Source organism: Podarcis cretensis (genome assembly GCF_951804945.1).
Source record: "Podarcis cretensis genome assembly, chromosome: Z".
Lineage (NCBI taxonomy): Eukaryota > Metazoa > Chordata > Lepidosauria > Squamata > Lacertidae > Podarcis > Podarcis cretensis.
The window spans coordinates 7,497,568-7,569,656 of record NC_137184.1 but is presented as its reverse complement, the minus strand read 5'-3'; the positions used below and the strand labels follow the sequence as shown (position 1 = coordinate 7,569,656).

Here is a 72,089-nt window from a genome sequence, read left to right as displayed (position 1 = left end):
TCACAGGGCTGTTTATAATATAAAAATACATAACGTAATAACAAACAACAACAACACACACACAGCCATTGACCATTGTAGGAAACCTGACAGGCTTTCGGTGTGGTCCAGCAGAACTAATCTTACATCCTGAAATTGTCAGTGAGTCAACCCTGCCATCTCCACCTCTACTACCAGGAACATGGAGTCAACTGCGCTGGTGCAAACTGACTTTGACATTCAGCCTACTAGGAGGGGCATTCGCTTGCCTGCTTCCCCAGTCCTGGACCTCAACATGCTGACCATGCAAATGATGCTGTCCATCCCACTCTTCAAAATGAGAGCTCACAAAGGTATTTTCATGGGACAGCATCTTGGCTTCTGCTTAGCTATGTACACTAGAGCAGTGCTGTGCTTCCTGACTTTGTAACTTGTAACCCAAGTTATGTCTGGGCCACTTGGTGGATTTTGGAGTAAAGCTTTCCATCGTAACAATGGATTTGAGAGTCTCAGTACCGCATCTGTGAGTGGGAGTCAGGACAGGCTGTCTCCTACCAATACGTCCATGGATGCCCTCCTCTTCTTTCCTGCATTCCTCTCCTCTTGCTCATCCGCCTCTCTAGTCCCCCATGTAAGTAAGCATTTAATACATTCCCGAGCAACACTACCCCCTCTCCAGATGCACAACACATCTTCATTAACTCCCCGTGACATTCCAAATTGCTGGCGATAAAGGCAAACTAAATCTGGAAAGACAACTAGAAATACTTTCCCACCCCCACACCTCCTCCTTCTCCATGCCCCTGCACAGTGCACTTCCCGCCCCCCTGGGGCTAACGTGCAATTACAAAAGATGAATGGAGTGAGCATTCCGCTCTCAAAATGCTTTCAGGAGATGTGGAGCTGGCATGTCTCCCACCAGATGGCGCTGGAGCTCACCAGATGAAACACCACTGCAGATTTTTCAGATCCAAGGGAACACACTTTTGATCAAAGTTCTGAAGTTGATCAAAGGTCTGAAAGAGATATGGACTCAGGAGATTCATGATTGGATCGTTCAAAACTTAAATTGTTTTATTTTGATTGTTGTAAGTGTGCTGGTGGATGGAGTGTTTTAACCTTTACGTCTGTGGTATTTCTCCCAACCTGATGTTTGCTCTTTCTGGAATTTGGTAACATACTGCTTATTCTTCTTATATATCAAAGTCAAGGGTTCTGGATAGCCAAGGGATGGGGAGCCTCAGAAAAGTGCCCCTCTAGGCAGGGACACTGACTGGAAAGGGCCAGGGGGTCAGCCCTCCCCCCCGAATTCTGATGAAAGGGCCACTGCCCTAAAGTTCCATGGCTGCCACACATGCATGCTGGGTGGTGTTCTCATGTCACATGCATAAGTTGTGGGGTGTCTGTATGACACACCACATGACCTGCAGCATGTGTGAGTGATGTTAGCACACCACAGGGAGTGTGTGCATGGTGTGCTGATGTTGCACAGCCCCAGGCCCCCTCAACTGCGGGTACAAGGCGGCGTGTGTGCCTCCAAGTCTTTCTATCTGGGCCTTGGGACACTTCCTCAGCTACACCTTCTGTCCACAGGCTACATACCCTGCTCTGCTGCCTTTGCTTTGCACTCTGTGTGTTTTTGTCTAGCTGGAATGTGTGCTTGATTCTGATAATGACTTGTGTTTGTCTGGAGCAACTGTTACTTGAAAGCAAGCATTGAATGGGGTTGGGCTAGATGACTCTCTGAGACCCAGCTCTACAATTCTATTATCTTTATTCTGGCTAATAGCAGCAGTAACTACAAGGCCCAGATTTCAAGTGTCCAAGATACATGAGCTTGGCAAGAGAATCATAATCGTGAATAGAAACTACAAAGATGTCTTGACAGTTGATGTGGCCCTCCCACCATACTTTTAAAGATGAGACCAGGCAAGCTCTCCCATGGAACTCTTTTGCCCTATGAGTCTGCTGCTCAAGCAAACGAGTGATTCTATCTACAAAGTTGGTGCCTAGTTCTGGATGGCAAGACTGTCTCCTGTCCCTCTTCCAGCATTGATGCCACCTCCTCCTGTTCAACTCCTCCCTCAGGCTGGTCCAAGTCCTCCGTGGTGAGACTCTGCACTCTGTACTCTGTGGTGTAGAGAGGGCCGGCACATCTGCCTTCTCCTTTCTGACATCCAGAGTCACAAGGAGAGGACCTCTCACATTCACACTTGGGTGTCAGCTTTCCAGACACCAATCTGCTCCTTCTCCTGCTGCCTTCTCATTTATCTGCACTACCAAACCATACTAGATCCTGATGACCTCTGAGCCTCTCATCTGCCACCCATCCACTACTCCCTTGGTCCACGGGTTGTTTACCATTTTCCTCTCTTGAAAAGTGCACAGAGCTGAAGGGGCAACCTGAAAGAGTGACACTCTTCCCTACTTCCTTTTTCAACTATGTTTTGAAAGCTCAGCTGAATTCTACTAGATCTGACTTCCAATTCCCTGGAATAAGCAAAGTGTGTAAATGAGTGGTTTCTCTCTAGGCCTGGATGCAGGGCCGTCTTTAGCAGATGCAGTGCTGGGGTGCAAATATCCACCCAGTGCCCCCCCAAATTACCACACATAGTGTTGGGGTGGCCATAGCTGTGCCCTGCCAGCCATTGGGGGGGGGGCGCAACTCTCCCCCATGCCGCTGCAGGAGAGCGATCCGTGCAAAGGCTTGGGAGTGAATTCGCGCCCCTCCCAAGCTTCCTCGGGAGGAGAGCAATTCCCACAGAGGCTTGGGAGGGAAGCAGTGTACCCGCCAACCATATGGTTGGCGGGGCGCAGCTTCCACCCTAAACCTCTGCAGGGATTGCCCTCCTCCCAAGGAGGCTTGGGAGGGAAGCTGCATGCCCGCCAGCCTTATGGTTGGTGGGGCACAGCTGGCTGGTGTGCAGGGAAAGGGGAGGCCACCGGCAAAGCCACGCAGCTCCCCCACTTGCTGGGGTGCCCCTAAGAAGCCGGCACCCTGGTGCGACGCACCACTAAGCCCTATGGGAAAGACGGCTCTGCTTGGGTGATACATCAATATATTGCCCAGGACTGGTATCAGAAGCAGACCATGATGTTGGCTTCACTCAGTGGTATATTGCTGGTGAAGGGATGCAGGTGGCGCTGTGGGTTAAAGCCTCAGCGCCTAGGGCTTGCCGATCGAAAGGTCGGCGGTTCGAATCCCTGCGGCGGGGTGCGCTCCCGCTGCTCGGTCCCAGCGCCTGCCAACCTAGCAGTTTGAAAGCACCCCCGGGTGCAAGTAGATAAATAGGGACCGTAAAGCGGGAAGGTAAACGGCGTTTCCGTGTGTGACTCTGGCTCGCCAGAGCAGCGATGTCACGCTGGCCACGTGACCCGGAAGTGTCTCCGGACAGCGCTGGCCCCTGGCCTCTTAAGTGAGATGGGCGCACAACCCCAGAGTCTGTCAAGACTGGCCCGTACGGGCAGGGGTACCTTTACCTTTACCTTTTATATTGCTGGTGAAACTGCCACCACTCCCGAGTCCCTCTGCTAGCAGTGTCCTTCCTCCAGTGATGCTACTAACAGAGGGGCTCAGGAGCGGTAGCATATATCGCAGAGAAACCACCATTGCACTCTGCCGACATATGATGCAGAGGGAGAAACAAGCTGTACTGGCAAGGCGCCAATACAGCTTGTTCCTCACTATGCATCTTTAAACTGCTCGACTGAGGAGTGTGCAGCTGCCCTTACCTCAGCCAAGCTGTTAAGAGAGCCTCCAGTGCAGAGCTGGCTCCTGTGGGCCGGCAGCAGGCTGAGGGCTCTGCTTGGTTGGTGCTCCCTGCACAGAGCAGTTGAAGGAGCCCCAATGCTCTGCCCGCTTGCCCATGAGTGGGAACCTTCCTCCTCCCTAGCTGAGCTGCGCAAAGCACGCTTGGTGATCCTGCCCCTTGCATGCAAGCAGCAGGAGCTCCAGGGCTGTCTCAGCTGGGGAGGGGGAATCTTCCTAATCACCAGCTGAGCTGCGCAAGCAAGCTGCATTGACCCAGCCTGTGACCGCCTGGGTGAAACTGCCTTGGTTCCCGAGGTGAGAGCAGGGGCAGTTTCACCAGGTGCCTCACAGGCAGAGGCCAATACAACTTATTTTTTCAACATTGCAGTATATCACCAAACCGCAATGTTTGTCTGGCGATACACCACCATGTTGAAAAGCTGATATCGCCCAGCCCTTTTTCTCTCTTTCTGTTTCTTGGAGGCATGGGAAGCAGATCTGGGCAAGACAACAGAAAAGTGATTAGATGAGACAGGCACCTACGACACTTGCTTATAAAATAAACTTGCATATTAAAATACATGTCATATTTACATGTCTGGGTAGGCTCGTTTAAACCAAATAAGGTTTTAGTAGACACTGAATACAGTACAGTACAGTGAAGGAACCTGCCTGATATCAATGTGGAGGGTTCCCAAAGGTGGTAGCACAGTGAAAGATCAACTCCTTGAAAGCTCAGTGCCGATGTTATATGACATTTGTTATATGCCAGTTCCACAAATCAGTGTGGTTGAGTGGGCATATATTGGGTAATATCCTTTTGTGATGTAGTGGCATGCCCATTTGGATCAGGGCTCAATCCAGCTGAATGATCCTTTATTTTCAGGTGAGGCTCCTGGTGTTTGGGGAGAGGTTTTACTGCCAACTTCCTGAACACCTGCATCTTGCCAAAGGGTGCCCAAGCCTTGGTGAAGCCTCTCCTTGTCCCCCCACTGCTGCCACCAAGGAGACCTGAGAGCTCCCCCTTGCAGTACCCTTAGGGTTTGTTCCTTGTTTTTGTTTTCATTCAAACCATCTCAAAAGACCTTTGAGGAAGCTGGAAACTGTGAGCAGGTTTCATGTATGGGAAGTTCCATGAATCATGGAAATCTGAATGAAGTCATTTTCAGCTTGAACCTGGTTTCTGTGAAGGCAGCCTCAAGTTTCTTCATTGCAAATGAAGGCAATTTTAGAAAAAGAAGAGTGGGCTGGGGGAGAGACCAGGTTTGTATGGAATCCCATTATAGATCATTGGAGTTTGTTCTTGTTTCCAAAGCTTGGAATTTCTTTCCCATTTCTTACAGAACTCAAGGCTTTGCCTCTCGGCTCCCATGTCCCCCCACTGCAAATAGGCTTTTCAAAACATTTTGCGTGCCACCGTCAGAAAGGATAGGGGAGGATTTCGTTGTGAAGCTCACCACACCAAAAACAGTGATGTGAATGGCTTAGAGGCTGAATGTGCCACAGAGCTGGCCTTGGAAATTTTAATCTTTGGTTACAGACTTTTTAGTTTGGAGAAAAGACAACATGACAGATGCATGACATGGAGAAGTGAATGGAGAAAGGTTTTTCTCCCTCTCTCATAATAATACTAGAACTTGTTTAAACCCAATAGGGCCAAATGTTGGATGATTCAGGGCAGAGTCAGGAACAGTTAGGAGCTAGGAAGACAAGTAAATATCTGAGAGGTGGTTTAGTGAGTGAGAGCAGGTAGCAGAAGTTATAGGTTTGGATAGGCACCCCATGATTGTAATTGACCGATACCGTTTATGAAACCACACGCTTGTTAAACTGCAATAAATAAACATAAGTTTATGTTCCAATTTAACCCTGACTGGTAGGACCTGGGTGGTGGCAGCGAGATATAAGGTGGTGGCACAGGGATCAATAGACAGTGAAACGTCTGGGGACCCTGTGTGATCACCACAGAGGCACACGAAGGAGGGCCTCAGAAGATGATCTCAGGGTTATCTCAGTTGGTTATCACCATTTCCTGTGGGAGCCATTTCCACGGTTTAACTATGCGACAGATGGAAATATGCACAGCATATGTATTTCCACATACATTACATGGCCGGAGACCTGCACAGCAAAATTTGGAAGTGTGTGAATTTCAGAGGGTGGCCGTGTTCCAGTTCTCAAGCTCTTTTTGGAGAGTATGAGTAAGGTAAAATCAACTTTTAAATGTCAATAGGAGCAAATTTCTCCTCCAAACCTACTTTAACATAGCCTACCATGCAAAAGAAAGAGTCACATTAGAGCTAGCATTCCATAGTGTGATGTGGTAGGTGATATGGTAGCAGAGGCATTGCCTGAGCTCATGACACCTGGAGCGGGAGGGCATAAACAAGCACCAGGGGAGCGGGGCACCGAGGGTGAAGGAATCTGGCGTGGCACCCAGCCCTGCGTTCCAAGGGAGAAATGAGGCACCATGGCCAAGGGAGCCCATTCCTCCCTTGGCTGCAGGGCCCCCAAAATGTGCCCCCTTCCCCAAAATGCACCTGGGCCCCCTGCCCCAGTTGCCCCCTCCATGCTACGCCACTGTATGGTAAAGGTAAAGGGACCCATGACCGTTAGGTCCAGTCGCGAATGACTCTGGGGTCGCTTTATTGGCCGAGGGAGCTGGCGTACAGCTTCCAGGTCATGTGGCCAGCATGACTGAGCCGCTTCTGGCGAACCAGAGCAGTGCTATTTATCTACTTGCACTTTGACATGCTTTCGAACTGCTAGGTGGGCAGGAGCAGGGACCGAGCAATGGGAGCTCACCCTGTCGTGGGGATTCAAACTGCCGACATTCCGATCGGCAAGCCCTAGGCTCAATAGTAGGCAACTTCAAATAATGGTAGGCATCTTCAAATATTTGAAGGGCAGGATCCAAACCAATGGATTCAAACTACAAGAAAGGAGATTATAACTAAACATTAGGGAATGGATAACCTTGGAAGGTGGTTGGTCCTCCTTGGTTGGAGGTTTTTAAGCAGAGGTTGGATGGCCATCTGCCAGGAATTCTTTAGCTGTGATTCTTCCATTGCAGGAGGTTGGGCTACATGACCTTTAGTGATGCCTTCCAACTGCATGATTAGTGGATGCCTTAAAAGGAACTAGGGTTTTCAAAAAGTGAAAATCCAACAGCCCCAAAGGAACCGAAGGTGGAACGGAAACATTCTTAATATTAACCAGTTGAGCCAAAGTATTGCTGGGATGTGGACACTAGGGGGCAGAATAGGTTAACAAGTAAACCCAGGTGGTACCTGCTTACTCTATAGGAGGATCAGCATAGAAGCATCATCCTTCATACTGACCTGTCTCTCATGTTCCACTTGCTGTGAATTTATGGAGCAGTGATTGTGTGAGTTTCCTTCATTATTCCCAATGGCATTTTCAATTCTTAAGTGTGTTTCCATAATTATGGTAATTATTTTTTTTTCAAAAAAAGAATAATAATCAAACTCTCCATGAGTAATGGGAATGCCAAAAGAAACCTGACAAACCATAATTTTATTTTGCTGGGCGATAAATCAAAATGCAGGCTTGATTTCACAGTTGACTGGGATATTTGTTTCACTTGATTGCACCTGCATCCCAGACGTTTCTTTTGCCAAGCATTCTCCCCAAAGGCCCAGCATGGTGCTGCAGAACCTAAATCTTCACCTTCGAAGGGGCCAAGCTCTAAGGTGATGCTAATATGCTCTTTGTCTCATAGAAGGTGGAGGGCGCAAGAGTCCTTCACTGACCCATGGTAGGATGTTCCTATTTTCATTAGAGAAATATTGAAGGGTTTATAGAGTTATGTAACCCCTGAGCCAAGGAGATAAGTAGCTTTACAACTTTTTGAAGACATTTAGAAGACATCTGAAGGTAGCCCTGTATAGAGAAGATTTTTTTTATTTTTATTGCTTTACTATGTTTTTATATATTTTGGAAGCTGTCCAGAGTGGTTGGGGCAACCCAATCAGATGGGAGGGATGTTGTGGTTGTGGTTGTTATTTAGGACATCCCTATTGGGAGGGTATGAAATTAGCAACAGCCACTACCCTCCCCTTACCCTTTCTTCAGGACAGGTAGAAAAACTGACCTGGTTGTGGAGATGTAGTTCATGTGTAAATGAAGATAAATTAAAGGGATGGGTTAAGGAATCATTATATTTTCATTGTTACAATACCCCAGTGCTGATTGCTGCCGCCATTCATTCACAACTGTATTCTTGCAATAAGCTTTTAATTGGCAATATGTAGACACATAAATTGAAGTCATTGAGGTTTCTGCTTTTTGCTTAAGAGAGTCATTAAGAGAAGCACTTCAGCATGTTTGGATTGCAAGAAATCTGGGGCCTTTCCAGTCATCAGAGCAGATGGTAAAGGCTCATCAGGGGCACATTTGTCAGAATGGAAATTCCTCTTTAGTCTTCCCAAAGGAATAAGCTTTAGACACACATTTCATAAACTATTTTGGTGCATCTGGCAAGGAAACATCACTTTTGATGTCACTTTTTCCTGAAGGGGACATATTACAGAGATGAGTTGCCCCTCACATCTGTTCCAATAAGCTACAATTGGCTGGATAAAGGCAACCACACACAACTCAAAATGCTGGTGTGACTGCTAAGCCAGGCTTGAAAACAAACTTCAGCAGATCTTAAAAGCCCAATTCTAATGAGATTTCAAAGCTCTGAAATTATTTCCTGGCTCAGATAGTAATTTGAGCTAGAGAAGAATTATTGGGGATGGGTTGTAGCTCAGTGGTATATACAAAAGATGTTGGGTGCATCTTCCACATCTCCAAGTAGAGCTGGGAGAGACCCCTGTTTGAAACACTGGAGAGCTCCTACCAGTCATTGGAGACAATACTGATCTAGATGAATTGATGGTCTGACTTGGTGTAAGGCAGCATCCAATGTTCCTACCACCACCACCCACTCTGTGTATCAGCTCCCCACTCCTCTAAATACCTCCCTGGTTGGCGTTTTACCTGGAATGGCAGCAACAATTAAACTAACACTCTGGAGAATTTCATGTCCCATCAATTGCTGAATCCATGCATATCAGCCAGCCAGGATGCCAGGTCGGGATGGCAGGATACTAGGTGAGGGTTAAGGAAAACCCTCCCTCCTCCCTCCCTCCACTACTGATCCTACTATTGCTACATAGCCAGGAAAAAATTCAACTGCACTTTTCTGAAAGATAGTTTACTGGTTGCTGGTTTCAGACAGTGGACATATTCAACCCTACCTGAAGATGCTGGGGATTGAACATCAAGACCTTCTGTGTGCAGATCTCTCTGTGGCTTTTGATATCACTGACCATGGTGTGCTCCTGGAACAGCTCTGTGGGATAGGCAGCAGGGGTATTGCATTACAGTGGCCCTGTTCCTATCTACAGGGTCAAGTTCAGAGTGTGGTTTTTGGCCCTCTGACAGCTATGGTATGGAGTGCCACAAAGCACTATTTCATCCCCATTGCTGTTTTTTCATCTACATGAAGTTGGTGGTCATTAGGATATTTGGGTGCCAAAAAGAGCATAGGAAAAGGCCCAATATTGATCATTGGTTCATCTAGCTCTGTACTGATTTGAATTCAGCTCTGTTTTTCCATAGCATCCCTGCACCAGTGCCTTGACGAATCAGTGAGCTGGAGAAAGGGAAGTAAACCAAGCTTGAATTCTGGCAAGAGAGAGTTGAGTGGACTTTGAAAAATCAACCAATTGCCTGGGGTTTGAAGCAGGAAGCACTCCCACTGAAGGAGTAGGTATGCCATCTGGGATGGCTGCTGGATCCAGCTTTGTCACTGAAGGCTCAGGTAGCCTTAGTAGCCAGGAGTGCCTTTTTACTGCTATGATTGTTGTGACTGTTCCTGGGCTGGAACCGCTTGATCACATTAGTTCAGGCATTGGTAACTTCAAGACTGGACTAGTATAATGCACTGCATGTGGAGCTTCCACTGAGGTTGACTTAGAAACTCTGGATACCTCAGAATGTTGCCACACAATTGCTGGCAGGAGTGAGATCCTGTTGGCATATTAAATCTGTGCTCAGGTATCTGTACCGGCTGCTCATTTGTTACTTGGCCAAGTTCAAGGCTTTATATAATGTCCTTCATGGCTTGGGACCAGTTTATTTGATGATTACTTTGTCTGATACATGCCTGTTTAACCACTTTGATCTGTAGAACTTGTACTTGTACAAGTGCAGCTCCTATCCTTTGGAAGCCACCCCACTCACTGAGCAGGCCTACCCAGGCATGTACCATATTTTTCCATGTATAAGATGCCCCCATGTATAAAACGCCCCCTACTTTTGGGGACCCCAAATTAAGAAAATGGGGGGGGGAGAGAGATGGCTCAGAGTTGTTGAGCTTTATGGGGAGAGGATTGCCAAGGGTGTTGAGAGTTTTTGGGAGGGGAATGCCCCGAAAATTGACGCTGCCAATCATGCACGTGGCATAAGAAAACACCTTCTTTTAGAGTAAAATAACCTCGTCTTATACACAGAAAAGTACTGTAATTTAGTTATCTATATTTCTGTTTCAAAGATTTACTGAATATTGGTGATTATTTTATGCATACAGTCATACCTCGGGTTAAATATGCTTCAGGTTGAGCATTTTCAGGTTATACTCTGTGGTGACCCGGAAGTAATGGAATGCATTACTCCCGGGTTTTGCCACTCATGCATGCGCAAACGCTCATAATGACATCACGCGCATGTGCAGAAGCAGCGAATCGCGAATCGCGACCCGCGCACACGCAGACACAGGTTGCATTCTACTCAGGATGTGAACGGGGCTCCAGAATGGATCCCATTTGCATCCCGAGGTACCACTGTATTTATTTGTGTGCTAACAGTTTTGTGGATTTTCGCTGCATTTTGTTGATAATTTTATTACATACACAACTTAGAGGAGGATTGGGGAAATGTTTTCAGCCCAGGAGCTGCATGCCTTTCTTGGCAAAATTCCAATGGTCACATGCCTTGTGGTGGGTGGGACAAAATAGGTGTGTGTGGGGGAATGTATTCAAATTGTACCACTGTACAGTAGGCTGGGACTGAGAGAAACCTCCATCTGAAATTCTGGCAAACAGTTGCCAGTCAGTGTTGGCAGTACTGAACTAGATGAAATAATTGCTCTGACCCAGTGCAGAGGAGCTTCCTAAGTTTCTAACCTTTAGTAAATAACATTGATTGCAATGTTTCTAGTTTGTGTTCCTCGATCTAACAAGGAAACCTAAAGAAAAGTTTCATGAACTCATTTGAACCTTGGAGTGGAGATGCTGGGGAGAAATGTCAGGGTGTTTCCAAGTCAGGTTGATGGTTCTAGCCTGTTCTTATTTTTGTCTAAATTTATGTACCCAGCCAAGAGTAATATTATTTGGAAAGAGAAACAGAGAGAAAGAGAAAGGGAGAATATGTACACAGATGCTTACATTGGGAGTGAAATGGAGGGAATGGTGTTCTTCTTCAAAAACAATTAATTTCATATATTTTGGACAATGACAAAGAGGGAAACAAAAAGCCTTCCAGGACAATATTTGCTATTGGAGCTCAGATGGAAATTCTACAAAATGCTGGCTTTGCCCCACGCAGGCTTCCCACTCCACTGTTCTTAAAAGGATGAGAAATTGCTTATCTTAGCATTTGTAAGTTTATTTTTGGATGTGATTACAAGGCCTGTCATGTCAACTTTCTGAGAAGGTTGCATCCATTGTCCTTAGAAAGCTAAAGTGTGATTACTGTGGGGATTGCTTTTTCCTGTTACTCAATTGTTTAAAATCGGAGAAGTCACTGAGGTTGTTCTTCGACCCAGCTGTGTTGATGGATTAAAGATGGAGTGAGTCAAATATTTACCACAATCCACACACACACACACACACACACACACACACACAAATAAAAAACCCAGAAAAACAGTCAGTGGCCATAGGCTGTGGCAAGTGGCTGCAAGAGGCTTCCCTCAAGATAACATCCAAATAAAACCTTGGCTCTATGTCAGGCCCTCAAGACTGTCCCCAAACCACACCACTCACTGGCCCCAACCTGCAGCTTCTTTGAGTCTCCCCCAGATGGATAAGATATAGAGGGCTGTATGAGTGTGTGTAGAAACTAGACTGCTATAGGTAAAGGTAAAGGGCCCCTGACCATTAAGTCCAGTCGTGGCTGACTCTAGGGTTGCGGCTCTCTTTTTTTTTCTTTTTTCTTTTTAATATATAATTTTTTAATAATTTCCACAAAAATAATACATAACACATCACATTTTCAACTTTAACAAATTTTCCAGTTTTGGACTTCCTTCAGCCTCTCTGACAATCATCCAAATTTAATTTTTAAATACACAGTTCTTAAATTCACTATCGCCTATCGAAAAACCATTTGAAACCTATTTTTCTTTTTTGCAATATTTCTTTAACTTTTACAGAGCTTCTTTAAATGCCACTAACGTTATTTCTCTGTCACTTATACCTTCCCAATAGTCCACCAACTTTCTCCAGTCCTCGATAAACTTTTGGTCTCGTAGATATCTGATCTTCCCTGTCAATTTATCCAGTTGCGGCTCTCATCTCGCTTTATTGGCTGAGGGAGCCGGCGTACAGCTTCCGGGTCATGTGGCCAGCATGACTAAGCCGCCTCTGGCGAACCAGAGCAGCGCACGGAAATGCCGTTTACCTTCCCGCTGGAGCGGTTCCTATTTATCTACTTGCACTGTGTGCTTTTGAACTGCTAGGCTGGCAGGAGCTGGGACTGAACAACGGGAGCTCACCCCATCGCGGGGAATCAAACCGCCGACCTTCTTAATTGCAAGCCCTAGGCTCTGTGGTTTAACCCACAACACCACCCTCGTCCCTCGATTACTACTATTTATTGTACAGCAATTATAAATATTCCACTTATCTGCTTTACTATGTCCCGCACTATACTGACTACTATACAGAGGTCAAATTTACATTAGTTTCTCCACCCCTCTTGACTTTGTGCCCACCACTGTTATATGCTCCCCTGCAAGCAGGAGTTGCCCATCCTATTTCAATGCCTGAGGTGAAACGGGAAGGCACATCCCCCAAGTGTCCTGATTTTCCAGGGACAGTCCTGGAATTATAAAAGCCATCCTGGCTTCTGATTTGATCCCAGAATGTTCCTATTTCCCCTGCCAGTGCTGCCGCCACTGAGCTCAGAGAGGAGGATGAGCCTGGGCTTGTCCTGAGCATTGGTGATGGTGGCTGCGAGGGAGCAACCCATGGCCTCTCCATGGCCACTGCTGGCAGTCTCCTTCCTTGGGAAGCTCATTGTGGCTGCTGGAGAGCAGGCAAGGAGGAGAGGCTGGCAATGCAGAAGCCAGCTCTGTGTCATATGCCAGCTCAGAGGGGCAGGCAGAAGGCTGGGAGGGAAGAAAGGAGGAGCAGAGCACAGCACAAACAATCTTGATTTTTTTAAAAAAATAAAAAATAAAAAAATGCTTTAGGTGTCCATGTCTAATTTTGCCCCTTTCTATTTATTCCTTGGGGTGTATTCCTTTTTATGTAAATCTACTAAAGAAGGGTGTGTGTCCTGTTAATGTACTGGAGGTGGCACTTGTCCTACTGGTAGGAAATGATTGGGGGGGCCAAAAATGGGGGGTTGGGGATGGTCAGTTGGAGGGTATAGGAAGGTTCTGCACTGCTGCTGCCCCCCACTGCCCCTGCCCCCCATTGTAGTCTTGCTTACTGAGACTGCATGACTAAGGCTTTTAGGTTCTCACAAGAGGTCTGTGAGATGTTGCCAGAACACAGAAGCCTCAGCTGCTCTTCTCCTTGCTTCTCCAGTGCCAGCGGCAGAGGGCAAGCAGGACACCCCACCACCCCACCACACCATGGGAGAAGTGAGGAAAAGCAGCAGCAGCAGTGAGATCTTGAGAAAGTTCCATGTGATCTTGTTTCTGTGGGATTCTGCTGCCCAACGCAGATGCTTCAGTCCACCTTCAGGTGGACTGAAAGGGAAGGCAGCCCTCACACTGAAAAAGACTCCCTGCTGTGGTGTAGCACCCTGCTTGTGGTTAACGCTTAGCTGGAATGAAATATTCAACGCAGCAATAGAGAAATTAAAATAATAATTTATTTGTCAGAAAAATAAATATGAGGCACAGTGGTATATGGTTACCAAGCTCTGGCCTGGCCTCCTGCCATTCTGGCCAGCACTTATATTTCCTTAATCCAGCCCCCTTGCTCCTCCTGTGGCTGCCTCTGTCCAATCAGCCTGGTTGAAATTCCTATTGGCTGTTTGCTAGAACCAATCACAAAAGATACACCCATTTCCTTCTGTCCTTTTATGGGAATCAAAAAGCTATATATTCTTCTATCTATAAATGACAAATAAGTAGTAATATATCTTACATGTGTCTCAACAAGGAATCTTAATTACCAGCTCACCTCTTGCCCTCCTTGCCCTATTGCCTTCCAAAACAGATGGTTAATCTTGAATTTTTATCTTAAACATATGTCAAGGATTTTGAGTTCACATCAACATTGAGAGATCTCCTTCATTTGAAGGTTTCTAAACAAAAGGCCTGACAACCATATATCAGGAGTGCTCGAAGGCGTCTCCTGTCTGACAGGAGGTTGGTGGCTGATGGCTGACTTAATTTCAGGATAGTTACAACTCTTACAACTATATGAAATAAGAATCTAGCATTTCTTAAATCCTTTGCATATTTAAGCTAATATATTTAATACATAAATAACCTTTTAAAAGGAAAAGAAATCTTAAAAGGATCTTAGTTTAAGAAAGAAACAGCTTTAGAAAAGACTTCCCAAAAATGCTCTTTCTGCCAGCCAGACCAGTTGCTTTTCACTGCTCTTGACCTTTCAACCTTAGGAAAATATGGCTCAAGTTTAATGGGAGGCACATGGTTTTATTTTACTATTTATCAACCCTTAATTTGTAGGGTCATTGTAACCTTGGCTCTCAGCCTGTAATTCCCTTTTTACGACTTTGAGAATTGTTTTCTGCTATAAATCAGGGGGCCCCCTTGTCTAGGAGAAAAACATTTTGCCAAGGTTCTTAGGCAGCTGGTCTTCTGCCTGGCATAAAACATTTGAAAATCTTTAAGCTCATTTTAAAATACAAGCCCTGATTAAACATATAAGCTTTAATAAAAATGCAGGCTTATGATTAGATGCCTCAGTGGCTGTATATGTTGATTTTATTTGAATCTGGGAGGAAGTTATGATAGAGGGAGTTTCTTTAACTGGACATTACTGGAATTTGAACTTGGGATGTCCTACATGCAAGGCCCAAAATGGGACTACTGAGATACCGTGCTTGTCAGTAGATCCAATGATTACTGGGAAGTTTGCCCAATATAATTGGGCCTATTCTGGCTAGAAAGGCCATGTTCCTTGTCACAAATGTCCTGGCCATTCATAGCAAAAGAATATGTATCAGGGCCCTGCCTGATAATCATACAGGGGGAGCCTCTATCTAAGATGTTACATGAAACTCTATGGGAAATAAATTGTGGGTAAGCCTGCACCTTAGGGGGAAAGACACTGTGTTCTTAAAATGTTCTTGGAGGGTTTGACACACAAAGTTGTCTCAGGTTAAGTGCCTCGTGTACTCTCTTTGGGGGGGGGGTAGTTTTCTCAAGAAAGAAAAGCTTTTACAGGGATATTTTTAGAGAGATACAGAATGGTGAGAGATTCTGGCATAGGAGCCAACTCCTAGAGGTCAAAGTCCCTTCACCCCCCCTAAAATATTTGAGCGGGACCCCCCCAAGTTAATGGGCATTGCCATGCAAATGGTGTGGGTGCACTGCATCATGTGATTGATTATGCAGGGTGGGGCTTACCTGCCCACCACCCAATATTTTACTCAAGTTGGTGTTGCAAAACAGCAGTGTCTGGGCTGAAGGAAAACTCCACACAGCAAATGAGGAATAACAGAAGGTTTATTGCCTGGCTAGCCAGCAAGCTGACTCAGAGGAATCGGTTTCCAAAGTCTGAGCCCCCTAATAAAGGGAGGGGCTCCCTCATGTATACATTTCTGTTATCTCTTAAGGCACTACATATGCATAAACTGCAGCAAAATCCTTCCAATCCTAGGTTACATCGCCCTACTAGCATACCATTTATGGTCTTTCCTTAATTGCATATACATTAAGCAATCACACAAAGAACTCTGTCTAAGCAGCACCTAGCTGCACGTGATCCCTTTGCATTCCTTTTCTTATATGGGTTTACCTAAGGGAGTTTAGGGACGCGGGTAGCGCTGTGGGTTAAACCACAGTGCCTAGGACTTGCCGATCAGAAGGTTGGCGGTTCGAATTCCCGCGACGGGGTGAGCTCCCATTGCTCGGTCCCTGCTCCTAACAACCTAGCAGTTCAAAAGCACATCAAAGTGCAAGTAGATAAATAGGTACCTCTCCGGCGGGAAGGTAAACGGTGTTTCCGTGTGCTGCTCTGGTTCGCCAGAAGTGGCTTAGTCATGCTGGCCACATGACCCAGAAGCTGTACGCCGGCTCCCTCAGCCAATAAAGCGAGATGAGCACTGCAACCCCAGAGTCAGTCACGACTGGACCTAATGGTCAGGGGTCCCTTTACCTTTTTAAGGGAGTTTAGGACATGGAACAAGGCACATCTCCCTTTCTTATGCAGACACTCTGAAATGTGTTTTTGTGAGACAAAGATAACAGCTCACAGTATGAGATTAGGATAGCCTGGCTTGAAGGTTTCTATATTCATCATTGGCACCCCTGGATTCTGGACAGACAAAAGGAAGTCTTGTCACATGGAAAATGGAGCAAGCTTTGTTTTCTGCTGCTCCAAGGGCCCCAGCCAACAGATTCAAGTGACAATAAAGGAGATTCCAACTAAACATTAGGAATAACTTATTGATGGTAAGAGCTGTTCAACAGTGGAACACACTCCCTCAGGTAGTGGTGGACTTTCCTTCATGGCCATCTGCCAGAGATTCTTTACCTGTGATTTCTGCATTACAGGGTTGGACTAGTTGATTCTTGGTGTCCTTTCCAACTCTACAGTTCTATGATTTTATAAGTGCTTCTTCACATAGCACACTTAAACTATGGAATTTGTTCTCTCAAGAGGTAGTGATGGATGGAATTAAACAAATCTATGTCAGTTAAGGCTATCAATGGACACTAGAAGTGATGACTATGCTCTACCTCCACTGTTGGAGGCAAGTTACTCTCTGAATACCAGTTTCCAGGAAGCATGAAAGGGGAGTGTGCTGTTGCGCTCTGTTCCTACTTGTTGGCTTCCCTTTGGGGCATCTGGTTAGCCACTATGAGAGGCGGATGTTGGACTAGGTGAGTCTTTTTCCTAATTCAGCATGGCTCTTCTTATGTTCTTAGTCTTAGTAAGGGCAAAATGGTATGAAAAGAAGCAGGGAAGAGAGAGCAAGGGAATGAGATCAGACCTGCTGTGGTCAGACCTCACCCGGAGTACTGTGTCCAGTTCTGGGCACCACAGTTCAAGAAGGACACTGACAAACTGGAACGTGTCCAGAGGAGGGCAACCAAAATGGTCAAAGGCCTGGAAACGATGCCTTATGAGGAATGGCTAAGGGAGCTGGGCATGTTTAGCCTGGAGAAGAGGAGGTTAAGGGGTGATATGATAGCCATGTTCAAATATATAAAAGGATGTCACACAGAGGAGGGAGAAAGGTTGTTTTCTGCTGCTCCAGAGAAGCGGACACGGAGCAATGGTTCCAAACTACAAGAAAAAAGATTCCACCTAAACATTAGGAAGAACTTCCTGACAGTAAGAGCTGTTTGACAGTGGAATTTGCTGCCAAGGAGTGTGGTGGAGTCTCCTTCTTTGGAGGTCTTTAAGCAGAGGCTTGACAACCATATGTCAGGAGTGCTCTGATGGTGTTTCCTGCTTGGCAGGGGGTTGGACTCGATGGCCCTTGTGGTCTCTTCCAACTCTATGATTCTATGATTCTAGGAGGCATAAGCTCTATTCAGTCATTCCATTAATGTCTTAAATGTCTTAGCTATCAGTCTCAGTATCCTCTTATCCACACTAAACATACACAATGCCCTCAACCATTCCTCATAAGACTTAAGTTTCCAAGCCCTTGGTCATCTTGCTTGCCCTTCTCTACACACGTTCTAGCCTGTCAACATCCTTCTCTAATCATGACACCCAGAACTGAACACAGTATTTCAGGTGTGTTCCAGATGTGTTCTGACCAAGGAAGAATACAGCGGGACTGTTACTTCCCTTGATTAGTACACTATACTTCTGTTGATAAAGCCAAGAATAGCATTCTTTTTTTGCTGCTGCATCACACTGTTGACTCATGATAAACTTATGTTCTTCTAAGACCCCAAGATCGTTTTCAGGTGTCCTCCATCTTATATTGGTGCAGCTGGTTTGTCCTGTCTAAGTTCAGAACCATACCTTTGTCCCTGCTGACATTTATTTTGTTAGTTTTGGCCCAATTCTCACATCCGTTAAGGTCATATTGAATCCTGATTCTGTCTTCTGTGGCATTAGCTACCTCTCCCAGTTTGGTGTCACCTGCAAATTTGATGAGCATCCCCTCAATTCCTTCATCCAAGTCATTTATGGAGATGTTGAACAATGGGCCTAGGACAGAACCCTGCAGCACCTCACATCTAATTTTTTTCGAGGATGATGAGGAACCATTAATGAGTACCGTAATCCTTGGGTTTGGTCAGCCAACCAGCCACAAATTCACCTAAGTTACCTTGTTCAACCCACATTTTACCAGCTTCCTTGCAAGAATATCATGGCAGATGAAAGCTCATACCAATAACAAACTTAGTTGGTCTCTAAGGTGCTATTGGAAGGAATTATTTTATTTTGTCAAAACTCTTACTGTAATCCACCAAACTTGTAATGCCATCAAAAAAAGAAATGAGATTTGTTTGACATGACTTGTTTCTAAGAAACCTGTTTTGGGTCTTAGTAATCACATCATTATTTTCTAAGTGCTCACAGACCAAATGTTGAATTATTTGCTCTACAACCTTTCCTGGTATCGATGTCAAGCTCACCAGTCGGTAGTTACCTGGGACTTCTCCCCCCCCCTTTTTTTTTTTTTTTGAAAATGGGAGCAACATTTGCCTGCCTCCAGTCTGCAGGGACCTCACTTGTTCTCCAATAATTCTCAAAGATCATCAGTGCCAAGTGATGGAGGGAAGGCCCCATTAAGATCTGGTCTATCTCAGTTTTCAGAGATAATGGGACTAACTCCACCCCATGCAATTCTGAGGCAGGTTTTTTAATGAAAAATTCTAAGACATCCACCCTCCCCCCCCCCATTAAAGTTTTTCCTTCTAAACTGCTAATATCACATTGGGAGCAGGGGGAGGGGCAGCGGCAGCCATTCTTTCCCCATACAATTCCCTCTGAGAGAGAACACAACCTAGTTCCTCCCACAGGCCTTGCCTTACATGCATTCAATGCACATGACAGCAAGGAGCCCTGTGCACTAGCCTCTCAGTTTGTGGGCAGCTGTATACCCTATTTTAGAAGTGAAATAGGAGGGGTGCTATGCATATAGCACATAACCTAAGGCCACCTTGTAAAATAATCCACCAGACTGGGGATTCTAAAGTGGACCGTTGTTTCGTTTCAGGTCATGATCCATTGGGATTGAACAGGTTAGGCATAAGAATCTAAGAGCTTGCTGGATCAAGCCAATGGACCGTCTAGTCCAACATCCTGTTCTCACAGTGGCGCACCTGCAAACAGGATTTGAGCACAAGAGCACTCTCCCCTCCTATTGGTTCCAACAGCTGGCATTCAGAAGCATCACTGCCTCTGACTTTGGAGGCAGAGCATAGTCATCATGGCTAGTAGCCGTCAATAGCCCTCTCCTCCATGCTTTTGTCTAATCCTCTTCTAAAGTCATTGAGGTTGGTAGCCATCTGTGCCTCATGTGAGGCATTCCATAGTTTAACTATGAGCTGCATGAAGATATCCTTTCTTTTATCTGTCTTGAATCTTCCAGTACTCAGCTTTGTTGGATGTCCACAAGTTCAAATATTGTGAGAGGGGTATGGCACATGGACACCAATTTTACAATGGGAATGCTCATCAATTTTTTTTGGGGGGGGCAGTCCCCTCAAATATTTTTTGGGGGGGGCTGAATACCCCCTCGTCCCCTAGGAGTTTGCTCCTATGCTAGTGGGATAGCTCCAGATGGTGCTTTGAAGTAAGCCATCCATGAAACTAGCACTCTAAAAATGGATCCTTCTAGGGAGGAACTCTTATGAGCTCATCCACCTTTTCATTGGATTGGCTGGGTTGGATGGAATTTATCAATAAAAGCAGGAATGAGATGACTCATTGTTATCTCCCTGGCAATGAGGTAATACACCTAAAAGAGGATGTGACTCTCATCTGAAAAACGTATTTCCCCCTCCTCTTTGAATTCATTTCCCTGATGCAATGTGGCACAAAGAAATTAGAGTCATTGTATTATGATTAAAATGGGTATCTGTGTCAAGGCAATTTAATTCCGCCCAGAGACAGCAATTCAGAAAATAACCCTCTCACACTGGAACTTTCTTCCCTGGAAGCTCAGAGGGCTTCATCCCACTTGCATATCGGCACTACACCAATTTTAACCAAATTGTGTTTTTTTTAATTATACAAGAGGCTATAAATTGTAGCTTTGAAGACACAGGGATGGATAGTCATAGATCATTTCCTAATGAGTCGCAAAATGTTATTGGGATTAGGGAAGGAGCAAGGAGGCAAGATATCAAATGAGCTGTCATTTGAGTGATGGAGTTTGTCAGGAACTTCTGCTGCTCATTGCCTCTTGTGAACAGCATCAGTGCAGCTTCTTGGCAAAGAAACTTCCAGGTTGTCTCCACCAATTGTGCCTGTTGGCTTCTCCTGTGCCACAAGAAGGTTGCCAAATCAGAAAAAAAGATACATTAACAAATGAATTAACTGTGCCCTGAGGACTGAAAGACAGCATTTACTTTTGCAGCCAGAGGACAAAGGCTGCAGCAGACAGATAGGAGGGAAATAGGGCAACTCTATCAGTTCTGCTGAAACCTGCAACATTTGCATCACTTCCTTGTTTCCTCAGTTTCTGCATGAACATATCCCCTCCTCCCTCACAATCCCCATTCCTTGTATAAAGGTAAAGGACCCCTGACAGTTAAGCCCAGTCGTGGACGACTCTGGGGTTGCGGCACTCATCTCACTCTACTGGCCGAGGGAGCCGGCATTTGTCCGCAGACAGCTTCCGGGTCATGTGGCCAGCATGACTAAGCCACTTCTGGCGAACCAGAGAAGCACACGGAAATGCTGTTTCCCTTCCCGCCAGAGCAGTACCTATTGATCTACTTGCATTTTGATGTGCTTTTGAACTGCTAGGTGGACAGGAGCTGGGACTGAGCAACGGGAGCTCACCCCGTCACGGTTATTTGTGTATTTCCTTGTGTATTGTGCCTTTTAAACTGTGAGCCTGAGCGCAGGGGCTGCCTTTTCACTGATCCTTGGCAGCTGATCTGGGAGTCTTTTCAGCTGAAGAAGAGAGTTTTAAAAAGGAGTTCTTAATAAGAAAACATAATATTATTTCTTGCCATGTATTATTTTACCATTAACTTGAAAAAGAACGCATGCATTTCAATACTATACAAAGACCCTCTCCTTGAAATAAGGAAAAGGTGGAAAGCCTAGTCCCAATGGGATTACATATGCATTACTGGCCCTATATGTCTAATTAACACAGTAATGCAAGTGGATTTCTTTAAAATGTTTCATCAGTGTTGGATATGCCTGACAAAATTCAAACCATGCATTCATCAGCCATCCAGACATTGTTAGAGGCAAAGTAATACAAGTGAAGCAATTGTTTTTATGCTTGTAGTGGAATGTGCAAGCCTATTAGAGGGACGTGATGCGAGATGTGAAAGGATGGGTCAAGAGTTCCAGTAGCACTTTTTATTAGGATTTGTTTGAAAGGTGATGTTGCATTTGAAGATGAAGAAGTAATGGCTGGTTATTGATTTCTGCACACACAAATCAACACAAAAATGAAAGGGTAAGATTTCCCAAACTGTGTAAAAGTGAAGAACACTAGAATTTATGGACATCCAATAAGCTGGATGCTGGAGGATTCAGGATAGACAAAAGGAAGAACTTCATGCACGATATTGTTAAACTGTGGAACTCACTCGCACAGGAGGCAGGGATGGTTGCCAACTTGGAGAGCTTTGAAAGAGGATTGGACAAATTCATGGAGGATAAGGCTATCAGCAGCTATTAGCCATGGTGGCTGTGTTCTGCCTCCCTCCACAGTCAGAGATACCATGGGGGTGAGGGAGAGTGCTCTTGTGCTTGGGTCCTGTTTCTTGGTTGACTATAGGCATCTGGTTGGCCATTATGAGAACAGGATGCTGCACTATGTTTCTCATGTTCTTAGGATCTTAAGAAGGTAGGAAGGCATCATGGGTCAGTGGTAGGGCACAGGCTTTGCTTGCCAGAAAAAGACAATTCCCAGATTCAATCATCAGCATCTCTGGTTAAAGCAAGGAAAGACTCCTGTCTGAAACCCTGGGGAGCCACTGCCAGTCAGTGTTGGCAACAGCTGGGTAGGTGGTCTGACTCAGATTAAGATAGCTTCCTCAGTTAATTTTGTCAGGCATTTGTTGATGATTTAAAGCAGAGGTGAGGAACCTCAAGCCTTTGCCAGCCCTGCTCCGTGCTCCCCTCAAGTGCTTTTGCCTGGCTGGAATATATGTGTCCTTGAGCTGTGATAATGCTTGTTGATTCCCAGGATTGAGAGATGTTTGTGCATGTTGGTGGGTGCTGCATGAAAGGCTTTTTTTGGCTTTTGCATGAACGCATTCTGGAATGCAGCCCACTGTACAAAAGATGAGAGTCTCATCCAGTTCCCCAATTTTTACCTCTGGCCCCACCCATCACTAGGATGCATCTCTTGGAAGGTTGCTCAGGGCCAAGGGCTATCTAAAAATATCCCAGGGTTCTCTTTTGGTCCACAGAACAACAGTTTCTCAAAAAAAAAAAAAAATCATGCAAAATCCAACCAGCTCAAGCCATGTGGGTTTATTAACGAGTGACACAGCAGGCTACAGCAAACCACATGTCTAAATTGCTCAAAAAGCCACATAATAGAGACAAACATAAACAAACCTATATGGTAACTCTCTTCCTACATTTACTAGGGTGCTGCTATTGCAACACCTAATAATGTAGGCTGCCAAAGATCAGTCCAACTGCTTATCTTCCAGTGTGATGTATTCTATCACCTGCCAGCAAATCCCTTTGGCATTCTGCATAGGACTAGAAGATCAGTTCCTATACAAAGGAAGAAATGGGCACAGAATTGGCATCAGAAACAAGCCAGCGGGAAAACATTTCATTCCCTCAGAATGCTCTGTGGTGGACATCTTTGGTGGCACTTGAAACATCTGAGAACTGGGAGGGAGGCATGCACCATCTTTATTTTCCCCAGCACTTCCTGCATCTGCCACCAGGGCTGGGGCTATGAGAGACAGGAGCAACGGCCACCACCCAGGAAGGAATTCCTGCCCGATCTACCTTCTTCGTCACTCAATGGACTCATGTGCCAGTAGACTCAGTAGCAGAATGGCATTTGCTGGAACATCAGAGAACAAACTGTGGGAGCCTCACATATATCTTTGCCCTGGTGCAGTGGCTATTGCATCACTATCTGTTTTATTGTGTTTCAAATATATTATAAAGGTAAAGGGACTCCCAACCATTAGGTCCAGTCGCAGATGACTCCGGGGTTGCTGTGCTCATCTTGCTTTACTGGCCGAGGGAGCCAGCGTACAGCTTCCAGGTCATGTGGCCAGCATGACTAAGCCACTTCTGGTGAACCAGAGCAGTGCACGGAAACGCCGTTTACCTTCCCACCGGAGCGGTACCTATTTATCTACTTGCACTTTGATGTGCTTTCGAACTGCTAGGTTGGCAGGAGCAGGGACTGAGCAATGGGAGCTCACCCCGTTGCGGGGATTCAAACCATGACCTTCTGATCAGCAAGCCCCAGGCTCAGTGGTTTAACCCACAGCGCCACCCACATCCCTCAGATATATTATAAGCTACCTCAAAAACTTCAGTTAGTGGGCGGGGTATAAACACTCCTAAATAAATTAATAAACATCCATGTGCAACTGCTGAATTACAACTTATTAAGAACCTGAGTTGTATAGATTTGAGTCTGAGTTAATACAATGGCTTTTGATCCCACTGCAGGGATCATCTATTCAGCAGTGCTTGGTTATGAAAGGTCAGTATGCTTATTTTGCACGTTTATAAGCTCAAATTAAATGGTCACTCACAGACTGTACTTTTTGTATTTCATTGCCATTTAACTCCAATGTTTACATTTCCCCTGTACACCTATGTGTATACAGTGGTACCTCGGGTTACATACACTTCAAGTTACATACGCTTCAGGTTACAGACTCCGCTAACCCAGAAATAGTACCTCGGGTTAAAAACTTTGCTTCAGGATGAGAACAGAAATTGGGCTCTGGTGGCGCGTCAGCAGCAGGAGGCCCCATTAGCTAAAGTGGTGCTTCATGTTAAGAACAGTTTCAGGTTAAGAACGTAAGTACGTAACCAGAGGTACCACTGTATATACTTGCCAATGAGAATTATACCATATGCATCTAATTCTAGTTCATGGAGGTATATGCCATGATAAATGTGTTAGTCTTTAAGGTTCCACAGGACATTTTGTTGCTTAACCTCAAATAGTGTTTTGAGTCAGCGGGTGGGGGGGGGGGGAGTAGGAAATGAATTGTTTATTGTTCTTTCCATACCTTCATACCAGCTTTCCCCCATCAATTCACAGCTGGGAAAAGACACAGTGCAGAACCTCTGATAAAAGCCAAACTATCTTTTAGTTGGCTTGTTCTTTTACTCATGTGAACCTTATAGGGCTGTTGCTGCTCTGTGTGTGTGTTTTGCACAATTTAAACAATATTAATATGTATTGGCTCATTTATCAGCTCTTCTGTTTTACTGAAGAAACTGTTGCCAACATGTGGTAAAATCTTCTATTGACTATATCACCCTAAACTTGGACCCCTCCCTTGGTAGGTCTCCTTTCCCACTTGGACACATGAAATCCTTCTTGTTTGGTTTTGCAAATACTGCAAAGGTATTAATGCCTATGGGGAACATGCAGGTTTCATTAGAAGAACAAATGAGGAAGCTTCTTCCCCAAATACATGCCACCCAATATATAACAGACTTCACAAAAGCATCTAGTTTCCAAATAGGAGATGCACTAGAGTTTACATCTAACTCAAAGTGGCACCAGGTGATCTAGATGCCCTGCTTAACCCCACATGTGTGACAAAACCCAAATATAAGAAAAGATTCACATCTACTACTCCAGACTTCAGCCTTATCCCTTCAGGAAGAGGAATCTGATCTCAAGGTTATGAGACTTCAGGAAATGAAGCCCAGACAGAAGTGGTGGTGAAGGGTAACAGCAGCAGAATCAGCAGCCACAAAATGCATCATCCAACCTCTTCTTTAGTTTCATTCCCTGTGTCAGTAGTCAATTCAATTTGGGACAGTGGTGCCCTCTCCTGCTGCTACCTGGACCTTCATGATCTGAGGCTCTAAGCTAGGATTGCCTGATCAGGAGCATCCCAGACTCTGAGATTTCAGGATCCAAACCAGAATCAAGGATGTCATGGGAGACGGTCTTGGTGATGTCCCACTACTGAGCCGTGGAGATGGAGGTTAACTGGGGGAGGGGATGAGGATCAGAGGAAGGCAGATCCCCAGAGAGCCATAATTTGCAGCTGGCTCTTATCAGGCTAAAGCTTGCATGCTGCACACATAAGTCTTCTTAAAAAAAAAATTAAGCCACTCTCACCCACCTGCAGATTCAGGCAAACCTGGAGGGGGCCAGGCAAACCTGGATACTTCAGGTCAGCTATGGAGAGCTCCAGACCTCCAGAGCTGACCCTGCTCTAAGCCATAGCTTACTTAGCTTGCTTGTCTGGCTGTCAGCAGCTGGAAGGCTTCCGGCCTAGATAAACAGCACACAGTGGTGGTAATTACAAGAATGGAACAAAGTTCAAACTAAAGAACGCAATATTAAGATATAATAAAACAGGCAGGAGAAGTTATTATGTAAAGAACCAGAAGAGGAAGTTGAGGGAAATCGGTGGTATATCATGCCTGTAAAAATGGCAAAAATGTATAGAATAGGCTCCAATAAATGTTGGAAGTGTAATGAGAAGGAAGGCATGTTTTATCACGTGGTGGAATTGTAACATAATTTTTAAAAATTGGGGGACTTCCAGTCTGCTGCAGAATGGAAATGATGGTGCCGCTCATGTCATCTGATTAAAGGGAGACCATTCTGAGGCTGTTTGGGCATTAGGGGAGAGTGCCAGGGCTAGGCACCCCCCTAGAGAACCCAATGGATGAAGTGGGGCATAAAGAGGACCAGCAGAGCGATTATACTCCCGCAACCTCCTGTGAACCCACTGCTGCCGCGAGGTGAGTGGAGCGGGGGAGGAAAAGCAGTCGAGATTGCTCACAGCTTCACCACAACCCTACAGTCAAAGCCACAAGTCATCACCAAAAGCAGCAGATTTTCCAGTAAGGTCTTTGGATCTAAATCTTATTTAAGGAGAAAATTGGAAGCTTTTAAAATAAAAAGTTGATTTGGCGAAAACGGAAACAAAACAGGAAGTCAACTTCCATTTTCTGGCTCACAGGCAATTGCAAAGGGAAGAATTTGTGAGTGAGAGAAAAGACTTTTTGCAGCCTTTAGAGGGACTTTATTATATCATTTTATTGGGTACAGAGATTTCCCTTCTGATTGAACTTGCCTGGTGAGTTTGAACTTGATCTATTGCTCCTTGTTATTGGCATTTGGAACTTAAACTAGAAGTCGACTGAACAGCTCTGGTATTAGTATTATTGCAGCTGGCAGTGGCTGACAATTGGTGATCACATTATTTGGATTGCAAAAAACATCCATTTACATGTCTGCTTATTTGGAGGTCCCTGGAACTTCACAATCGAACCTGAAGCTTGGAGGGGAACACTCAGCTAATCCTGGGGATTTACTCCTGGAAAGGCTGAGTGCCTGGAACAGCTGGAGGTGAAAAGTTGGAAAGCAACATACTTCATAAAGTGATTGTAGAAGACCAGGGCATGGAACAATTTGGTATACAATTGCCAATTTTGGAATTATAAAATAACTATCTTGATTGGATGTACAAACTACACATTTTAATGCTTCCAGATTAGACAGGGCTCCGTCATCGCTTATCATCAAAGGAGTGACCCAGTGTTGTGCTCCTCCCTCCAGAAGGTTAATGAGGAATCTCACTCTCTCTCTGTCGTCTTATAATTCCTTCCCCTTAATCTTCATTAGGGACACAAGTGGCGCTGTGGTGTAAACCACACAGCCTAGGGCTTGCTGATCAGGTTGGTGGTAGGCAGTCAGCAGTCAGCGGTTTGAATTCCCACGATGGGGTGAGCTCCCGTTGTTCAGTCCCGGCTCCTGCCAACCTAGCAGTTCAAAAGCACATCAAAGTGCAAGTAGATAAATAGGTACTGCTCCGGCGGGAAGGTAAACAGTGTTTCCGTGCACTGCTCTGGTTTTCTAGAAGCAGCTTAGTCATGCTGGCCTCATGACCTGGAAACTGTCTGCGGACAACCGCCGGCTCCCTTGGCCTATAGAGTGAGATGAGTGTGCAACCCCAGAGTCGTCTGCAACTAGACCTAACGGTCAGGGGTACCTTTACCTTTACCTTTAATCTTCATGAACCAAAGAAATCCCATCCTGAATGATAAATAGTCCAATTTTTCCCCAGAAAACTTGGGGGGAGGGCCAACTAGAGACTTAGACATTTAGAATCATAGAATAGAATAGAATAGAATCATAGAGTTGGAAGAGACCACAAGGGTCATCGAGTCCAACCCCCTGCCAAGCAAGTCCCGTTCTTGAGCTAACTGCTTGTTCTGCTCTCCAAAAGCTCCTGCTAGATGATCGAACTGTGATTTAAGTTCCAAATATTGTTACCATAGTACCTGATAAGGGTCAGCTTCAGTGCCCGTCACCCCTGCCCCCCTCAGCGCACCTCCAGCTGCTCCTTGCTCTTTGGACATCCCAACTCTTTCCTGGTCATCTGATGTGAAGAGTGGATATGCTTCAAGCTGGCAGGAGCTGGCAGGCTACTGGCATATATAAACAGCACACAGTGGTGGTAATTACAAGAAGACTTATTGTATACAGTCATTAGCCTCAGAGCTGCACACACTAGCAACTATCCATCACAATTCAATTGAAGCATCTGAGCCATCATCACATCTCCGGGAGGAACCAGGAAAGTCTCTACCCCTCCTCCTTTTTGATTGACGCCTCTCTTTGACCTTTGTTCTTCTGCAAACCCTTGGACTTTCAGGGTCAGCTCCCACCCCTTCTTCTGCTGAAGATTCTCCCCTCCCCTGAGAGGTGACTAATGGCTGCTTGCCAGAGGGCTGGCCTGCATCCAGCCCGCTCTCACTGTATTGATAAGGTACATTCTTTCCTCCTTCTGGAAAGGGGGACTCTAACCCACTGCTTTTGGCTGGCTGAGAGAAAGACACGTCTCTCTCTTCCCCTTCTGACTGACTGCCTTCCCCCCTGCTCGGACTGCTCCTCTGGACTGTGGGAAGCTATGTGCATGACACTGGCCCTGAGTAAGTCCCCTAATTATGTTGACTACCAGCACTGGGCCTGCTATGAAAACAGGCCTTGCTCAGTTGTCCTTTTGCAAATGCCAGTGTCATCTTGAAATAATGTCTCATTGGAGCAGTTATGGTTCTTTCCAGAAAGAAGAGAAGAGAAAGAATATAATTAGGCTTGGTTGGCAGCACAAAACTGCACAAATAAATATGTATCATGTGACCAAGTCACCAGGAGGGGCACATTCTCCTGTAATTATGCAAATAAATCCACAGGGTGCTCTCTGGGATCAACCGCCTTGTACATTTGTATTAATCAGAGGCAATGTAACTGACAAGGGAATCTATTGCACTGCTTTCCTGGCAAGAGGCAAATCTCATGGCAGAGGAGTCTGCACCACAGTTTGCTGCAGAAGGCAGAGGGCTGCCTGCCTTATCTCAACAAGTCCTTTAGGTATCTGGGGGAGGCCACCAAACCCACTGCAGCTCTGAATAAATAACACTTTCTCCACTTCAAAGTTCACCAGTTCAACCGTCCACAATGCACACATACAAATGTTGATTGTCCCCTGGAACTTGCACTGTTTTTTATATCCTCCTTCTCTGTATAGGATGCTGGGGCATCTGTTTAATGCAAAGATGTTTGCATATCCTCAGATGAACTTTTCTGACACTTCAGCAAGAACAGCTGGATTTGGGGGCAAATAACACAGCCCTGGATTTTGTATTCAAGGCCCTGAGCTGCCTGATTTGTCCCCGGGTTGAAGCCTCTACTTTATCAAGCAGCAGATGAAAAAAGGCAGTTGGTTTCTGGTGTTTCTCTGATATATTTCCCCTTCTTTCTTTCTTTTTTTTTTAAGAACAAAACAAAAAAGATTTTCTAACCATTTAAGAAAGATGAGAAATGTTTTATTTGGAATGGGGCAAGATCTGTTTTTACCATAAGAACAGTGGTATTCAATCTGACCCATAATCTGTCTTGCCCAGTGAACAGATTGGGTGCCAGGATCATATCAGTGACTGTAACAGTCAGTTCTGAGAATTTCACGTCACACTGGAGTGTGACCAAGACACATTGTTTGAGGAACCAGCTTGTGGGGGAAAGAAGGCAATCCTCCAGGGCGCTAATACCTCCCCCTAAGCCCTCTACCCCCCCCCCACACACACACCCATCTCCTACCCAATGAGGCCCTTATTGCCATAGTGGGTGAATAAGACTGACTTCACATCAGGTCTTTCCATTTCTTTGCCAGAAAAAGCAGCTTGTGGGGGGCAGGGAGCAGCTCTGATGGTGAGTAGGCTACAGGCAGAATTTGAAACTTGATAGCTGAGAATGGGGTTTGGGAAGAGTACGAGAGCTCTCCAAACCTTCTCTTTACTGAATCTGGTAGCTCAGACATCTCCAGCATAGGTGCCCTTTATGTGTTTTTGGACTCCAACTCCTATCAGTCTCAGCCAGCATAACAAATAGTCAGTAATGATGGGAGCTGCAGCCCACCAAGAACACAGGATTGGGGAACACGGTGATTAGGTTTTGGCTGTGTTGGAGGATTCAGGACAAATGAAAAAGGAAGTGCTTCTTAATACCATGCATAGTATGAGGCAATGATGGCCACCAACCTGGGTAGCTTTAAAAAAGGATTAGACAGATTCATGGAGGTAATGGCTGCCAGTCCATTTGCTTTGCCTACACAGTTGGAGGTAGTAATGTTTCTGATTACCAGTTGCTGGAAACCACAGTAGGGGAATGTTGCACTTGGGTCCTGCTTCCAGGCTTCTCAAAGGCATCTGGTTTGCCACTGTGATAAAAGGATGCTGCCACTGGCTTGATCCAACAAGACTTCTCTTTGGTCCATATGTTGTAATATACTAGAGAGTTTAAGTTGATTATCACACAGCCCTCAAGGCTTTCCAGGTACTAGGGACATCTTAATGTTCCTGTCTTCTCATTTCATGAGAAGGAGAGTCATAGGAAGGTGCCTTAACACTATGTCATGCTATCTGTCGAATAACCACAGATTCTCTACTCCAATTGTCAGCAGCTCTTCAATGGTTTCAGAGAGCTTTCCCCCATCACCCTGCTACCTGTTCTTTTTTAAAAACAAAAAACACTGGAAATGCCATGGATTGAATCTGGGTCTTCTTCACTGACACTGGCATGCCCCCCAGCCCCTACACACACATTTAACCATATGAAAGCCCATAATAAAAAAGTGGGGTGTGGGTGGTGCTGTGGGTTATACCACAGAGCCTAGGGCTTGCTAATCAGAAGGTCGGCAGTTCGAATCCCCGTGATGGGGTGAGCTCCCGTCGCTCGGTCCCTGCTCCTGCCAACCCAGCAGTCTGAAAGCACAAAGTGCAAGTAAGTAAATAGGTACCGCTCCAGCGAGAAGGTAAACGGCATTTCCGTGTGCTGCCCTGGTTTGCCACATGACTTGGAAGCTGTACGCTGGCTCCCTCGGCCAATAAAGCAAGATGAGCGTGCAACCCCAGAGTCGTCCACGACTGGACCTAATGGTCAGGGGTCCCTTTACCTTTACCTTTAAGCCCATAATGTGGAGCCTCATTCCCACTTGCCTGCTCAGCACCCTTGTCAAAATCTATGTTTTCTCATGCCACGCATCCCTCCAGATGTTTGTGACAAGGGTACCATAGGCATCCTGTGCCAGACATGGGGAACCATTAGCAGTGGGGAGAAAATGGGAAGATGGGAGTGTGGATTTTAAAAGACTCATTTATCAGCTGACTGATAAATATGTGCGTACATTAGAATCACAGAACTGTAGAGTCAGAGTGGGCACCAATGGTCATCTAGTCTAGGCCCCAGCAAATGCAGGAAATCCACTGCTACAGCATCGGGGAAGGGCTGTAGCTCAGTGGTAAAACACCTGCTTTGCATGCAGAAGGCCACAGGTTTAATCCCCAGCACCTCCAGGCAGAGTTGGGAGAGACTCCCTGTCTGAACACCTAGAGAACTACTGCCAGTCACTATCCTGAATGTGTACTCTTACTGGCAGACAATGAAGAACAGGGGTGGGGAACCTCAACCCCAGGAGGCAAATGTGGTTCTTGTAGCCTCTCTGTCTGTCCCTTGAGGCTCTTCACATGCTACAGGTCCTCACTAGCCACTCTTCTCCCCAGCCCATGGTCCTTGGTGCTCCTGCTTTGCATCCACCTTGAGTGCTTTCTCCTGGCTGAAATGAGTCATTTAACTCTGATAATGCCTCTATTTCACCTGGGTGGAGGATGGAAAGGGGTGGGAGAATGTGTGTAGAAACTAATGCAAAGGTAACACTGACATTTGTTGCCCCCCCCCACTTTCATCTCTTGCCCCACTGGTATGTGGCCTCCCAAAAGTTGCCCCAAAGGAAATGCGGCCCTTGGGATGAAAAATGTCCCATCCTCATCTACTCTAGAGGGAAATAGGGAAGACAGGGTATTGATCAGAGCTTCACTTTTACTGAAGTATCAGCAAATGCTTATCCAAATTCCATTCCAGCCAAAAAGGACCTTAACTGACTGCCAATGCAATTAAACAGAGAAGGGGGGAATAAAAGAATCAAAACTGCCTGTGGTCAGATTTCTAAATGGCTATGGTGTCCTGGATCCCACAACAGAGACTCTTACTTGAGATTAAGGCATATATCTTTATTGAGATAGAGTAGAATTACAAGCCCAGCAACAGGTAGCAAGTCTCAGCAGCCATTATGCTCAGGTTAGTGACTAGAAAGGCAAGACTAGGCAGGCCAGAAGCAGCACTTCCAGCTGATGGAATGCAAGATCAGGGTGAAGAATTCAGAGGTGTATGGAGGCAGTGGCATCCCAATGAGTTAACATGCCCACCTGCCAAGCATTTTGAGACAGTTAAGCATGCAAGTGCTCACTACATCACAGGGGAATGTGACAATTCCCAGTGATAGGAACATCACTGAGTCCTAGACAACCAGTCTGTGACCCACCCCCTTCTGACTCTCATTCACCCACTACTAGCAATTGGTTTAATTTTGTTTGATTGTTTGTTTGTTATATTTGTGTCCCACCTTTCCTCCAAGGAGTTCAAGGTGGCACACATAGTTCTCCTCTTCATTTTATCCTTACAACAAACCTGTGAGGTCACCCAGTGAGCTCCATGGTCAACTAAGGATTTGAACCCTGGTGTCCCAGGTCATAGTCTACCACTCTAACCACTACATCATACTGGTTGATTCCCTCCCCAGATTGTATTCCCATGAATCTCTAGCTGGGGTGGGGTGGGGGTGGATTCCCCATCCAGAGTAGGCACATCCTGGGAGAGGGAAGTTACTGCCTCCTCCAGCCTCTGTTCCCTAGTCTCAACCCCCTCCAACAAATGTCAGCCTTCTGTTCTCCATCCTTGTCCATCTCACCTTGCCAACGCTTGAGCCTGGCAATACCTCAGGGCTCTTGAAACTGGGCACAAAAATTCACTGCAAGACAAAAGAACGTAGGCTGGGTCTTTAAAAACAAAACAAAACCTCAGCCTTTAGGTGATGTGGGTTGATGGCTTGGATTTCCCATGCTTTTTGTTTGGCTGATTAATAACCCCAGAAAGTGGCTTTCAAGGTCAGGTAAAGTAGGGAAGGAGGACATCAAAACCTTCTGCAAACACCTACAGTAAATGGCTGCTACAAAGAGAGAGATAGAAAACTTCCTGGTAATATAAACCTGTAGGATGGAGTCCTGCCTTCTGGAAGAGTGGTGATACCCTCCCAGGCTTCCCAGTATCCAAAACAGTTTGCCTCTGAATGCCAGCTGCTGTGAAACACAAATGAGGAAATTGCTGATGCAGCCAGATCCTGCTTGTCAGTTTCACATTGAGGCATCTGATTGGACGCTGAGAGAACAGGATGCTGGACTAGATGGGCCTTTTGCCTGATCCATTAGAGCTCTTCTTATGAACTTAAGGAGATGATCTGCCCGTTATCCATGCCACAATAATGCCCACACTGCATTACTGCAGTGCTCAGGTCCCCAATGAAAATGGACGTTGCAAGAATCAGGTGGTATCCGCAGGTGATAGTTGACACCAAGCAAATTAGCCAAAATGTCTAGTTCTAAAGGTGATCTATGCTGGAAGTGCAAAGAAACAACCAGCACATTTTATCATTCATGGTGGTCCTGTAGAATAATAAAAGAATTTTGGGAGATGCTGTATAATGGACTTAAGAAAATGTTTAGAAGAATGTTTTCCCCAAACCCAGAAGCTTTCCTTCTGGGAATAATAACAACAGAAATCCCACAAAATCAAATTACTCTATGAATGTGGTATTCATTCTGCCCAGGCCAGAATGTGGAATTCTGGTAGCTCAAAAGTGGAGAACAGATGAAGTACTGCCACATGAAGAAATGCACCTTAAATTATTAGAATATATAGAACTTGCCAGCATAACAAATAGATTCAGAAACAAAGACAAAAAATTAAAAGATAGTTGGGCATTTTATATAGATTATATGGAAAAACATTATAACAAAAAAATAAGCATGACAGGCTGCCAAAAAATACTCAGCAGTAGAGGTTATATAAGGTAGTGAAAAGAACTTAGTAGAGTAAGAAAATGCAGTTGAAAAGATAGCAGTTAGGAAACTAAGGAAAGAGTGGAAGGGGAGTCAAAAGTAAGGTTTATAAGAGTCAAACAAATTGGAGGAGTAAGTTATGTTACTACTAATATTCATTTATATATGTCTTATATTTATGTTATTTTTTCTTAAAGGTAAAGGTACCCCTGACCATTAGGTTCAGTCCCGGACGACTCTGGGGTTGTGGCGCTCATCTCGCTCTATAGGCCGAGGGAGCTGACATTTGTCCACAGACAGTTTTTCCAGGTCATGTGGCCAGCATGACTAAGCCGCTTCTGGAGAACCAGAGCGGTGCACGGAAACGTTTACCATCCCGCTGGAGCGGTACCTATTTATTTACTTGCACTTTGATGTGCTTTCAAACTGCTAGGTTGGCAGGAGCAGGGACCGAGCAACGGGAGCTCACCCTGTCGTGGGAATTCGAACCGCCAACCTTCTGATCAGCAAGCCCTAGGCTCAGTGGTTTAGACCACAGCACCTCCTGTGTCCCTTATTTTTTCTTATTATCCTGTATATAATACAGTATGCTTTGATGATATGACAAAACAGAAAAGCAAATTAAAAATATATCCAAGAGAGAGAGAGAGAGAGAGAGAGAGAGAGAGAGAGAGAGAGAGAGAATAGGATGTTGGAGTAGATGGGATGCTGGTCTGATCCATAAGTGCCTATCTTATGATTTTATAGAATGAATCACTCTACCCCTGCTTCTCTATGGTTGAAGATCTATTTGCTTAGCATTTGTCGCCAAATGCTTCCCCTACCCCACAAGCACACACACGGCTGCATTCAGAGTCAAATGAAAGTGCCTGAGTATTGTTGCCATGATTTGGTCCTTTAGATGTTTTCATTGCTTGCCGCCACAAGATGGCATTGTGGATTTAAGGGAAAATAACAGAAGCAACCAAGCAAGGAGGGAAGCAGACAAGGAAAAGCATAAGGAAAGGAAAGGAAAGGTAGAGGTGATGGAGTTCTTCCCCTTGCATTAATGGCATACAAGAGTTGGTTACTTAAAACAACCTATCATACTTCAGTCATCATACATCCTTTTTGAGAACTGGTGGGTGGGAGGGGTGAAAATAGTTGTGTGAATATCCCAATGCATGTTCCAGCTGTTTATTATGGTCCTGTCAGTGGCAGCAGCAATGCTCCTGGCTGCCAATTTCCTGTAACCTACAAAGCTGCAGAATAAATACAAAACTTGCTTCCACCAAGATCTGGCTTCAGTTGTCATTCCATGACATCATTATGAAGCCAAATCAGAGTGAAGGCAATTCTTGACCCCACATTCTGGAACCTTGTGGGTTGCAAAAGAAGAAAAGAAGTCCAGCAACAACTAGCAAGTTTGCTCTGCACTTTGCTTATGTTAGAGCTCCCCCTAAAACAACTGACCCCAGCCAATAAAACTTGATCACTGTGTTCACAGGCTGTCAGTGGAGCCTGTCAGGCATGAGAAACTGGGATCCCTGGAGAATGCATGCTCCGAGCCAGATTCTCCAGCAGAACCAGCCCCTTTCAAACCTAGAGCCTCACAATCCCTGAAGCCTGCTTGATGCACAGGCATTACCATGAGTGCCAAATTGTGGGTTCCTAGAGCCATGCGTGCCATGCAGCATGTATTGCCAGGCACTGAAACTGGAGCCACTTGGAGCACTTTAGATATGTGGCTCCTGCCATGTGGGTTTGAAATGTTTCAGCACCATTTCCACTATGCAGAGACAGGGGACCTTTTAGGATGGTCTGCCCTTGGAGGTTGATGAATCCGAGTGGTTTCCAAACAGCTCTGGGGTTTAATCCAGCCGATATAGCTGGTCAAAGCCCTGGATGATCTGTGGAACATCCAGTGGTTCAGACTGCAGACACAATTACCCCTGAGCACCCTTACCCATTTCATAGAGCCCGTATATTCCCAAGCTTAGGGTAAAGAAGCAAGCTAGGAGAAAGCTTGAATGCATGTCAGGAAAACTCCAGATGAATACAACCGAACCCTGGTAGTGTGTATTTTCAAGCTTACTCAGTGGCAGTGAAGACAGCAAAGAAGGCATACTTTGCTACCAACTCACTATGCCACCCAGCAGAGCTTTTCCAGGTAGTGTGGGGCCTTTTGCAGAGTGCCCCCCCCCAAAAGTAGTGGAACCAATGGTCGCTCACTGTGATTTGTTTGCCAAGCATTTTGAGGATGAAATCACTTGCATTCATTAAGACATTGATTCTGCTGTTATAGCAGATTATTCTCATGGGGTGCCCAAAGCACTGTCTAGTCCTGTTTTATTGGATGAGTTTCAGTTGATGCAGCTCAAGGATGTGGACAAGGCACTTGGATTGATTTGGGTTACTACCTGTAATCTGGACCCTTGCCCCTCTTGGCTGATAAAATCCAGCAGAGAGGAGACAGCTGTCTGGGCCAGAGACATGGCCAATGCATCTTTACAAGAGGGGGTTGGTCTCTGCCTGTTCAAAGGAGGCAGTGACAAAACCATTCTATAGATTCTGAGAACTTAGGTAACCACAGGTCAGTTGCCAACACACACACACACAAATACATGATTTTTAATTGAGATTTTCCCATAATACAGTAAAATTGCAGCTACAAAACAAAGGTGAAAAAAGGAAGAATATAATAAAGGGACAATAGAAAAAGAGAGGAAAGAAATAGAAAGATAAAATAAAGAAAGGAAAGGAAAGGAAAGGAAAGGAAAGGAAAGGAAAGGAAACATTAGCAAAAAATACCAAAGAGGAACTTCAAATTTTCCATCTTTACAGAAAAGAAGAAAATATGATTAGTTAAAACTTTCAGTCCATGGGAACATCCAACTTTACTTTCTGTTAAACAATATTTCTTTTAAGTTAAAGTGTCTCAGAATCATTCATTTCCTTTTCCTACATAAAGTCCAAGGTAGGTTCCCTAATTGTTATTTATTAACCATTTTTCCCCTTTTAATTTTACCTCTATTAATTCCCAACACCATTATGCAATATATAATAATACTAAATTCTTCCATCCATGTCCATATTAAAGTCTCCCTAGTATTCCATTTTTTCCCCATTATATAGCTGCTCATTCATGTCCAGTTTCATATATTCAGTTCCATGACCTGCTGTATTCCATTTCCTGTTGTGCTTACAATAGTATCCTGATCTCCTCCTCTACGACATTCCATTTTCATTTTTTTCCCAGTATTTCTCCAGAGGTAATACCATAACTTTAATAGCAACATTCTCTGAATTTCCTCCAGATAAAGAAAACGATACTAGTATTCCTATCATCCATTTAATCTTTCTTGTCCAAGCTTTCCATCTTGCTCTAGCTACTTTTAACAATTTTTTTCAGCAACAGAAGGTGGTACTTAGATTTTTCCCAGCAGATGGAGGAGGGGTCTCTTCCTTGTCCCAAATATGTTTTAAAGGTTTTTTTTAAAAAAGGGGGAAAAAAGGGTGTAATTCTTATTACCTGTTTTCAGGTGACTGCATGGTGTGTAAGTACCATATCATTCTCCTTGGCTTGCCAATTTGTTATAATTCCTGTCCAAACCGCAAAGCATAGACAGCAGAAATATGGCTTTGATCCAAGCATCTTGAGGTATCTCCAGAGTGATTAATAGATCCAGACTATCTGTCTGGCTATTATCAGTCACCATGTAATTATCTTCAGGCAGCTGAAGCTACCAGTATGATCTCTGAACTGCCATGCATCTCTCCCGGAAGTTCCCACCAACTTCCCTTTTTTGAGCAAGGTTCTTGAGGAGGTGGTTGCTGACCTACATCCATTTCAATTGGGGTTTGGGCCTGGCTTTGGCACATAAACTGGTCCTAGTCACTTTATGTGATGACCTCTGTTGGGAAAGAGACAGGGTAATGTGTCCCTGTTAATTCTCCTTGCCTCCTCAGTGGTTTTCAGTACCATTGACCACTGTATTCTCTTGGAGAGGCTATCAAAGTTGAGGATGGGCAGCACTGTTTTGCAGTGGTCTAGGTCCTACTCGGATGGTCATCTTCAGTGGCTGATGGTTGAGGAGGGTTGTTGTTGTGTGTGTTTTTTCCACCATGGGGCTTTCAATGTGGGGTCCCTCAGTGTTCAATTCTATCCCCTGTGTTGCTTAATATCTGTATGAAGCCATTGAGTAGAGATATCAAGAGTTTTGGAATATGCTGTCAGCAGTACGATGATGACACGCAGTTCTATTTCCCCTTAACTTCTACAGGTGTGACAGTGGATGTGTTGGACTGGTGTCTTGCCTTGGTAGTGGACTGGATGAGAGCCAATAAACTGTAGCTCAGTCCAGATAAGATAAAGGCATTGTTAGTGGGTGCAGAGGCATAGTGGGGGGGGCATGGGGACTGTGGCCCTGGGCACAATTTTGTAAGTGGACACAAACAGGAGCCCTGACAGCAGGCTCCTTCATTGGAACCCAGCTCTGTGCAAGAAGGAACTGTGCGTTGGTTGCAGCACTTGTGCTTAGTACAGCTCTACCCCAGGTAAGGCGGCAGTTTCTCCGCCCCTCTCCTACCCCGAAATGTGGCATGCGGAGGGTGCCCCTGCCCCCCTTGGGGGCGTGACCCTGCCCAAGCCCTGGGGCAGCATGGGCATATGCTATGCCACTGACTGGATGCATGGGAGACTGCCAGCTCTTGCAGAGGTTACACTCCCTCTTACGGAGCAGATACATAGTGTAACTTTTGGGTGCTCCTGAATACTTTACTGTCACTTTAGCCCAGGTGACATCAGTGGCATGGAGTGCTTTATTGTCAGCTTTGGCTGGTAGCCAAGCTGCACCCTATCTGGACAGGGATAGCCTAAGTTCTGTAGTCTATGCTCTGGTAACCTCTTGGGTACTGCTATGCCTTGTACATGCTGGTGCAAAATTCAATGGCCAGATTGCTCACTGGAACAAGATGGTTTGAGCATATAACACCAATCCTGTCACAACAATACTGGCAGCCGATTAATTTCTGGGCTCAATTCAAAGTGCTGGTATTGACATATAAAGCCTTACATAGCTCAGGACCTCAATACCTTAAGGGCCGCCTCTGCCCATATGAAGCAACCCAAACCCTGTGCTTATCACCCAATGCCATCTTCTACGTCCCCCTACCCAAGAGTTTTGGAGGGTGACAACATAGGTCTTTTCTGTGGTGGCTCCCTGTCTGTGGAATGCTCTCCCCAGAGAGGCTTACCTGGCACCATCATTACATGTCTTTAGGTGCCAGGCAAAACTATTCCTCTTTACCCAGGCCTTTGGCCATTAAATAATCTATGGCCTGGTAAATGTGGGAAGGGGAACTTTATTATTATGTTGTGTATTATGTCTTTATTATTATACTTCATAAATTGTGTCCTTAATGTTGTATACTCCCCTGGGCTCTTTGGATAAAGGATGGTATATAAATTGAAACAAACAAACAAACATAGCTGCAATACTTCCTAGGAGCAGTGAGATGTGGTGCTGTCACTCTCAGAGAGATTGTGGGCAGGGTTGGGTGGGGATGACTACCTTTTATGAGCAGTTCCTAAGTGTACACAAAGTCACTGGGAATGTGTAAGCATATTTTTGACGGGGGCCAGTTATAGGGAGCATATGACTCCCTTGCTACAACAGCACCACTGGTCTGGTCTGTTTCCAGACACATTTCAAAGTGCTGTATACAACCTACAAAACCCTAAGGTATAAGCTACAGTGGTACCTTGGTTCCCAAACACCAAAAACCCGGAAGTAAGTGTTCCAGTTTTCGAACATTTTTGGAAGCTGAACATTCAATGCAGTTGCCGGCTATTGTTTCTGGGGTGCCTGCACCAATCAGAAGCTGCACCTTGGTTTTTGAACATTTCGGAAGCCAAACGGACTTCCAGAACGGAATAAGCTTGGCAGTTTTGTTTTTGCTATTTATTTTGCGTTTTTGTTTTTGAGGCTTTTTTTGGTTAATTTGTTTTTGTGACTGTGTGGAACCCAGTTCAGCTACTGATTGATTGATTGTGTGACTGTGGAAATGGATAAAAGCCCCCCATCCAAACAATGACTATCATCAGTGCTGGTAGGGAAAAAATAATAATTTTAATTTTTATCATCTACAGTACTGTCTTATTTATTTTATTTTCAGGTTGGTAGCCGTATTGGTCTGACAAAGTCAAAATAAATTTTTTTAATTAAAAATTGTCCAGTAGCAGCTTAGAGACCAACTAAGTTTGTTCTGGGTATGAGCTTTCATGTGCATGCACACTTCTTCAGGTACCTGAAGTGTACAGATATAAAAGTGTATCTGAAGAAGTGTGCATGCACACGAAGGCTTAGGTACTACTGGACAATTATTTATTTAATAGTACCGTATATTGCTTTCATTTTATGGATCAAAGATCTTGTTAAATAGTAAAATTCATGTTAAATTTCTGTTTTAGGGGTTATTTTAAAAGTCTGGAATGGATTAATCTGTTTTGCATTACAGTGGTGCCTCGCAAGACGAAAAGAATCCGTTCCGCGAGTCTCTTCGTCTTGTGGTTTTTTCATCTTGCGAAGCAACCCTATTAGCGGCTTAGCGGATTAGCGCTATTAGCGGCTTAGCGGCTATTAGCGGCTTAGTGGTTAAACGGCTAAGCGGCTATTAGCGGCTTAGCGGCTTAGAAAAAGGGAGAAAAAAGCGGAAAAAATTGCAAGACTTGCAAGACGTTTTCGTCTTGTGAAGCAAGCCCATAGGGAAATTCGTCTTGCGAAGCGCCTCGAAAAACGGAAAAACCTTTCGTCTAGCGGGTTTTTCGTCTTGCGAGGCATTCGTCTTGCGGGGCACCACTGTACTTTCTATGGGAAGTGTGCCTTGCTTTTGGAATTCTGGTTTTGGAACAGAATTCCGGAACGGATTAAGTTTGAGAAGCAAGGTACTAAAGTATCTGAAAGGCAGTATTCCCTCATATGAATCTGCCTTGGTTTTGAGATCTTCAGGTGAGGCTCTTCTCTTGGTCTTGCCACCCTCACATGCATACTGGGTGTGGATGCGGGAGAAGGCCTTCTCTGGGACAGACCCCAGAACCCCCTCCTTGGAGAAGCCAGACTGGCTCCCTCCTTGTTGTCCTTCTACTGGCAGGTGACAAATTCTTTGTTCCAACAGGCTTTTTGGAACTGACTGCTTTTAATGAAAGAGCTGGATGGTGTTCTGCTTTTATGGTAATTATTTGTATGTTGTTAATAAATTTATATATGTATATAGTTATAATTCTATCAATTGTTTAATTGTTTTGTAATGATTGTTTTTTCTACACTTTTAGCTGTTCTTATTTTTATCTGTAAGCTGCCTTGAGTCACTAGTGGAGGAAGGCGGGTGCAGGGGGTGCGGTTTCGCACCGGGTGTCAGCCATGAGGGTGGGTGACATTGCCACACCACCCCCGCTTGCTGCACGGGCAGCGCCCCTGGACACTTGCCACGCAAGCGGCGGGCCACTAGGGATGATGCTGCCACAGGCAGCTAGTGGCATCCCCCCGACACTTGTCTTGCGGGTGGCGAGCGGCGCCCCTCCGGACACTCGCCCTTCAGGCGGCAGGCGGCTAGGGAAGCTCACCATGCAGGCGGCAAGCAGCGCCCCCCCTCACCGTGTGGGCAGCGGGTGGCCAAGGACGCTTGCCGTGCAGCCAGCTACGCCCCCCCACGTGCCAGATAGCCCCACCCCTGCACTGCTCCGGATGCCAGGGCTGGTAGCTCCGCCCCTGCCAAGTTCCAGCAGGGGAAAAAGTGGTACATAAATAAACATAACTATAAAAAAGCAACAATAACAATATATTGGTTGTATCCAAGTAAGTCATATTCAGAGTAAACCCATTGAAAGCAATAGCTCAATTTAGTAATGTCCATTGATTTAAATAGGTCTACCCTGAATATGATTTAGTTGGATACAACCCTTATGTTTATGTGTCCCATTGACTATGTCTATTGCTTTATTTCTTAAGATCAGTACTTTTTTCATGGGGTAATCAAGTATATGCAGTACTGGCATCTGGTTTTTTTTTTAGGGGGTGTTAAAAAGTATGACACTTACTGTAACAACTTCATGGTGAGTACCGGCATCTATTTTTCTAGAAAAAAGCACTGCTTATGATGATGCCTGAAGCCAACTCTGAGTGAAGACAGTCAGTTGGAGTCAGTTTTCTAATAGGTCATCAATGTGATTAGTAGAAATAACAACATGCTATTAACAACAACAATAATAATTGTCCTTAACTGGCATGTGAATGATAAACAGAAATAAAAACAGTTAGAAAAATTACAGTTACAGGAGCAGGGTGGGTCTTGAAAACAATTTGGGGGTTGACACAGAGAAGTCTTTCTTCTGGGCCACCACTCCCTCCTTGAACATCTGAAGCTGGTGGAATCACCAAGAGGATCGCCCCTGGAAGGGTCTACAGCAGCCTTTCTCAAACTTGTGTCCCCATATCTTATTGAAGTCTCTTAGACATTTATGGCCTAAGTTACGCAGAGTTTAAGCACTAGCTTGAACATCTTGAATTGGGCCTGGAACTCAAGTGACAGCTAATGCAGCTGTTTTAGAACCAAGATTATAAGAGTTTTAAAGGCAACCCCAACCTAAATTTCAGACCAGTTCAGATTTCCCAGTCTTCTTCATGAGCAGTCCCACATAGAGTGCATTGCAGTAATCCAATTTGGAAGTTACTAGAGCATGGAGTACCACGGCCAAGTAATGTCTGTCCAAAAGAGGCTATGGCAATAGTACATAAAAACATATGTGAAACAGACTCATATTACACCATATGCAGGAAACCACTCACAATATAGCCAAGAAAAAACTACAACCCATTAAACAGAAATAAAATACAAATTTTCTTGTGAAGCTGAATGTAGGAGGAATGCACTGTAGTAGAGTTGTTGAAAAGATCTCCGGATTATATCTCATTTCATTACTTCATCAAAGTAATATAGAGGGGTGTGATTTCTCATGATTGACAATTGAAAACAACCCTCTGCCTTCTTATGTGTCCTTTCCAAAACACAGATTTTCTTTATCTACCTATCAAACACCAAATTAAATCAAAGAATAGGCTTAATCTGGCAATATAAATAAAATTGCCACTCTTAATTAATTACTTGATTCTGAATCATCTAAAGTAGCTTAACCAGAAGAATTTCCCCACATGGGGTTTATTGTTCCCCAAAAGGCTCACTCAGCTCAGTGGCTCTAAGTGTGCATAGGAGGGTGACCAATACAATAAAGGGTTTGGATGACTCTCGGGTCCCTTCCAGCTCTAGAATTCTGTGATTCTATGAGACCATTGATCCTTCTAGCTCAGTACTGTCTACACTGACAGGCTAATATGCTGTCTGTTATAGCCATGTTGCCTAAACCTACTCTCACTTGGCTAGGAATCTAGGGTTGTCTCCAACTATATTTTACTCAGAGCAGATCCATTTAAATTAATGGACCGACCTTAGTCATGTTCATTGATTTCAGTGGGTCTAATCTGGGTAGGATTAGCATTGGATACAGCCTGCAAACTTGTAATGGTTTCCTAGTTAACCTTTGTCTTTGCTATGGTATTGATATAATGGTTTTAAAGCAGTGACAGAAGATATCACTAATTATTTGTAGTGCTTTTTTTTTTTAAAGTTATTCTGAACTATCCATTTCCTTCCAATTCAGAGGTATAAATTACAACTGTAACACAATTCTTGTTTCACTGTACAGTCGTACTTTGGTTGTTGAACGGAATCAGTTCTGGAAGTCCATTCGAAGTCCAATCGGCTTCCGATTGGCTGCAGGGGCTTCCTGCACTCAATCGGAAGCCTTGGAAGCCACATCGGATGTTTGGGTTCCAAAGAACTGGAACCCAAACTGGAACACTCACTTCTCGTTTTGCGGCGTTTGGGAGCCAACATGTTCAACTCGCAAGGCATTTGGGGTCTAAGGTACGATTGGGCTGACATTGAGTTATACTCAGAGAAGACCCATTGAAATTATTAACCCAAATTACTCATGTCCATTGATGTCAGTGCCTCTACTCTGAATAGGACTAATATTGGCTCCAACCCATCATGTTTTAACTAGACACTCAGTATACTCACTGAAACTAAGTTAGTCCATCATTTTCAATGGATCTACTTTGAGTAGGACTAGCATTGAGTGATACTCACTATTTTTCCATAATTCAGCTAAGTTTTACTCATAGTAGACCCTCTGAAATTAATGAGTCTACTCTGAGCAAAACTTAGTTGAATATGACACTTGGAAATAAATGGCCCTAATCAGTTTCAATGGATCTCCCAAACTGAAATAAATGGAAATAATCATTAGTCTATTTCTATGCCATGTTTCCTGAGCATGCCAAATGAACAACAATAAAGATAATTCAAAAACAAATCAGAAGTCGGAAGTTCAACATGGAGGAGACCTGCCTAAACTCAACTGAAAGAGAATATTTAAGCACATATCATAGAATCAAAGAATCAAAGAAATTGTAGAGCTGGAAAGGAACCGAAGGGTCTTTTAGTCCATGCAGGAATCTCATCTAAATCTCATGACAGACGGCCATCCAACCTCTGCTTAAAAACCTCCAAGGAAGGAGAGTCCACAACCTCCTGAGGGAGACTGTTCCATAGTTTAGCAACTCTTACTGTCAGAAATTTCTTTCTGGTGTTTAGTCAGAATCTCCTTTCTTCTAACTTGAAGCCATGGGCTCAGGTCCTATCCTCCAGAACAGAAGAAAACAAGCATGCTCCATCTTCCATGTAACAACCCTTTAGATATTTGAAGATAGCTATCAGTTTCAGTTTCCTCTTGTCCAGGCTAAACATACACAATACCTTCAACCATTCCTCATAAGACTTAGTTTCCAGGCCCTTGGTCATCTTGCTTGACCTCCTCTACACACTTTCTAGCCTGTCAACATCCTTCTCTAACTGTGGCACTCAAAGCTGGACACAGTATTCCAGGTATGTTTCAGGTGTGTTCTGACCAAGGAAGAAAAGAGTGGGGCTATTACTTCCCTTGATTAGTACACTATACTTCTGTTGATAAAGCCTAGAATAGCATTCTCTTTTTTTGCTGCCGCATCACACTGTTGACTCATGATAAACTTGTATTCTACTAAGACCTCAAGATCCTTTTCAGGTGTCCTCCATCTTATATTGGTGCAGCAGGTTTGTCCTGCCTAAGTTCAGTACTATACCTTTGTCCCTGCTGGCATTTATTTTGTTAGTTTTGCCCAGTTCTCCAATCTGTTATGGTGATTTTGAATTCTGATTCTGTCTTCTGTGGCATTAGCTACCTCTCCCAGTTTGGTGCCATCTGCAAATTTGATGAGCATCCCCTCAATTCCTTCATCCAAGTCATTTATGGAGATGTTGACCAGGACAGAATTCTGTGGCACCTCACTTGTAATTTTTTTCCAGGATGATGAGGAACCATTAGTGAGCACTCCTTGGGTTTGGTCAGCCAAACAGCTACAAATCCACCTGTTATCTCATCCGATCCACATTTAACCAGCTTCCTCATGAGAATACCATGGGGGACTTTGTCAAAAGCCTTACTGAAATTAACAAAGACTACACCCAAAGCATTCCCCTGAAAAGGAGTGCTAGACATGATAGCAACTTTGGTGTCATGGGGGGGGGGGGAGGCACCAGAGGCACCAGATATGGGGACACAAGGGGCATCAGCCCCCTCAATATTTTGAAGCAGGAGGCCCAGCACCCCCAAAATTGAGGGAGCTGACATCCCCCACAGCCGGTAGCCCTCAACATGCCCCCCACCTCCGCTGGGGAGCCCAGGAGCTGGGAGGGAGCTGGGACGCGTGAGGTTGAAGATCACCCTCCATGCATCCCACCCCCACTTGGTGCATCCCCACACGATGTCCCCATTCCCTACCTCATATGCAAGCACTGGCATCATGGCGGCAGGGGCAGGATGCCCATGCAGCCTGGCCCAGCCTGGTGTGCAAGTACTCGTGCACTGGGCAGGGCACAATACATCACATGATGTGTCACATGACATGCTCCCCAGATGTGGGGGCTAGTCGGCACCCCTGAAAGGCACACAAACCACCCACAGGCAATGGGATCCCTTCTTCTTATCCGTAGCCAGAAGCACATTTCTTCCTGCGTATGCCGGGAGCTTTTTCTCAGTTCCCACTTCCAGCTGTGAATGTCAGCCTCCCCCCACCTCTTCTGCCAGCCACTTACAGTACATCTGCAACCCTGTGAAAGGATGGGATGTGTGCTTTTAATTGAAAAAAGGCGTCAGGCTCTGGGGACACAGCAAAGTCATTGGGAGCATGCGAACAGCAATTTATATTGTCAGTTCAAGTTACAGTCACCCTGGCATGCAAAATCTGCAGATGTCAGTTACTCTATATGTGACTTTGACACGCCACAATGAAGTGAGGGGTGGGGGTGTCACCATCATCCCTTTTCCAGAGCCTTACAATGAGGTCTTAATAAATGGTGCATGTGATATGATGGATGGAGCTTAGATACATGCAAGCATGTTTGCTTGCGCATGGATACAGAAAAGGTGGTGTCGGGTAAAGCTTTGTGCACACATTGCAGTGCATTGGCAGCAACGCTCCACTTTTCTCACCAGATGCCCTCAAATAGCTTTTGTTATGCAGCCTTCTGAGAGAGAACATTAACTGTCCATTTCTTGTTCACCACATAAGGAGGAAACTTCCTTGTATCCTTTCCAAAGCAGTATGAAATTCTGGGCAAATATAGGCAAAGGTGTCTCAGGTGATGTTCAGCAATCATTTTATACTGTGGCCTAGTAAGTAAAACCTGTTTATTTTCCAAATCAACCTGTGTCTGGGCTATACCACTTCAGACTGCATGCATGCAAGTTTAGGTGGAGGCCCACATGATGGAGTACTCCTCTGTATTTAAAATACCAGCATGTCAGGGAGAGGCCCAGGCTAGACGTAAGTTTTCTACATGCATGGTATCATTTTCATTTTCTATGGAGAAGCATCCTATCCTATGAGCTCCTACCTTGAGTCCCAAATCGTGCAGCTTGGACAGAAGTGGACAACTTCATTGAGACAGAAGCACCTCCAGTCAATCTGAACCCAAATTTGCAAGATCAGACTAATGTAATGCTACAGCTCAGCTATAGTTCTGTCCATCTATACTACCAGTACACACACACACACACACATATCCCACCTTTCCCCGCAAGAGCTCCAGGAGGTGTATGTGGCTTTTCCCAGTCCTTATTTTGTTCCCACAACAATCCTGTTCAATAGTAGGCAGTGCTGAGAAGCCATGGCAGATCCAAGCATGGGTGTAGTGAGGATTTTTGTTAGGGGGGCAGGCCTTGGGGGGCAGGCCTTCTGTGGGGGGGGGGCAAACCTCAGTTTACAATGTATTTTTATTTTTATTGATTTTAGGAGGGGCAGCTGCCTCCTGCCCCCGCCCCCCTTGGCTATGCCCATGGATCCAAGGTCACTCAGTGTGTTTCATGACTGAGTGGGAATCTGAACCTTGGTCTTTCAGATCCTAATCCAATGCTCTAACCACTGCACCACCCTAGTTCTCCAGTAGCACTGTCAACTCTTCACTGACAAAGATTCTCCAGAGTCTGATTCTGAGACTTTTCCCATCACCTGTTACCTGAGATCCAGAGAAACTGAGGATTGAGCCTGGGATTGAGCATGAGACCTTTTGTGTGTAATAGCAAGTGATCTACCACTGAGCTATAGGTCTCCCTGATTAGTCTGATCCTGCAGGGGAGGTCATTTTATACATCTACATTAATCCCAGGACAAGGATGAACTGTTGCCTGTTGGGCAACTAGCAGCTTGCTACCATCCCACCACCAAAAAACGAAAACAAAACCCTCAGTGAACCTTTCCCATATTCAGGAGCCTGAATCCCTCCATTGAAAATCACAAAAATAATAGCTGTGACCATTTTCATCTTGAACTTAGTAAATATCCACACTTCTAAGCTGTCCACAGAAATGCATTGGAAGCCTTCTTCACAGGGTCCTTATGATGAAAAATTGGCTAACCCCTAGACCAGTGGGATATAAATGAGGAACTGTTTTCAGAAATTGGCCACCTAGTACTGCTGGCATCAACAGTCTGTTTTCAGTTTCAGATCAAGTTAGAAACCAGCTCAAGGTCATTTGGAATCCTGGAGATTCTCTCTAGTTCTGCTTATGCCTTTTCAAGCAAGTGATAAGTTAACACTTTTTGCCAGCAGGTAAATCCTTTACAGGAGTGTTTTGCTGAGTGTAAATGGATCCCGTCTGCTAATGGCCCAGTCCATCACCTTGAACTGTACTGCTATCCCCTTTCATATTCATTTAAAAATAGGAAATGGTGAGTCTCAGGTGTGCTTGCAATGAATGACCTTGCTGAACAGGCAGTGCTTTGAAATGCCATACCAAGAAGCATCCCCTCCCAGCAAGGAGGATTCTGAAATTATGGTGAACATAGGTGGCATTTCAAGAAGCTAAGGTTTCCCCTCTAAAAATCATTTTATGAAGTCTGACTTCACCCAACACATGGCATAGCCAGGCTTTTGAAATATGCTCAGATTTCCCCCTTTCCTTTCAAGGTACTCAAGTAATGGGAGGGGCAGAGGGCATGAAAATTCAGGAAGATGTTATGCAGATGCAGCAACTTGTACTTCTCTGGCTCACCACATGGAGCAGCTACACACATATTGGAATGAACATAGGAAGTGGCCTTAAGACGCAGCCTAGTAGATCTAGCCCAGTATCGTCTAAACTCACAAGCAGCAGCTCTCCATTATTACAGGCAGGGGTCTTTCCCATCCCTACATGGTGATGCTGGGAATTTGACCAAGGACTTTCCGTATACACTGAGCCCAAAGTAGATGTCCTTCCTCATCTGAGGGCCTTCAATCTGAAAGGCGTGTCTTAGAAGATGAATAGGACAGAAATGCCTTCTTCAGACTTGCCTTTACATGAAGAAATTTAACTTGGTTATTTAAAAAAAAAATGCATTTGGAAGCTGCTGTATATGATCCAACTGTTGTTTCAACTAGCTCAGCATGGTCTACTCTGGATGCTGTGGCTCAAGCTAGTTCAAATGCTTTTAACTGGAGATGCCAAGATGTGAAGACAGGGTGCCTTGCATCCAAACCATAGGCACTATGACTGAGCTTTGAGAATGTAAGAAGAACCCTCCTAGATCAAGTCCATTTCCCCATTCTCTGTAAAAGACCTCTTATAAAAGGGTCCGTTTTAATTGCAGAGAGTTTCATTCTCCCCCATCTTTCAAAATCTTTTTTTACTTGAGTCTATACTTTATATAATTATCATGAAATAAATGCAGATTGTTAGTGGTTAACCAATTACATATTTTACAGTCTTCACCACCTTAATTCTGCTTATTTCTTGTAAAGCTTATTTTCCTTGCACGTCTATTCTTAGCTAACATTTTAGTTTTATTCTAATTTACATAAAAACCTGTCAAGTCCCCATATTGTTTTATCATTTCCAACACCTTTGTTTAGAGTTACCATACAGCTGGAATTTCCCGGACATACCTGGAATACTGACCAGAATAATACAGATATATGGCAACCCCATGCCGGCTGTGTAGTTTTTGCCAATTTTCCTAAAACATAGCTCAAAAATGACTTTTTTGTGATTTTGTCAAAAAAGCTTATATATATATATAGTATCCAGATTTTCACTTTTTGAAATATGGCAACCCTATATTTGGTACATTTCCCCCTGGGTTCTCTAACATTGATACAACATCGTCTGCAAATGCCTTCAGTTTATAATTTTGTTGCCTCAATTGGATTCATTGTACTGCTTTATTCTTGTTGTGGAGGTGTGGGGATGATTAACAAAATCAATCCTTCTGGCAAACTGGGAATATCCCTTCACTCACCTACGTTTAGGATATTCCACACCTTTCTTCAGCAGAGTTCCTCTTTCTTTGAGAAAAATAAGTGGCTCCCTTAAACTAAGTTTTAATAAAAAAAATAAAGCTACAACAAAATAACATGAGAGAAGCTAACTACAACATGAGGCAAGTCTGAGGCAAGAAACAAGAAGAGACAGTTGGTCCCTCATAACTGACACTCTTAACTGAACACACCCTGAAGGGAGGGGCTGATTCCAGAGCAGAACACACAAGCCCCGCCCACCAGATACCAAACATTCTACTGATCAAATTGGGCCCCAGTGTTTTTTTCACAATCCCCCTCTCCCTGAGCCTAATTTGAATTAATCATATTTAATTTAGCACGTAATTTTTCAAAACTTTCTTTAGTCAAAGGCTTTGTTAAAATGTCAGCTGTCATTTCTATTGTTGGACAATATTGCATTTCTATAAATCCCTTCTGGCTCAAATCTCTTATTGCATGACATTTTATGTCTATATGTTTGGTACATCAATTTATCTTCTCTGATTGCACCAATTTCAGATAAATCTGATTGTCTTCCATCAGCTTAATGGGCTTAGAATCTGGCATTCCCAAATCCTCTAAAATTTGGTTAAGCCATTGTGCTTCTTTGTACACTTCTGCAGCAGAAACATACCCTGCTTTGTTGAAGAGTGAGCTACTGAACTTTGTTTATGACTTGCCTAACTTACAGCTTCATTCTCTGTCTCCAACCCAGTCTGCATCTGAGTATCCCACTAATTTGGGATCCTTTGCAGCTGACAATTTTAATTTAAGATCAACCTTTCCCTTTAAATATCTTACTTTTCAATGCAGTCCAGTCTCTTTGGGTAGGTGAACTCACCTTTCTGCATAGTATACCCATTGCTGAGGCAATATCAAGCCTACATGTAGTAGCTACAAATAATTTACCAATTACAGTTCTGCACAATTCATTATTACATAAATATTCACACTCAACCTCTCCGGAAAGAAAATTAGTACATTGGAGTTGACACAGAATGTGCTTCTTTCAAACCGAAAAATTATATTGTCAATTATTTTCTGCCTTTGATTAAGAAGAAAACTACCAGCTTCCTCCCTCTCTTCTTGCATGCCCAAAAAATAAGATACGTTTCCTAGTCTTTTAATTTCTACAGTGGTACCTCTGGATGCGAACGAGATCCATTCTGGAGCCCCATTCGCATCCAGAAGGGAACACAACTCGCATCTGCGCATCTGGGTGTTGCTCTTAGTAGAAAAAGCCAGAAGTTCAATTCTTGTATATTCTTGTTTGTTTTCAGTAACCAAAATTATATCATCTAAATATACAAGCAAAATAATTCTTTTTTCAATTCATTGTCTTGTATAGAGACATGGATCTACTTTACTTTCTAAAAAACCTCATTTTAAAAGCAGATTATTTAATTTTTCATTCCATGCTCTCTCAGCCTTTTTTAAACCATACATTCCCTTCTGCAGTTTACAAACCAGCCCTTCATCTCTTTCAAATCTTTCTGGCTTAATCATATACAATTCCTCTTCAATTTCCCAATTTAAGAAAGCAGACTTTACATCCAGTTGTTCAACACAAGTTGCTTGGATGCTGCTAAGTAAACACTAAGTAAAATTCTAATTGTACTATATTTAGCTACAGGCGTGAAAGTCTCATCATAATCTTCAACATATTTTTGTGTCTATCCTTTGCTACTAGCCTTGCTTTATACTTTGTACATTTCCATTCTCATTTAACTTTTCCTTAAACACCCATTTGCACCCTATAGCCTTTTTACCCTTTGGCAATTTAGTAAGTGTCCAAGTGTTGTTTTATTCAACGCTCAGTTTCTTCCTTGTCTGCTTCTATCAACTTATCAGCTTCTTTTGCAGGAAGTTTGTCAATTTCTTTCCATGTGTCAGGTTCACCATTGTTGTTGTTGTTGTTTAGTCATTGTTGTTGTTTAGTCATTTAGTCATGTCCGACTCTTCGTGACCCCATGGACCAGAGCACGCCAGGCACTTCTGTCTTCCACTGCCTCCTGCAGTTTGGTCAAACTCATGCTGGTAGCTTCGAAGACACTATCCAACCATCTCGTCCTCTGTCGTCCCCTTCTCCTTGTGCCCTCCATCTTTCCCAACATCAGGGTCTTTTCCAGGGAGTCTTCTCTTCTCATGAGGTGGCCAAAGTATTGGAGCCTCAGCTTCACAATCTGTCCTTCCAGTGAGCACGCAGGGCTGATTTCCCCCAGAATGGACAGGTTTGATCTTCTTGCAGTCCATGGGACTCTCAAGAGTCTCCTCCAGCACCATAATTCAAAAGCACCAGTTCTTCAGCGATCAGCCTTCTTTATGGTCCAGCTCTCACTTCCATACATCACTACTGGGAAAACCATAGCTTTTACTATACAGACCTTTGTTGGCAAGGTGATGTCTCTACTTTTTAAGATGCTGTCTAGGTTTGTCATTGCTTTTCTCCCAAGAAGCAGGCGTCTCTTAATTTCGTGGCTGCTGTCACCATCTGCAGTGATCATGGAGCCCAAGAAAGTAAAATCTCTCACTGCCTCCATTTCTTCCCCTTCTATTTGCCAGGAGGTGATGGGACCAGTGGCCATGATCTTCGTTTTTTTGATGTTGGGCTTCAGACCATATTTTGCGCTCGCCTCTTTCACCCTCAATAAAATGTTCTTTAATTCCTCCTCACTTTCTGTCATCAAGGTTGTGTCATCTGCATATCTGAGGTTGTTGATATTTCTTATACAGCCTTGTCGTACTCCTTTCCCAATTTTGAACCAACCAGTTGTTCCATATCCAGTTCTAAGTGTAGCTTCTTGTCCCACATAGAGATTTCTCAGGAGACAGATGAGGTGATCAGGCACTCCCATTTCTTTAAGAACTTGCCATAGTTTGCTGTGGTCGACACAGGCACTGCTTTTGTGATGTATGATAGTTGCTCTGCTGGCACACCTTTGTTAACTCATGATGAGTGTCTGATTAAAGGTTCTAACTGTTCATCCATATAATCACACGCAGCTTCTTGTCCTGACTCTGTTTCCCCTGGTAAAGTACGGTATCTTACTTGGACTAGTTTTCTCTGTTCTTTCAACTTCTGTGATCAGTTTTACTGGAACCTCTTCAGTTACCAAATCAGCATTAGTCTGTTTCTCTTTAAAATTGTTCTGATTAGGAACACATGCACAAGATTGCTCTCCTTCTCTAAAATACACTACTCACTTTCACTTCTCCTGTCCTTGGATTAAGAATTGTGTAACCTTTGCACCCCTTCTCAAAGCCGACAAATATTCCTAACTCAGTCCTGGTGCTAAGTTTGGTATGTCTTTGTGCTGGCACATATGCATAAGCTTTTGTTCCAAAGACTCTAATGTGACTGATGTTCAGTACTCTTCCAAACCAAAGTTCAAATGCTGCTTTATTTGCAGCTTTTGTTGGCAGTCTGTTCTGCATACATCTGACCATCTCCATCAGAGAGCAGTTCTTTCTCTCTGCTGTTCCACTTTGTTCTGGGGTAAATGGGGTAGTGTGCAAATGTTTAACATCACCGCTGTCTGAAAATATTGCTTGTGGCTTCCTTCTGAATTGATTTTTAACGCTTGCAACAAGCATCTTCAATTTTTCTACAGTTTCTGATTTGTCCTTTAAAAGATAAGTTGTGTAATATCTGGAATAATCGTCAATAAATGTTAAGATATACTTATTTTTCCCATGAGACATCGGTTGAATTGGACCAGATATATATATATCAGTATGAATAAGTTGCAAAGGTTCTGTTGAACTTCTCTAGCTTTGCTTGGGGAAAGAAGGTCTTGTTCCCCAGCAAACAACTTTCACATACTTCACTAATTCAGGTCAACTTTACAAGGTTTAATTTCCATTCCTCTCACCAAACCTTTCTTTGGCAGGTCTGCAATAATCCTGAAGTTTTTATGTCCCAGCATTTTCTGCCATTGAGGAATACAGGTTGCACTTGAATTCTTTTTGACCATATTCACCCTTTCTTGACCTATATCTATCACAAAGATTCCATTCTTTTCAAAATATTGTGCATACAGAACTCCATCTTTGGTAATTGCACATCCGTTGTGATTAAAATTTCCATCAAAACCATGCTTGGTCAGAGTTGATACACTTAGAAAACTGTCTGTTAATTCTGGCAAGTAAACTACATCTCTCACTTCATTACAAACAGTTTTTCTGCCTTCAACACACTTATCCGAACCTGCTCCTTTTCCTTGCACAGAAATTTTGTGGCCATTTGCAACTGTAACTGTCTCTGATGCGTTTTCATTTAACTCTCTGAAAAAAATAGCATCACGCGTCATGTACAATGAAGATACTGAATCAATTAACCAATTAGAGGAGTTACTGTTAATAGCATCTGTTTTCCTATAACCTGAGATTGCTAGATAGTTCTGATAGTACCACCCTGGAACCTATCTTTATTAGTGCCACTTTGTTTTGTACAATTCTGTGCAAAATGTCCCATTTTCTCACATGAGAAGCATCCAGTTGTTTCTTTTTTTTCTGCGCCTTGAAAAGCACTTTTATTTTTAAAATTATACTTACCAATCTTTTGTACAGCAAATACTTGCGTTTCACCCTCTGCTACCTTTTCTGCTCTCCTAGCAGCCTCCTCTTTAAGTCTTGATACAACGTACTTTTATGCCAAGTTTATCTTTAGTATCTAGTGCATATATCAAAGAATTGTAACTTTCAGGCAGACTTGCAGAATTAAAATCACTTTGTCCTCTTCTTCAAATTTCTTGCCTATAGTATTTAAATGATCCATCAACTCTATCACTTGACTTTTCTAAATCTCCATTTTCTTTCAATTTAATACTAAGCAGCTTTCTTGATAAATACAGTCTCTCATTCAGAGTGTTCCTCTCATACAACTCTTTCAGACCTTGCCACAACTCCATGGCAATCTTAAAATTGCTTATGTGGTGTAAGTCACTCACATGAGTTGAACTGTCTGCCCTAGTGTTTCTGTCCTGCTTTTCCCGCTTCACTTTCTCTGCTTCTTCTGCCGGTGCAGATTTTTCAATTGTTTCCCACAAATCCTTCTTCACCAGCTCATTCTCCATTCTAGATTTCCATAAAGGATATTTACTTGACGTGAAAACAGGCACAGCAGGCTCTAGGGCTCCCACAGCTTTTATATACGTGGCCATAATTTCTTTTCTCTCTGACAGACGGGCCCATAACCCAATTGTTGTGAAGTGGGGGATGATTAACAAAATCAATCCTCCTGGCAAACTGGGTATATCACCTCAGTCGTGCAGTTTAGGACATTCCACACCTTTCCTCAGCAGTTTCTTTCTCTTTGAGAAAAATAAGTCACTCATGTAAATATAAACTAAGCTTTAGTAATAAAGAAAACTACAACAAAATAACATGATGTGAGGAGCTAAATATAGCATGAGGCAAGTCTGAGGCAAGAAACAAGAAGAGGCAGTTGGTCCCTCATAACTGACACTCTCAACTGAACACACCCTGAAGGGAGGGGCTGATTCCAGAGCAGAACACACAAGCCCCGCCCACCAGATACCAAACATTCTACTGATCAAATTGGGCCCCAGTGTTTTTCTTACAATTCTCTCTTATTCTTCTTGTCAATACATCTAATACCAATATAAACAACAATGGTGATAATGGGCAACCTTGTATTGCACCTTTCGAAATTGAACACTTTTGAATAAGATTATCATTTACTATAACATTTGCAAATTGTTCCAAATATATTGCCTTAATTCCTTTCCTCAAATTCTCTCTAAACCCCATTACCTCTATTAATTTCCCCATACACTGTCAGCTTGTGCATGGGCGCACAAAACAATGGGCTATATATCCAGTGCCCCATGCACATAGTTTCACTGACACATTTCCTCCCCACCCCCAGTGTCTCTGACAAAATCTGTTCTGGGGTGCCTCCAATCCTCCAGAATTCCATTATATTTATTTATATATTTGTAAACTATACTTTCATATGAAATATCACAAGGCAGTATGCAGTCGAAAAACACACTGTTACAATAAGTACACCAAACACACCAATACGAAACGGTTATCAAATAATCCCAGGTTTGAAAGGCCTGTCTGAACAATATCATTTTAAGAAGACGACTAAGAAGAAGCAGGGATGGGCTCTGGCTGAACCTCTGTTGGCTAGGAGTTCCACAGGGCCAGCCACGCAAAAGGCTTGGGTTCTGGCCAGGGGGCATGGGGGAGACAAACTAAAGTGCCCCATTGGAAGACCTCCATCTGTTGCATCAGCAGAGCTGCAGTGTTTATAGTGACATAGAATTTATAGGGGTACTTCCCAGCCCCCCACATCCTCTAGTTGCCCACCTAGAAGCAATCAGAACCTGAGTAATAGATTTTGACTCCTCTCCACTTTGTCAGTTTGCCAGTCTAATAACTGTTATCCCCCAAGATTCTGGCAGAAGAAGACAGCTTCCCGACACAGATTTAACAGTCAACTCACTTCAGTAAGATCTCGTATTTCTTAGGACTTCATTACATTTACAAAATACTTTACTTATTCATTTACTGGTTCACTGTGAATCAGTGTCATCTGGCATTACAACAGCACTACAATGAAGTCATAAAACACAAAGCGTCTGCAGGCTCTTTTCAGGATCATACATTTCTCAGGTGGGTGGGCCTCCTTTGTTGCTTCCTTGGAAAAGCAGAAGACACATGCCATGATACTTGTCTGTGGAGCTATATCAGGGGGAGGGAGCAGGAGTTGCCAATTTTTTGAGGCCATTGGGAACATTTGGAATGTTGTGGAAGTGCTGTGGGTGCCAGTCACAAAGTGGCTGCTCTCGGGTACATAGTATAAACACAGAATGACTGCCACACCTAAAAGGGGGTTTGAAAAAAGAGTATAAACAATGTTCTTCACCCTCACCAGCTATTCTTATCTACATTTCCAACTGTCAGGGGAGTCTTACCCATAGACAACAGTGGCGCGGGGTGCCAGGGCGCCAAGTTCTGGAGGGTGCCAGGGAAGAGGCAGAGGCTGGACGCAGCACCTCCCGGCATCAGCTCACCGCCCTCGCCCACCTCTGCCATGCCGCGCCAAAGCAGCGCTGCACCCAGAGCCTCTGTCTGCCATTGCCACCACGGCACGAAGTGGCCAGCTGAGCTGGGAGGAGCCGCGTCCAGCCTCTGCCTCTTCCCTGCTGGAGGAGCCACCCTCCAGCCACTGCCTGCCTCCTCCAGCCCCACCGGCAGCACCGTCCTCCCTAGAACACTCTGGGAAATGGGTGGGTGTGTGTGTGTGTGTGCCGGAGGCAGCTTTGCACCACGGTGTCGGATATGGTTAAGACGGCCCTGCCAACTGCTACACTTTGTCAGAGAGATACTCACTTTGCACCTCCCCTGTTTTGAATAAGTAGAGAAGTAAGTGTCCAAACCTGACACATGGAGAAATGTGCACACTTTTTCTTTATATTACAATGACTGGTTCTTTATTTTCTGATTCATTTTCCAATGCTTTATTAGAAGGAACATCTGATGGGTTTTTTCCTTGCCCTTTTAAAATAAATAAATAAATAAATAAATAAATAAATAAATAAATAAATAAATAAATAAAAAATATTATTAAAGATTTTCTTGGTTTACAAAAGTACATGCATTGTCTCTTTTTTAAGGTGTGTGTTTAATTTAGGAGAGGCTGAGACAATGGAAGCAAGAATTGAGCCAGAAGAGTGAACTGTTTCTCAGCCCAGGTGGGTTTTTGTCTGAGACCTTTCTCAGGTGCCAAAGGAGATATTGGTTGGCACATTGGCAAATGTGCAGATGCCACATTGGTGACCTAGTTCATAACTACTAGTGATCTAAAATTCTCCAAGTGTTGTTGCTTGTGTAGCCCAAAGCATAGCTCTCCATGCTGTGAGTGGCATCAATGCCTGGCATCCTTGGGCAGATGCCAAGACTGTTCCCTGCCCATATTGTGGATTTGCCATGGATAGGTGGATTTATTTAACAGTGTAATGCCCTGACCTAGCATCATTAGAGAGATTCTGGGGAGTGAATACATGGCTTGACAGAACTGCCTAATGGTACTCATGAATGTAGGGTTGCCATATCTTGAAGAGCAAAAAAGAGGACAGCCTGAGCCAGGGAAAGAGGCATGTAGGCATGGGCGCGCAGACCCACCACAGTTGTATCCATGTGCCTCTTTCCTTGATTCAGGCTAGCAGTGGTCAAAGCATACAGAGCACCCACACCCATGCACCACTTTCCTTCCTTGGGCTGGCAGCAGCTGGGGCTTGTGGAGCAGCCCAAGCCCAAGCCCAAAAGAAATGCCCAAAACCTGGACATTTCCAGAAGCAAGGTCAGGTAGGTCTCAGACCTTTGTAGGAAACACAAATTCTGACTTTCCTTCTTGCCAGATCCCTCTGGGTAATCCAACCAAACCCATAGCGATCTGTGTCTATATATAGTCGGTACAGGGAGCAGTAAACTTGGGGGTGCAGGGGGCTTTATTTGTAATTCAATGGACCAGTGGGTTTCTCCCATTCCTTTCCTTGATTATTCTTCTGGGGTTCCTCTCCTCTTAAATTCCAGTTCAGATAGGAGAATTTCTAAGATTAATTCCAGACTTGGCACATGCACAGTTTTCCATTCCACTGCATCATTCCCTCCTCATTTATATACACCTACATTACTAGTTTGCTGAATAAAACACACACACACAGGTAATCATTCATCAAGATTCATTTTGTACAGTGTTTTAGTACAGGAGTGGGTAGCCTGTCACCTTCAAGATGTTGCTAGATGTTGGTCTTCATCTCTGACCATTAATCATACTGGTTGGGGATGATGGGAGCTGGAGTCCAGCAGCTGGACTGCCACAAGTTCCCCATTCCTGTTTTACTGATTCACATACTGAATAAAAAAATGTGTGCAAATGTTATTGATGCACATACCATCATGTTGCTTGATTTGGTAGGGGACATGTTTCATCAGTTGATTCAAGAAGATTGATACAGTAGTAGAGCAGTGTGTGAAATAAACCAGCACAAATGAACTAAAAGATGCAGAAAATTGGTCTCACATCAACATTATTTGACTACAGGTACCATCAGCCTAAACCAGCATTGTCATTGGTCAGGAACTGTGGGACTTATAGTCCAGCAACATCAGGAGAACCACCAGTTCCCCAATGCAGCTGTACCAAATTTGTAGTTTTTTATTTTAAAAAAATGAAATGGAGGTTTGCTTAATGCATCATTTCCACTTTGGAAACGAGTCTAGGTAATTCAAAACTCCACAACATCAGGAGAAACTGGGATCATTTTGGAAACATCCCTATCTATTTTAATCTTTGTGGTCTGCTCTTTGGAGAGCTTTCCACTAACCTATCACAATGTGTTAAGAACAGAGAGTATTGCAGAAAATTCATTTCTTGGATCTCTGGCCACTAGAGATTATTACAAATTTAATGGATGGCACTTAAGTGTTTAACTGTTGTACACTGTGCCCTTCATAAGCACAGAAACAGACTGTTCTTTTTCAACAGACAAGAATCTTGTCTCTTTCTCCCCATCTCCACACCCTCCATTAGCTTCCAAGGTTCTGGGGAAGGTCAAACCATTACATCACCAACTGTACCTCAGTAGACATGATATGATCCCCAAACTCCAGACCTGGTTTAAAACAGAAAGCCAGGCCAATAGGCATCCTTTAGGAAAAAATATAAGAGCTGGGAAAAGGAGAAAGAGGGGAACACATGTTCTCCAACTGTTTGGTTTCTATAGTTGCTCTTTTGTTACTATCTCCTCTCCTCCTCTTATATATAGCCAGTGCTGGTGCAGTAGTGACCTTGGGCCAGTGACTGCCTCCTAGATTGACCTACTTCATAGGGTTGTTGTGGGGATTGAATAAGATGGGGGGGGGGGAGAGAGAGAGAGAAAACAGTGTATGCTACTTTGGGATCCTCAGAGAGGAAAGCTGGGCTATTAATGCAATAAGTAATTATTATATATCTAATTGTCAACTATCCTGTTTCACCAACATACAGGTCTGTACTTATGCACAAATTAAATAAGCTTCGGTTTAGGACCTCGGATTGTGATGGGGCTCTAAATATAAAAGATAAAATACTAATTTTCAAGATTTACATAAATGCTTTAAAATAAGGGAAAATAAAGACCCTAAACCAAGCATTATCATTCTGGTATCACAAAAATGTATTAAGTGCTAAAGGATTATTTGATAGCCCGGTCCGTTTACTGAATCACTTTGGCACAAACTGCTGGAAATCATATACCAATTTTGAAAAAATAAAAATAAAAATAATATACAAGTTTACCACCCCGTTTCCACCACTCTCACCTCCCACCTCTCTTCTCCTTCAATCCTATTCTAGATACAACATTGTCTTACACTGAACATAACTAAGAGATTCTATGATCTGGAAAAAAAGAAAAAAGAAAAAAGACGTTGGAATGGAACAATGATTTGGAAGAACCACCACCATATAATATTCATTGCTGTCATCCAGCTATCTACTGGAAACACTACCTTAGTAATTCAGGAGACCCATAGGAAATGAATGAAGTCCCAGCTAGGGAAGAAATAATCTCAGTTTTGGTTTCTCTCACTTTCTCTTTGTGAAGGGATCTCAGTTGGCATGGCCAATCTGTGTATGGCTCCCCAGCTCGCCTGACACACTGCAAAGACATTAGGGGAGAAGAGGAGCTGTTAAGGGATGCCACACATCAGGAGGATACAAAGAGTGTCCTGCTTAAAAAAATGTGTGTGGGAGTGCCTGGGTTTGGGCCCCAACGAAAAATCCCCCCTCCCATGAGGGTTGGACCAGTTAAAAATCTATACATGGGATATAAAATAAATGTGTGGTCTCTTTCTAATGTTAATAATAAATATGATACTATTCATACCTGCTCAGAATATTTAGATCCCAATGACATATCAATAATGCCCGCTCATGGGGTCCCAGTGGTGGGTGAGGTTAGTGGGCCGGTATGCAGCCTCGCCATCTTCCCGAAGCCATGCCGTTCAGCGGCCATTGCTTCTTCCCCTTTGGTTGTCGCAGAGACCTCATGAATGTGAGTGCTGTGGTGGTTCACATCCCTGTGCTAAATATTTTCATGCCACGACCTCTTTTCGTAGCTTCTGGAATTCAGGACTCACCTCAGGAGAGAAGAAGTTTAGAGTGGCTGCTGGTACTTTCTAGTCAGCAAAAGAATCTGCTCAAAAACAACACACTTTTCTCCCTAGCCCCCTCCCCGGTCTCTCTTGCAACTATGTTACCTCTCTTCTGCGTATACCCCAACAGGAAGACGGTGAAATACCTGGAGGAGAGATTTTGTGAAGGCTTTCATATCCCAGCGGAAGATACTCTGATTATAACTAACCCACCAAATCAGAAGTCAGTGAGGGAAATGCTACACATCACTCAGAAAAAGATTGAAAAGGAGTGCGACTTTGGCAGGGTCACAGATCTGTTTCCAAATCCGCCTTTTAACAAATTTATAGTGTCACTCCTCAAGATTATTCCCCAAAAGGTCCTGGGTGAATTCCGCATGATTCACAACTTACCGTATTTTTCGCCCCATAGGACGCACCGCCCTATAGGATGCACCTAGGTTTTTTTTGGGGGGGGGGAATAAAGAAAAAAAATATTTCCCCCCAGGCACGGGGCTGGCGCGGGGGAAGCCCGAGATTCCCCCGACCCCAGCCCCCAGAACAGCCTGCTATCCGCAAGCCTAGGGAGCCACGCCGGTCTCCCCAGGCTTGCAGACAGCTGTGCGAAGCCCGGGCGCACTCTTCAGTGTGCCCGAGGCTTTGGAATGCAGGCAGCTCTGCGCAACCCACCGGAGCCCGGCGCGGCTTGGCGCCGGGCTCTGGAGAGTCGCGCAGAGCTGCGCAGAGCTGCGCAGAGCCCGGGAGGGCAGGCAGCTCTGAGCGATCCTCCGGAGTACGGCGCAGCTTCGCACCGGGCTCCGGAGGGTTGCACAGAGCTTCCTGAAGCCTGTATTCACCCCATAGGATGCACCCACATTTCCCCTTCATTTTTGGAGGGGGGAAAGTGCGTCCAATAGGGTGAAAAATATGGTATCTTACCCAAAAGGTGGTTCAGTAAACAACATCATCTCGCAAGAGAAGTGTTCTGTTAAATATGCATCTTTGGATCATGCAATCAAATAAATTAAAGAGTGTGGCCCTGGAGCCCTCTTGGCAAATTGTGACATTCAATCTGCTTTCCGCAGACTACTCCCAGTTCACCTGGATGACTTCTGGTTGTTGGGTTTCAAGTTTCAGGATCAGTGGTATTTTGACAAGGCCGTGCCCATGGATAGTTCCATAGTGTGTGCAAACTTTGAGACTTTTAGCACATTTGTTGAGTGGGCTATGAAGGTAAAGTCAGGCTGCCCCTATATTATTCATTACTTGGATGACTGCTAGATAATGGGTCCTCCGGACTCAGATGCTTGCTCTGGGGCATTAGCTTCATTTATCAAAATTGCTACCAATTTTGGCATACCCTTAGCAGCAGAAAAAATAGAGGGCCCGGCCAGCAATTTGTCATACTTGGGCATTGAGCCTAAACATCTCGTTTACCACAAGCTAATTTAGATACTCTTAGGTGTTTGTTAAATCCCATGATTTCTCTCAAAAACACCACCCTGTGTCAGGTGCAGTCCCTTCTGGGGCACCTCAATTTTACATGTTGGGTCATTGGCCTGGTAGAGCTTTCTGTGCCTCTCTTGCGCATCTCATAGTGGGGGGAGTTGTTCCTCATCATCATATTAGGGTGACACACAGCATAAAAGAGGATCACAAGATATGGTTGACAGTCCTCAATAATTATAATGTGGGCTCATTTTGGCAGGAGTTGTTAATCACAAAAGAGGGCCTGCAAGTGCACTCTGATGCCTCCGCTCGCTGCGGCTTTGGGGTCTACTTCAGGGGCCACTAGTGTGCCCATCCACGGCAAGCGTTGTAGCATTCTGGAGACATCACACATGATCTAAATTTCCTGAGTCCCCCCCCCCCCCAATTTTAGTCACACTTGGGCCATCAGTTCAAGAACAACAGGGTTTGTTTCTGGTCTGACAACCAGGTAGTGGTAAAAATAATAGCCAAGCAGTCAACCAAATCGGAACAAGTTATCCGGGTGCTTTGCCTCTGTGTTAGAATGCCTTCGAGGTAACATTTCCTTCTTAGCTATGTTTGTTCCTGGCCTTAATAATGTCGTTGTGGATGCCTTGTCTCATTTCCAGATAGAACGTTTTTGCGACCTGGCACCCGAGGCTTCCCAGCTACCAGATGCCTTCCTGAAGAAGCCTTGGGAAATTGAACAAGAGAAGTGACACAGGGACTATTGCAGGTCCTTGCACTCTCCACAATGTGGGCTTACACAAGAGCTGGTCATCCTTTGAAGGGCTCAGAGCCCAGTTCTGCTCATCTCACAGGCATTCCACTATGGAATCTGACGTTCTAAAACACCTGGTTTTCGTTAAATGGAAAGGCTTGACTATCAACACCATGAGACTCCACAGGGCGGCTATCTCTTATTTTAGCAAATGTCTTTGGATACCTGATCCCTGTAATACCTTCCACATAAAAAAGCTAATCACTGGCTGGCATCATGTGCACCTGGTGTTGCCAGACACAAGGAAGTCTATTACTGTCAAGACTTTGCAGCTGATCTGGGGCAAGTTGTGCAGTGTTTGTTGGTCCAGTTTTGAGGTCCAGTTATTCCAAGCTGCATATTCTTTGGCCTTCCTTGGGGCCCTGTGTATTGGCGAGTGCGCTGGGGGCACAGCATCATCGCCCCATGCTGGATTGAGTATTAAGGATATAAATTTCCATGGCATTTTCTGAAGCTCAGAATACATTCTTCCAAAACTTATCAGGGGCACAACCCTAATGCTGGCCCCTTTGCCATACAATGGCCCTTGCCCTGTCTGTGATACTCGTAGGTTCCTAAGAGTCAGGCCCAATCTGGGTGCCCCATTCGTTATTCACACAAATGCCCGCCCCCAGTCCTAGCGCCAAAAACATATAACGAAACTTATAAGATAAATATACATCATAGACCAGTAGAGTTGGAAGGGACACCAGGGGCCATCTAGTTCACCCAACTTCCTTTTTACAATCCTCCAATGAAGGAGAGTCCACCACCTTCCAACATGGCCCATTCCATTCTCGAACTGCTCTTACCATCAGAAAGTTCTTCCTAATGCTTAGTCAGAATCACCTTTCTTGTAATTTGAATCCATTGGTACAGGTACTACCCTCTGGAGCAGCAAAAGACAAGCTTGTTCCATCTTCCATGTGACGGCCCTTCAGATATCTAAGGACTGCTATCATATCACCACTCAGTGAAACATGTTCTAATACAGTCATAACAATAAAATAAGCATATGCACAGCAAGAGAAAGATTCACAAAGAAATCCCACGGCAGGTCTCCCACAGTGAAAGGCTCTCTGTTAGAGTGAATGGGGCACTGCCCCACCAGCATCACCTGCCTTCTTACTTGCAACCACTGGAGGGATGGCACTGCCTGTCAACTTCTTCCTCCTTAATCCCAAGATTGCCCTTGTAGAACAGAGCTAGAATTAGCTGGCTCTGCCTGTCATTGGCTACAGCTCCACCTGCTGCTAGTTTCCTTGCCTTCCCCCACCAGTCCCAGTGGGCACCAGTCATGCCACTGGTTCCCCAGTTTTCCATCTGTGGCATTTTCCAGTCTACAGTGCTGAGAATCAAGCTGCAAGGAATTCTTTACAAGCCTCTCTAAGCAAAACAGTTTTGTGCGACTAGCACAATTACACTGGGCAACAATTTTTTACTTTTTGAATGTTGTCTAGATTTCTACAACTGATTTTGAGTATTTTTGCACTGCTGAATCAGGAAATGGCATCTGTTTCTCTCCATCAGGTCAGGTTTTTGTGTTATGTTGATTTGAAAAAAATCAGATCTTGTGACAAAATTGATTACATTTGTGTGGCATTATCAGCTGATTTTTGTCAACACATATCATCCTAAATATGTTTTTAAGAGAAAAAAATGTTTTTCCAACAACATATATTGATTACCTGATAGAAACATTGATTGCTGTAAACTGAATGGTGGGCATTGATAAAGGTAAGTACACGTAAATTGCATGTTGCTTCACCATTTTTCAAACTTCAGGGCTTGAACTTCCGTTTCTTGGAACTCCTGGAATGCTCAGCGGCAGGGAGGTCTCTCTTCAGAGTCCAACAGTAGTCAGCCATCATGACTGCATCCCAGCGACCCTGATACCTGGTCTCCATCTCTCTCATGTCCTGATGGAATCTCTCCCCCTGCTCGTCATTTATTGAACCCAGGTTCTCAGGAAACCGGTCCATATGTGAAAATAGGTAGTGCATCTTGACGCTCATGTTGCAGCCCAGGTTTCTGAAAGCAGTCAGCATGTTGTTGACAAGTTCTGCGTAGTTTCTGGCCTTATTGTTGCCAAGAAATTTATTCACTACCAGAACGGGACTTCCGGGTCGGCGCCATCACCGAATGGCGGACTCCCTCCGAGCTCCGGAGGGAGCCTGCTGGGTGGGGGTTGGGTCCTGCCGCGCCGGCGACGCGGGGACCCTCAAAACCATGGGCGGTGATACCCATGGACTTGGTGACTCGGCGGGCACCATCTGCGCCCCCCCGACCCGCGAAGGAGCCTTTTTAAAGGCTGCGGAGCGGGTGACGGGGGGTGTGGTGCTATGAGTCCACTGCTTCCCCTACCTAGCGAAGCCGCATGCCATTCGACGGAGAGCAACGACTTCTTCTTTTGAAAATTTTGGATTAAAAAGAACAACCCGTGAGTAAATTTATCGGACTTAAAAGGAAAAATTTGATTTACAAATTCGGAGCGAGCGGGGGAGGTGCAAAAAGGAAGTCCGCCCCCCCCCCCCCCCCGTTGTAGATGTTTTAATGCAAGGATTTGACAACTAAGATCGAGAGATGAACTTGTTTATTTGAAAAAAGGTAATTTCATGAAGGGAAATTACAAGTAATTGTGCTGGAGGAGAAGATTGGTCTGTGAGAACTAAAATGCAACCCCCCGGGAACCGGGAGCGATCCGTCATGAGAGACTGGAGAAGAGACACAGAAACTTTGACAGCTGTCAAAGTAGCTGTCAAAGCAGGAAAATTAAAGAGAACTTCGTTATGATGGCTTTGCTGGTTAGATTTGTTACAATTTGGACATAAATTATTGGAAATAAAGGCAACAAGTTATTTGACTTTTGGGTTTGATCTGGAAAGAAACTAAGTTACCATATTCCCTCTAGAGGGAGTTCGGGACATTGCAACAGTGGCAGCAAGTGGAAAAATACTAGGAAATTGAACAGGATTTGTTATCTCTTGGGAAAGCTGCAAAAACGAAGCATTATTTTGTCTACAGAGGTTTCTACACTAAAGGAGACAATGGATTTATCTATTGAAGAAAGGAAGGGACTTGACGTAAGTTTATGTTCCTGAATAAATAAAGCCTCTGTGGAGGAACCAGAAGTTTCTGAATTAGAAGGTTTTTGCAGCAGAACAGGAAAAGAAACCTGAGGAATAAGAGCTGGACTAAATTCGAAGTTAGAACATTTGGGACATCCAGACTTTAAAAGGGTCAAGAAACAGAATTTGAGTTATACTCTTAAACACAGAGGTCTGGATGGAAGAAGAATGATCTTTTCTGAGAGTTTCTCCGAGATTGGACTTTTTGAAATTAAAAGCTACCAAAAAGATGGCAAAGTGGAACTGAGAGAGATTTAGACATGGACGTGGGTTCTCCAGGCTGGCAGTAGACAGCTGGATGAACTTTGGGGATCGAAACCGGGAAAGGGGGGAGGGAGATAATAGGGGAATTCGTGGAAGGGAACTGGGGTCGATCTCAGGGAAGTATAAAAAATATAAAGAGAAATGGTTAAATAAGATAAATTAATTTTGAATAAATGGGCTAATTATAATTATAACAAGGCTTTAAAATTTGGGGTAAGAATTTGTGGAATTAATTTAATGAAAATGGAATACAAGAGGGGGAGGGGGGGGAAGTCCTGGAAAGATGTCAATGAAATTAAGTGTAAAATGTATCCTTTTCTTTTTTCTTTCTTTCCTTTTTTATTCTGGAAACTTTAATAAATATTTAAAAAAATATTAAAAAAAAAAGTTATTCACTACCAGAACAAATGCCTTCCACGCTTCCAGTTCCACTTGATTCATTGAGTTTCCAAACTCTGGATCTCTGATGAGCTGACGGATCTGAGGACCGTCAAAGATGCCAGCTTCCAACTTCTCCATGGTCAATCCTGGAAAAGCCTGGCACAAGTAAGTGAAGCAGTCACTATCCTTGTCCAGAGCCTTGGTGAACTGCTTGATTAAGCCGAGCTTGATGTGCAGCGGTGGGAAGAATATTCTGTCTCTGTCCACCAGAGGGTCATTGATGATGTTCCTTTCTTTGCAAGGCACCAATTCCTCCCGCACAGGCCAGTCCTTCTTTGTGTAATGCTGAGCATGGTCTCTACTATCCCACATGCACAGAAAACATGGGTACTTGGTGAAGCCAGACTGTTGTCCCAACAAAAAGTTCACCATCTTCAGGTCAACACAAATAAACCACTTATGCTGATCATAACCAATTTTCTCCAGCACATACTTCACCACTTCATAGTTCTCCTTCAGTGTACTCGAGTGAGCCAGGGGTATAGAGGCAAACTGGTTGCCGTTGTGTAGCAGAACACATTTCAGTGATCGCTTGCTGCTGTCAACAAACAGTCTCCAATCTTTGGGTTTGTACTGTGGCACTCCAAGCTTGAGCAGAAGCTGCGCAATATCTGCACAGTACACCAAGTCCTTCTCTTCCGAGAAAAAACAGTGGTACTCTTGATGCCTGTTGTGGAAGAAGCTGATGCGAGCACTGTCAGAGAGGAGGTTTTCCCCCTTCAATCTGGATGCCAACAGTTCGGCAGAGTCCTTTGACAAGCTGAGGTCGCAAACTAGATCATTCAACTCCTTTTGGGAAAATGGATGTGGAGCATCATCTTCAAGAACCACTTATTCTTCTTCATGTCCTTTAACACTGGAGGCATCTTCGTCACTAATGTCAGGAAGTTCTCCGAAGATAGGCACTGGAATTTCATCACAATGAGCTACAGGACATTGTGCTGATTGAAGATCAGGATACTTGAGGCTGCTCCGGTTCTTTCTGTTGATCCCAGTCACATCAACAGCGCAGAAGTAGCAGTCAGTGACATGGTTTGTCAGCTCCCTCCAAACCATGGGAATTCCAAAGTTCAGACGCCTCTTGCCATTGGTCCACCCACGTAGAGTCTCGGTGCATGCCCTACACACCATGTGTGGCGCCCAAGCTTTATCCTGGTCACCAGGATAACTTTATGCTTTGCCGCACCAATTTATGGAAGATTTCGAGGTTTTAAGACTTCAAACTGATCCCTTTTTGACATAATCACCCAGAACTATCAGACCTGAATACTTCTTGTCATTAAAATAATCATTTCCAATGAAAACAATTATTCGACATGGCATTTTACCCCCACCAACTTCTTCTAAAATGCTCCACACAAGCGTACATGTGAACAAAAACGTAAAAAACCGACATGTGGCTGTAGCTCAAAAACTTGACCTGATTGAGCAAAACCAATGTGATTTTTGGATTCAGCGCATCAGATTCGTCCTAAATCAAATGAAAAAACGCAGACAACAAATCTGTTGTTGACCAGTGTTAGCATACAGATGCTTTGTTTATACAGGTCATTAGCCAACTGTAAATACACAAGGCCTTTAGTCAAAGTTACAGCCTGTTCATCAAAGTAGCTTGAGTGGGAAAAGGTTTACATATTTGATCTCCTCTATTCTTCATATCCAGCAGGGAGCTATTGCCTCAGCTTGGCAGCAGTCCTAAAGCCACTTAATGCAGATGACTTAATTGTGGAATTGACAGGACAACTCGTGAGTAAGTGCTTTGAGGGCTATGAGCTTAACTCATCTTAGAACTACTGAAGTCAACAAAGCTTCAAAAAAAGAAGGAAAGAAGAGAAGGATAATAATGGAATTAAGGCATTCAGAAGCTCAAGGTTTATACAATTCTTACCTCTCCCCTTCCCAGCCACCGCAGTCTTTCTCTCTGTTTCTTCCCACTTTTACTTCAAACTCCGCTCTCTTGAAAACCATGACACAACCATGTCTACACATTATATTCAGTGAATGTACTATCTGTGTACACAAATAGTTAAGCTAGGACTGGATTAAGACCTTTAGAGGATGTAAGCAGTTAAAATATTTTATTGCCATCATACATACCTAATTTATAATATAAACAATAACGAATCATAAAATAATATATATATATATATATATATATATACATATGTTGGGCTCCCAGGCAGTGACTCAGCTCTACTGGCGCTTTTTCCAACAAGTGGACAAGAGGTCTATTCTTATAGATCAAGGATAGCCAACATGGTGCCCTCCAGATGTTGGTGAACCACAATTCCCATCGACCTCAGCCACCATTGTTAATCATAGTGATGGTGAGAGCTGTAGTTCCACCATGGAGTGCACCATGGACCCTTGCTATGGATCATGTTCTGCCCTTCAACAATTTAGATGGTTCAGTATTGGTCCAGAGGGTCCACAGTCTTTACATCTTTATCAACACCCAAAGCTTCATTACAGACTAGATAAGCACATTTTATCAAACTTTCCAACATTTTCACAGCCATATGCTTGCATACCATGTAATTCTGAATCTTTCATTATATGAATATGGAGGCAGTTGGGGGATGTGGAACACTGTAGCTATTTTCAGGTGGGATTCAGTCACACACCAGCAAATGAAGCTTGCACAGTTGTCTGGGAGATCTTGCACAAAAATACAATCTCCTCCAAATAATAATAATAATAATAATAATAATAATAATAATAATAAATTGATAAGGAATGTGATGGAAAAATGCAGCAGGAAGTGTGGGATAAAACCGTAGTATAAACTCAGTACAACTATCCCAATCCCCTTTGGCAGATGGTGAATTCATGTGATAGGGCTCTCCTGGTGTTCTTTTTATTGTGCTTTCATGATTATTTCTTCTCGTGATGGTTTCAGGGCAGTTATATATAATCACACCTTCAACACTTTGTGTACTGTTTCTTTTTTATTTATATATGTATGTATATGTCCACAAGGGACAATGACAATTAAGATATCGTTATCGTTATATATAAATTTGGTGTCATCACTGCCTCCAAAAAGTTGCTTCCACCGGATATAGAATTATGGCCTATGTTTCTTTCCCTCCCTCCCTCCCTCTCTCTCTCACACACAGAGCAATAGCTAAAATAGCTGTGCAGTATGTGATATCTGTACGTTAAGTGTACCGGCATTCCTGCTGCTTTGAAAACGGCCTTTAATAAAACTTACATAGACAGTCCTGAAGTTTTGTTGGCTTCAAATAAGGCTTAATGAGATAAAGGCTGAGGCATGTCTTCCAGAAGTCACCCTAAGAACAGAAGAACTCTGTTAGATTAGGCCAAAAGCCATCTAGTCTAACATCCTGTCCTCACCGTGGCTAACCAGATACCTTTGGGAACCCTACAAGCAGGACTTGAGTGCAACAGTGCTCTCCTGTCAAGCATGGAGAGTCCTTCCCTCCCTTCGGTAACTTCACAGGTAAGAATTAACCAGCAATTGATAGATTTATAGTCCTTTTATTACAGCATCATGTTGCAAGCACAAATACACAGCTGTCTGCAAGGAGAATGGTTGCCTGGTCAAATCATCCTTCCAACTTCTGCAGCATTTTGAGCACCAGCGGGAAATTCCTCCCTCCCTCTGACTCCTTTGTTCTCTGATATGTTCAGACCTCCGAGTCCAAGGGAAGGGGAGGTCCTCCACGCTCTGAAGAGATGTCTCAGCTAGCTGCTGCCTCCCTTCTGGTTCTGTCGTCATTATCCCATAACTGGGTAACTCCCCTCAAAGCTGTTCAGTTTCTGCCTCTCTCTCTGCTTCTGAATACATTGTGAGCAAGGGGAGCAATTCTTCCACCGGAGAGAAGCTGGTCTGCCATAGAATGCATTCCTCAGTACTCATCTTCAGACCATTCCCTGACATCTCCTCACCTGTGCAGTGGAGGTAAAATAAGCAATTTGAATTCAGAGGCATACTCCCTCCAACAGTGGGTGTAGAATATAGCCATTGTGGCCAGTAGCCATTGCTGGATGCAATGTCTTATAGTCACACAATTTGCAGGCGGCATGTATACCATGACTTCCTACTGGAATCCTGTAACTTATAACACCACAAATGTTCCTGGTGTGTATGTTGTCCTGCTTTTGATGTGCATGACCACAATAAATAACACTGGGGAAGCATCTCACAATAACTAACAAAGTAGAATGATGTGGATGCACCAGTATAAATTCACCACTAATGCCCTATTATTGAATCAGTGACATGTTGCAGAATAACCTCCCCCCTCAAAAAAATAATGTCCGGAGAGACTCTGGGGAGGGGGGGAAGCGATGCCATTAGATCTAGTGATCGTGTTTGGGCTGTATCACTGTAGGTATCAAAATGTAAGCCTCTTTACTGATTTAGAAGCACTCTGACACCCCACCCTGTATTTAAACTTTCATTTCCTCTGATATCACCACTCCAGTTTACACAGTACAGCTAACTCTTGCCTTAAATAAGAGGAGTCAGTTGTTTCTGTGGCTTTTATCCACTCTGGGCAAGTTCAGGCATGTTCAGACATGCCTGTGCATATCTTGAAGGCTTGGCTTTTGAACTTATTAAATAAAACATACACACAGGGGGAAAGTGGTAGGGAGGTACATCATATCCCCCACCCCAGTCCTGTTCCCCCACATCTCTCCCACACAGAAAAGTTTGACATCAATTCATTATTCCAAAAGTTCAGTTTATATACAAAAGACTTTGATTATGATTTTCCTTAACAAGGCTCCAGCTGCTGGTATTTATCTTCTAAAGGAAGAGGTTCAAAATCAGACGAAAATGAAGAAAGATGTAATTGCGAAGGGCAGATTCTTTCCCTCCCTTTTCTTAACCAAGTCAAACCCTCCACCCCCACATGGAGCTTGCTTTAAGTTTGCTGTTGGGGCTTCCCACCGCTACAACCCTCCATTAATATTAATAGCATGCGAAAACATATCAT

The 72,089-nt window shown here is 44.1% G+C and overlaps 2 long non-coding RNA genes across 3 annotated transcripts; one reads left to right on the top strand and one right to left on the bottom strand.

Annotated features, from left to right (window-relative positions):
* Nucleotides 1-19,282: 19,282 nt before the first annotated feature.
* On the bottom strand, nt 19,283-51,824 carry LOC307207392. The gene is made up of 5 exons (XR_013834667.1): nt 49,890-51,824; nt 27,808-27,954; nt 22,900-23,064; nt 21,154-21,267; nt 19,283-20,628 (listed from the first exon to the last, which is right to left on the bottom strand). It is a non-coding gene; the product is annotated as an uncharacterized lncRNA (long non-coding RNA).
* Nucleotides 51,825-56,176: 4,352 nt separating this feature from the next.
* On the top strand, nt 56,177-61,398 carry LOC307207387. Of its 2 annotated transcripts, none has more exons than XR_013834662.1 (3): nt 56,177-56,553; nt 57,558-57,635; nt 61,211-61,398. It is a non-coding gene; the product is annotated as an uncharacterized lncRNA (long non-coding RNA). The 2 variants fall into 2 exon arrangements; XR_013834663.1 differs by lacking the exon at nt 61,211-61,398 and adding an exon at nt 60,281-60,344.
* Nucleotides 61,399-72,089: the final 10,691 nt, after the last annotated feature.